The sequence below is a fragment of the Gymnodraco acuticeps genome, unplaced genomic scaffold (genome assembly GCF_902827175.1).
Source record: "Gymnodraco acuticeps unplaced genomic scaffold, fGymAcu1.1, whole genome shotgun sequence".
NCBI lineage: Eukaryota > Metazoa > Chordata > Actinopteri > Perciformes > Bathydraconidae > Gymnodraco > Gymnodraco acuticeps.
Window position 1 is genome coordinate 1,861,482 of NW_022990889.1, and position 50,699 is coordinate 1,912,180.

Consider the following 50,699-nt stretch of genomic DNA (forward strand, 5'->3'; position numbering starts at 1 on the left):
AGATTTAAAAATGGTATGGCAATGTTATACAAACGTTTCGAATTGCAACTTTAACTTAAATATTTGCAAAGAGTGTGTGTTTATTGTGATAGGAAAACCTGGTAAAAGCACATTATTGAATTTTATTATTTTTCACAAAAATTAAACCATCAATAGCAAAAACAGAATTAACTGTCATTAGTAAACCACTCAAATAAAAAGATCATAAGTGGTTTTGTTTTAAATATATTTTAAGGACAATAATAGCAATGTAACACTGTCTATAACACTTATAACACTGATTTGAAAAACATACAGAATAAATTAATTCACTGCCCTTAATAAAGTATTTAAATATACATTTCAGGTGTGCTGTTTTGTTTAGATAACATCTGGAGCTCTTTTAATGTCCTTTTTGATTATTGTTACACCAGGTCTTGTCAAAACCTTTATTCCATATTCAATATCCATTACTAAACAAAACAGCAATTCTACTCCACTACAATTCAGAGGTTAACCTGGTATTTTTACTCCACTACATTTATTTTAGTTACTTTGCAGATTCTGATTAATGATGTGAAATATAAACAACCCTTAAATCAGGCTTTAGTTACACCTGAGTAAAATTCAGGGAAGGTGATTGTCAAATGCCAACAATCAGGCGAGATATTTGATAGTTGGTGCTTGAGAAGTGTTACGGTTTGGGAAAGGTAGGACCCAAAAGCAGATTACAAAGAAAAGGCCAAGGTCTACAAACAAAAGCGAGCATTATTTCAAAGCCGATCAGCAAAATAGCATGGCATGGATAGCACAGAGGTAACACGAGGAAAATATAATGCCCAAAACACGGTCGTGACCAACATGGAGGGAGACAGGAAAAAACAAACCATGAACCGACACCGAACACAGGGAGAGACAAGACTAAATACAGGGAGGGGTAATCACGAGACGAGAAACAGCCGGGCAGGGAAGGAGAAACACAAGGGCAACAGGTGAACACAATCAGACAATTAGACACACCAGGGAAACTAACGACAGGGAGGACAGAACAGCAAAATAACCCCAAAACTAGACACAACACAACTCAAACCCTGACAAGAAGACTAAACATTTATCTGCAGATCCCTATAAAGTATATTCATTACTTGTTATTCTCTACTAATAGTTAATTAAAGACTGTATATAATGGCTATTTTGCATATCCCTTTCAAAGTTTCAAGATTTTCTAAGGTTTATTGACATATTATATACACAACTAATTCAATAACGTGCTTTAACAGTAAGCTATTGAGATTCTGAATCCATGTGTCTCCCATCACCCAAAACCCCTGACTATTCTCTCAACTCAGTATTTACAATCTTATATTCAAAGAAAATCAGTAATATCTTTAAAAGCTACAAGTCCTTTTATATCAGCTGTGCATCGTGATGGCGTAAATATAACCTATCTACCAATTGGATCAAATATGAAAGTCAGCCGAATTAGTATTGATACTGCAAGGAGACGTATTGTGTGAAGAGAAATGTAAGATGTTGTTTAATTGCTGATATATTTATGATCCACGTCACGTTTTCAGTTTTGGCGGCAGTTCTTCCTGTTTGTCTAGAAGTCTTCTCATCAGGGCTCTATAAATAGAGAACTACGGCAGATATGTAATATTTAATGTAGCCGAACCGTGTATTACAATGCCGTTATGTGATGACTTTCAAAGAGAAAAGCAAGCACACACACACATGATAAAGTATTTTTTTTTTTTTTTTTTAAATGTTTTCGGATTTCACATCGCATTAACACCATTTCCCAACGTGCATTAAACTAAAACCACTAAACCATCGAATCACCGAGCTGAGCTCTACGTCTGTTTCCGGTATTGTTAATGACAGATGTATTTTGTTATACACACATTAGCTGGGATGGCTTGCTGTCTCCTAGGCCTTGAACGTCAAGTATCTGGCGGGCCCTCTCCTTAGCAGATAAGCTAATGGCGCATTTCCACTGCAGCAGGTAGCCCCGTTTAAGCGTCCTTAACCGTCCTCAAGCGGCCAGGCCAGTTTTTGGTGGCCTTTCCATATAGCCTAGTACCGGCTAGCGGGTACTTTTTCCCTCTTTTTCCGGCCCCATAAAATCGTGGTTCTATCAGACCAGGGCCAGGGCTGAACTAGTGACGTCAACACTCTCGACTGCTGATTGGTCAGAGAGAATCGTCACAAGATCGCGCGCGAGTTCATCCCTAGCGTCGCATATATATTTAGAAGCAAGCTTGCAGCATTTTTATAAACAGCATTTTGTAAACGGATGAGCTACAAAAATGGCTACGTCTAATAAGAAAAGCACACCGTGGTCGACCGAGGAGGTGACGACGTTCCTACATCTCATTGGGGATGATCAAATCCAGCGGGAGCTTGACGGAACAACTCGAAATTTGAACAAAAACAAAGCCGATCGCCCCGCCTACACTGCGTTGCTACCCCAGGTCCTAAACTGTAATGGAAATGCGCCACGGCCTCGGACGGCCAGCGAGGCAGCCCGAGGCCTGAGCGAGGACGCTTAACGGGGCTACCCCGTTGCAGTGGAAATGCGCCATAAATGTCTTAAGGAGAAGGGCCTTAATCGCCTCATATTTGCCATGGTGTGGGGGGGCTGCGATAAATCCCACCAACCTGGACGACGTGGAGCTCCCCAGCGCTGCTACCACATGGTAGTATTTCAGGTCCCCGTCACGGACCTCTCGGCAGGCGAAGTGTGCCTCCACGTGTGCAAACCATGCCTCCGCGGCGTGCTCCCAGAATTCCGGCAGCTTTATGAAAACATCGCGCTCAGCCATGTTCGTTAATTTTCCGGAAACTTTCTCGGAAAAGTCAGGGTCACCAGTGTAGTGCCGTGAAAAGAGAGTCGGAGGCGGTGTATTAAGAATGGAGTTCCAATCTTTATTATCCATTAATATCAGAGAGGCTAACACATGAACTGCTCTGCCTGATGAGCTAGCAGGAATGCAGCTAAAGCTACAGGTGTTCCCCACTAAAGGGTCCGTGTGGCAACACAATAAGCAAGGTGAATTATGGTCCCACATGGTGTCACCACAATATATATATATTATTTTTTTTTGCATTTTGTTGTAATCATTATTTGTAATACTTTCTGCTGACACTAGGTGGGGCTGTGCCCCACCTGCCCCTAATGACCAGTCGCCACTGGGCATCCGTAACAGGGCTCCGATAACTGTGTCTTTGTGGAAAAGATTAAATGTATGTTGGACACAAGCCCATATGTAGGTGCTGTCTTCCACTCAGCTCTATCTCAGCACCTCACCATCCGCCCAGCTCCCTCCACAGTCTTTGGTCAACTGTCTCCATGCCATAAAAACCTGGATGACAGCAAATCTACTCAAACTCAACAGTAAGAAGACTGAGCTCATGGTTGTGGCCCCCAAAGCACTGCTCCGGAAGGTTGGGGATCTCCTCCTCCACATTGACGGCTGTTCCATCTCCCCGTCTCCCGAAGTCCGTAACCTGGGTGTCATCCTTGACTCCACTCTCTCATTTCAGTCACACATCAAATCCGTCACTAAGTCTGCCTTCTATCACCTCAGGAACATCTCCCGTCTACGACCATCACTCTCTGATTCCGTGGCCGAGACCCTCATTCATGCATTCGTCTCCTCCCAGTTGGATTACTGCAACGGAGTCCTGTTCGGGGTTCCCAGTAAAGCCCTGGACAGGCTCCAGTATGTGCAGAACTCGGCTGCCAGGGTGCTCACTCACACCAAGCCCTGGCAGCACATCACCCCCACCCTGATCCACCTCCACTGGCTCCTAAGCACCGTATCACCTATAAACTCCTTCTTCTGACTTACAAATCCCTCCATGCCCTCGCCCCCCAATACCTGTCTGACCTTCTCTGCTACCACACTCCATCCCGGAAGCTAAGATCATCTGGACAGGATCTCCTCTCCACCTCCCGCACCAGGTTGCGGACTTTTGGTGACAGAGCCTTCAGTGTATCCCCCACCCTCTGGAACTCTCTCCCCCCCCCGAAATCCGCAGCGCCCCAACCCTGGACATTTTCAAAAAAGCCCTCAAAACGCACCTTTTTACCAAAGCTTTCGCCACTGTATAGTTAGTTTAATAGGTTTATTTTTCCGCTACTTCCCCCCCACACCCCCTTAACCTGTCTGCCTTTTTTCCCCTACTCCCCCCCCCCCTACCCGACTTGTAAAGCGACCTTGGGTTTCCTGAAAGGCGCTATAAAAATATTATTATTATTCCTTGAAGGCTTTTGACACGGTTGACCACCAAGTGCTCCTTACAAAGCTGACTCATTTCAATTTTTCTGCAGTTTCTATACATTGGTTTAAGTCCTACTTATCTAACAGAAAACAGTGTGTTTTGGTCAACGGTGCCAAATCGCCCTACCTTGTCAACCCTGTTGGTGTTCCACAAGGTTCCATTCTTGGACCATTACTGTTTTCACTCTACATAAATGATTTGCCTAATGTAGGTCCTGAGTTGAATGTGCAAATGTATGCCGATGATGCGGTCATCTTTGTACACGGGAAGAACACTGAAATGATCTCATCTTGTCTCTCAAAAGCTTTGGACAAGGTTCAACACTGGCTGAACAACATTTGCTTACAGTTAAACGTAAAAAAATAAAACAGTATGCATGATGTTCAGTAAACGACCAGTCAAAATCAAAGGATCCAACGTGTTTTTAAACGGAGCAGAAATAGAACTAGTCTCCCACTTCAAGTATCTTGGAGTCATATTGGATTCGAGATTTTAAAAAACATATTAAGAAAGTATCCAATACCATTAAATTCAACTTGCAACATTTTAAACAAATTAGACCTTTCTTAACTGTCAATGCTCTAAACTAAGTCATACCTCCACTGTATGATTCTATACATTGAATACCGTTTTACAAACTGATCGTTTGCTTGTGCCACAAACCTGAAACCAATAGAACAGCTGTACAAGAGAGCTCTCAAGGTTTTTGACAGAAAGCCAAATTCATACCACCACTGTATCGTCCTTGAAAAACACAATATCTTAAGTTTTGACAATTTTAAGTCTTTTAAAAGTATGTGTTTTTTTTATAAATGTTTACATGGACTGGCCCCCCGTCCCTTAGGGGAATGTATCCACAAAAAACACACTGGACGCTGCACTAGGTCAGAAACCAGAGGAGACTGTGAGGTCCACGGTAGACGGACCACTTTTGGACAAAATGTCCTCTCCATTAAAGGCAGCTCATTGTGGAATAGCCTCCCAACTGAGATACCGGATTGTCCCACTCTCAATAGTTTTAACCAGTTAAGCCCTGAGCCTGTTTTTCAGGTTTCAGGCTCGAAAATGCCACTAACACAACAAATGATATATCTTCACTTCTAAAAGGGGTAAATTAATAATTATTTTTCTCAAAGCAAGGTTACATCTGTGAGTTGGATGTAGAAGTGTCAGAATCAATATAGATGTTTTTTATTTTAAAGTAAATTCAGATGGAACATAGTAAAAACATGTAAATTCTAATGTCCACCTAAAAAAAAACCTTTACTTATCGTGAAAACCACCCTTGCATGATGGGTTAGTAGACTAAAAGCTTTAGGAATCCAAACTATAACATATAATAAGTACCCTGTATCAAGATTGATGCAAAACAAGTGAAATGTGACCTTTTTAGAGAGATTTAGACAAATAAAGTCTAAGCGGACTCACCTCTGGGTAATTTGGGAACCATCGGTTCCATTTGAACTTTTTCACTGTAAAAATCATTTTATTACTTTGAATTATCACTATAGGTATTCATTCCATCCAAATACAACTGTTGTGAAAAAAAAAAAATAATAAAATAAAACATAGGCCTACTCTTACAGTGAGCCTCTGAATTAGCCCCGAGCGAAAAATGCTAACCTATTACAGCACCGAAAATCACTCCTCGCTCCCTTATTACTTATCCTAGCTGCACATCCAACACATTGTTTATGATCGCAAGGACACATAGAATCTAACGGTGCCCACCTGAACAGCCCAACACTGAAAGATACAAACTCGCGACGTTATCAACAAAAACGTACATCAAAACAAATGGCGCTAGCGCTAATGCGCTAGGCTAACAATGACTTACCTTCCTCGTTGTCTGGTCTAAACCAGTGCTGGAATTGGGCCGGTACTCACCGGTACGCAGTACCGGCACTTCTGGTTCTGACCCATGGAGTACCGGCACTTCTTGCTCAGTACCGGCATGCTGGCGGTACTCCGGTACTCATGCACCGTGCCAGTACTCAACACTCTCCCGCCGTTATTATTATACATCCATATATATATATATACAGCCGCCCGGTACTCAGTAGATGCGTCATGAGGTGCCGAACGGACATTCTCATCGCTCTAACCGCTGGAGTTTCACAGCGGCTGTCAGCTGTTTACTCCTGTCATTGAAACAGAACGTCCTGGAGGGGGGGGCGGGGCTTATCTTCTCCATGTAAATACTGTGGTGGAAACGACTGTCAAAATTAACCTATTTGACCGTGATTTAATAGTAATACACGTTTCAAAATAATAATAATAATAATAATGCCGAAGTAACAACATACTGAAAACTGTTAGTAAAACCATGTTTTAATGCTTTACAATTTACATACCTAGATGCACGTGTGTTGTGTTTATGCAGTGCAACTCCCACCCAGTGGGTGGCTATGTAGAGTGATAGAACAGAGCAGGCACGCCCCCGAGAGAAGGAAAGCAAGTCACGTCACAAATTAGCATTTCTAAAATGTTAGTGTGGATTAATAAAAGTGCAAAAAGACAGCTGTTGTCGCCGGAAGAAACTTCAAATACAGAGAATGCTGTGCCTGTGTTGGAAATTGTGTCTGATGGGGAGCTTTCTTTGGTTGATCCTCCTGCTCCAAGTTCTAGTGCATTAGCATTAGCACTAGCTCCGCCGCCTCCTCCAGAGCCTCTAACGTTAGCTGCTGCTGGCTCAACTGCCACCACCAACACCGGGCAAAGCGATGCACCTGACTGCTGGACAACGGACCAGGTGCAATATTTTTGCAAGACCAATGCATGGCTCCTTCTTAAAGATAAGAAGCTAGGATGTCGGATATGCAGAGATGTCAAATCTTTGGGAATACACACTGGACAAGGACTGAAACTGTCAACTGAATGGGGTGAGTGTGCAGTGTCTCATTTCGGTGTTGACAAGGGCAAACAACAAGCTAGCCTGAGAAAATAAATCAAAGAACATAAAGAATCACAAGCCCATGTAAAAGCTGCTGACATCCTTACATCTGCTTCACGTGAAACTATTCAACATCAAGTGCAGTCTATGCATAAATCTGAATTAGACACCACTATCAGAGTTTTTCGAACGGCATATAAAATTGGCAAACATAGCCGGCCATTCAGACATGCCAATTGATTTGAATGTACAGAAACTGAATGGGCTGAACGTGGGCAGGGTTTTGCACTCCAATAAAACCTGTGGCGAAATCATCGACCACATAGCTCATGAGCTGAAGAAAAAAATGGCAAAAGACATTACAGAAAACCAAAGAAAACTCTGTGTTTTGGTCGATGAATCTACCACTATTAGTGGTAAAACGGTGCTTGTTGTGTGTCTACGCTCAGCATTAGCTGATGCTGAGCCCGAAACGTTTTTTTGGGAGCTGATCGAGTTGGATGGAACAACGGCTGATGACATCACAAAGGCGTTAATGGAGTGTCTTGGAAGAGATTTTAACGAGGACTTTTTAGGTCAGTGTTTCGTTTCTTTTGCATGTGATGGGGCTTCAGTCATGCTAGGGAAGAGAACAGGCGTTGCTACCCAGTTGTGTAGTAAATTCCCAAGCCTGTTTGTGTGGCACTGCTCCAATCATCGTCTAGAGCTGGCAGTTGGGGATGTGGTCAAGGAGGTCTCAGGGCTCAATCATTTCCAGATCTTTTTTGACAAACTCTATTCCTTGTTCCATGCCTCCCCCAAAAATCAGAGGCAGTTAGCGCAGTGTGCGCAAGCAGTCGGACAGCGTCTCCTGGTGATAGGGCGTGTTTTGTCCATCCGCTGGGTGGCTTCAAGTGAAAGGAGCGTCAGAGCAGTCTGGGAAAACTACCGAGTGCTTCTTGATCACTTCACAAATGCTGCAAACAACACGAGCAGGGATTCCAGAGACAGAGCAAAGTACAAGGGCCTGGATGATGTGCTCACATCTGCAACGTTTGTCAGCAATCTGGGACTGATGTACGATGCGCTCACAGAGCTCAGCGACCTCTCTCGGCAACTCCAAAAAAGAGAGATGACACTGCCTACAGCAGATAGGCTCTTAACTCGAGAAATACGAGTTTTTGAATCCATGGTCACCATTACCTGGCCCACACATGACTACAGTTCATACAGCTCTAGCTGAGAAGTACTTCAAGGGTGTTGCCCTGCGTGAGAATGGCAGGCTTGTACAGATTCATGCAGGTCAGTTTTTCCGCAGTATGGTAGAGAATCTGAGACACAGAATGACTTCCACAACCTCCTCTCATGTCAGCACAAGAGAAATCCCATTACATGGCCGGGAGGCCCGGGACAATCAGCTAATCCAGGACATGAAAGTTATCCATCCTGGAAGTTGGCCTGAAGAGGAGTTAGACGTACAGTATGGGGACGTAGAGGTGCTACGTTTGTGCGAAGTGCTGAAAGTGGACAGAAGAGAGACTGTTCAGGGCTTTCGCGAATACAAGGAAACCAGGGCATCCCGTACACCTGCTGCCATGGAGCCTCTACTGAAAGCAGTCCGAACCATCGCTGTCTCCACTAGTGAGTGTGAGCGGGCATTCAGCTGCATGAACGATATCCTTACTGCAAAAAGGAATGCTCTCTCTGTCAGCCGACTGTCCAGCCTGGTTTTCATTAAATGTAATGGACCATCACTAGGACAGTTCAATCCGGAACAGTATGTGAGGTCCTGGCTGGCAAAGGGAAGGAGAAGTGCTGATGAAAGAGCCTGTCCAGCTCCAGCCCCTGATACTGATGTCCCCAAGGCCTTCTGGAGCCTTTTCTAACAATGTGAAGTATATTGCAAAGCAGCTCACCCAGTGAGAAGACTTTTGGCATAATTTGCCGATTTGTACAGATCCTGGAGATAGAAGGACTTCAGACCAACCAGGGAGTTATCTGATCAGCTTGGTGTTCAATGTAACTCTTTACCATGGCTCAGACTTTGTTACTTGCAGTTACAGTTTCTCATTTTAGATTGTGCAAATTTTGCATTTGTTTTTACATGTTCTTTGTTCATGCTCTTTATCATTTTTCTGAGTTGGAAAGTTAGATTGCATCATAGTTTACTTTATACATATTTGTATTCTTCAGTGGTGAAGTATATTGCAAAGCAGCTCAGCCATGTGAGAAGACTTTTGGCACTTTTTCGTTTTTCGTTTTCTGAGTTGGAAAGTTAGATTGCATTCAAAATGTACAGAAATACTTAATTTTGTTAAAGCTTTTTATAAAAAATGCTTCTGACCAGAGCTTTGTTTCCTTGTCATTAATGTTGAACACCACCAGAGGGGCTCTCACCTGAAAGGTCTCTGCTTCATGTGTCTTCAGCAGAAGATCTAGACTTTGATTGCTATATTTTCAGTTAATATTGACCTTACTGAGCTTTAGCCATATCCGCTGCCTATCATAAAAAATGTTAAGTACAGTGAACCTTTCTAAAATATACAGTAGTAAAGAGACAAACCCACCAGCATTATAGTAGCCAAATTCTTGTTTGTGGGCTGTATATATAAAATTGACTTGAAAAAGTTGCTGATTTTAGAGTACTGGCACCTTTTTCATTCCAATTCAAGCACTGGTCTAAACTGGTCTTCAATGGCATTAAAACGATAAAAAACGATGATGTAGTTAATCCATATATTAATATCCAATGGGGCTGTGTCCCCTTTGAAATGTTCTGATAATCTATAAGCAATAAAACTGCAATTCCGTTATCTGCTGTTCGCTCTGTGCTCCGTGCGCTCTGGGTCCTGCAATTCCTGCTTCGTTACGCTGTAAACAATAAATGAAGTCGGCTCCGTAATGTACTTAAGTTGGCTGCCATTCTTTATAATTTGCGCAGGACAGGGGCGGACTGGGACTAAAATTCAGCCCTGGAAACTGACCCAGTCCGGCCACATGAAATGTCAAATGTTAGAAATCCGCTGTTTATTATTTAAAGTTTTATGTCCGATTCGCTCCTTTTTTCCTCTCTGTACACAGCTCCAGTTTGATCATTGGCCTGTCATCAGATTTCATTTTTAGTTGCTGCTGTAGCGGAAGTTTAGTACAATTATTTTTGATGAAATACTCAATCTCTACCCTCCATAATTGCACTTGCTTCAGTTGCTTGCTACTTTTTAAGGGCGGTGATGACAGTTACAGTATGAACTGAAGTTGATGCGATTTGATTGGATTGTGAGGCATGACGTAAGCCTCATCTGATTGGTCAATCCCTCAATTTTTTTTCACCAAGGGAAGCCAATTTCGGCTAGCCTCCTCTCACAACAGAGAGTGCAATCTACTGTTTCACCATAACATCTAGAGGGGCGCTGTTTCACTCTTTGTAAAATACTCAAAGAGAATGGGGGAGAGACGGGCCGGCAGAATAATTACCGAAACTAAACAAAGTGTTTTTATTTATTTATTAAAATTATAACTACAATCCTAAATTCAGGGGAAGCCTGGCTTCTCTTGACCTCCAGGAGAAAACGCCACTGAGTTCAAGGGATAATTCTCACCCACCTCTTGCTCTTACCCTGTACTTGTATGAGTTGAGCTGGTTCTTCCACCAGCTCAACTCTGTCCCTCATCATGAACACAGGAGGCTGGCTGTATATCTGAACTCGTGCCCTCATCATTCTCTTCATCATCTTGCACTAAGCTGCTGCTGATAGTGCTTGTCGCAGCGCTGCTGCCAAAAAGGTCTGTCAATTTGCGACATTTATATGCTTCACCTGCGAGTGACTTCACCTTTTTTTCTCTGGCCTTCTCGGCCCCACCTTTTTCTTTTAGTTTCCTTTGATTTGTATCCATGTGTTTTCATTCTCCCTGTCTGCCGCGGCGTCTAATTCCTTCTCTTCGTGTGGCCGGTCTTTTTTCTTCTTCGTGTGTTATTATTTGACAGATAAGAACCACACAACTGCATTAGCGGCCGCTGTCGCCCTCTGTCGGCCGTCAGCGCAACTTAAATGATGACGTTAAACTATTTTTCTTTAAAGGGCCGGCCGGCCGTCAAGGGCCCTTGACGACCGGCCGTTCTGTGGTTCTCCAGATTCTACAGATGGCCAGTCCGCCCCTGGCGCAGGACCATATCTCTGGTACCCATTGGTCGATTCGTGTGATTTACACCTTTTTCTTAACCATCAGAACCAATAGAATCGATGGGCAGTTCCCAAATCTACGTAAACATTACCATAGCGGACGTAATAGAGAAGCAAACGAAGCATATCTGAAAGTGCAAGCCTGGACGGCAATACTTTATACCGAGTATATTGCCATAAATATGATGATTGATTATCAGTAAAAAATTATACGTGACACAAAGACATTGGATTAACCTTGAGATGCGTTTTTATTCCGTTGAACACAACTTTTGATCACAAATCAAAAAAGGTAAGACGTAATTATTGTAATATTTTTGGAACCGGATGTTGTTTACTTTCTCTTTTCTGGCTGATAGATCCAGGAATTCGAGGTCGGACAATGATGACATTACATGTGTGGAATCTGTGGAGTCTCAGCTTTAAATCGTATATCTTGTTTGTGCAGTTAAGATAGTAATAAGGGCATTTCTACCGTGTGTTGTGTGTAAAAAAGCGTTAGCATTAGTTAGCATTTTTTCGCTCAATGCTAATTCAAAGGCTTGGTATTACTTTTGTGTTTTTCTTAGCTAACAATTGTTCTTATTGTCAGTTAGCGGAGTTTCTTACCTTTAAAAGGGTATGAAACATTAATAGTTTCATAAATGTTAAGAAGCCCTGAGACATGTGAGGAAAAAAAAACTGTGGGAGGGGTCGACTGGGGGGACCTTCGGGCGTAACTGGTTTTAAAGGTCAACTCAAAGAATGGTTGAGAAACCAACAGATGTGCAATCACCGCTAAATGCACTTTAACACAGGGCTATCTCCTCTTGCACTTTATGTAGCTCTTGTATCTTCTCTTGCACTTTATATGTTGTTGCTGCTATATTGTATTACCATGTCATAAATACTTATGTATGCTGCTCTTGCTCTTTTGCACCTTTTGCATATCATGTATTTTGTTTTTGCTATGTTTGTAAAATGTAATTTTCTTAAATGTTTTATGTTAGGGACTGCGGATGGAAATTAGCGTTACGTTTTAATGTTTTAAGTGTTCATCACTGTGCATTGTCCCTGCCAAATAAACGATTAAATAAAATGAAATAAAGCATCTATACATATTGTGCCTGACGAATTAGTTTATATGGTTCAAAGACAGGAAACAAAACAAAGATTCACAGTGAATCTGCTTTCTGTATAGTTCTTGATCCAAAATGTGAAGTCATGAAGAAAGCAACATCATTTGTGCTTTAAAGATGTAAAAACATATTGTTTTAAATATTGTTTATTAAGTAATTCCTTAAATAATTATTTTAACTTCTGCTCAATCTTCAAAACTCTTATTATTAATAATAGCAATATTAAATAATAAACACAACAATAATAGTATTGTTATAACTGTTCCAATTAATAGTTGTAATAATAATAATAAAAACATTACTTTTTATTTGTTATTTTTATTATACAAAATGCACACAGTGCTAGTAAATTGTTAAATGTAGTATCGCCATTTTTTAAACTGTATAAAATATCTTCTTTAAAGATAACAGATGAAGAACCAATAGGATTCCACAGGATGACGGTGGGCGGGACTTCCTGCAGGAAGACATTCAAATGTCCCCTCTGCTTCTCAGGTCGACTATTTTCATTTCCTCGCTCCTCGGTCCTCGGTCTCACCGGAAGTTGACTTGCCTGCGCCATCTTGAGTACCGTCCCATGGCTCTTATTTCTGCCGGAGGACCGAGGAGCGAGGAGCGATCATGGAGGAGCGATAACCGAGGAACCACCAGACCATCCTCCGATGAAATCCTCAGATACTCACCCCGCCCCCTTACTGTGTATCGCTCACTGATTGGACGAGGCAGTGCATGCACTGATCTGTTGCTTCTTGACATGAGAGCAATACCCCAGCGGAGTGAAGAAAATACATGAACCTCACGGGACTCACTCCTCAGTTTATACTGTGTTTTCTTTCAATTCATACATTTAGTTACAAATATGTGATATATCTGAACAACAAAGTGGTCAAACATTTTTTTATTCATTTATTGGAAACATTTTCATGATCGCTTTTTTCGTTTATACATTTTAAGAATGGTGTTTATCTTTTTTGAGAATGACTTCTTATTTTATTTCATGTATTTGGATCTACAACAGATGATACTAATGTTTATGTCAGTAAATGTGCACTAACAGAGGCGGGGGTGTTTGTGGAAATAACGGGTACAGAGCTGGCTGCTGCCAGACGAACAGCTGTGCAGCGTCATCACAACCTTTAAATCTCAACCTGTCGTTCAATGGACAGCTTCCCCCCCATCTATGTATATACTCGCATTTTAGACTCTGTTACTAACTGTATATCTGTAGACTTGGTATGTCTTAAATGTCCGGTTAGGATGTATTAGAACGAAATCTAAAATGAAAATTGTAAATAAGCAATCTGTATGTAAAAAAACCACCTGTATGTAAATTGTAAATAAGCCATCTGTATGTCAAATATGTATTATATGTCTTAAATGATATGATGAATTGGAAATGGGGGACCCTGATGTAAACAAGACGAAAGTCTTTCTCTGGTCTGCATCCCCTTAACAATTGTATGTTTTGAGCTGTACTGTACTGTACCCAATATACAAGCTGTTGATAAACTTTTCAATCAATCAATCAAAACAAACGGACGTCGCTTCACGTGATGCTCCGGAGGAAAGGACGTCCCATTGCTCTTAAAACTCATTTCCCTGCTTCTCGTGGTTTCCTTGCGTCCCTCCATGCTTCCCTGGTGGGAGGGACTAAACGCAGGGAAACGACGCAAATGAGGGAAGCAAGGATTTCATTTAATCGACCTGAGAAGCAGCCGAGGACTCCCCTCCTCGGTTCCCCTCCTCGAGACTTAGACCCGCCCACAGGAGATGCGAGCGGAGGACCGAGGAGGGGAAGCAGCAGACGTTTAAAGAAATGAGAACTCCTCTCCTCTGAGCGGTCATTTTAAAGAGACGTCCGTTCATTATTACGTGGCAACAGCTGCATCAGCTGTCGAGTGTTTTGTCATAGTGCTGTATCTCTGTTAGATCAGCTGAACATTGTTCCCCCACATATTTACTTTGAATTAATTGAGAGTGCGGTATAATGAGACAATAACAGGCTACAGATGCGGACACACACACAAATATATTTATATAAATATATACAATTTAAAGTATGAGTGCACTCTCATAATAACGTAACACAATCAGAGACTGGATATATCCCCCCCCCTCTCTGGTCGCTGAAATGGGGAATTGAAATTACGGGCCAAAAGTTGTATTTACAAGTAGGCCTATTAAAAGTAAGCAGAGGACACCAAACCAACTGAGACCCGTCTGTCCGCCGCATTTACGCACTGTACAACACACACCTACACACTGTACCACACACACCTACAGCTCCTAAAGCATAAGCCGTTGTGTATTTTATTATGTGAAGCAATGGTCTTAGAAAAATATCGACTCTTTGTTTGTAGATATCTACTAAACTAAAGCAAATAAAGAGAGTAGGCCTGTTATACTGAGTGATATATATTATACACACTGCTCTGCTTTCTGCATGGACCTTACAGCTGTTCTCTCAGGAAACATTTCCCCTTGGGGACTAATAAACAAATACTACTAATACTACTACTACTACTACATCGCGACGCGATGAAAGCAGTTTCTAAAATAATATCCAGGGGATGCATGCAGAGCTGTCATTGGCTGAGATAAGTCCGGCCGTGCGTCACGCCTCCACCGTTCCCGGAAATGCATCCGTGGAGGAGCCGTGGAGGAACCATCAGTGTATCCTCAGTTATAGCTCCTCCAGAGAGCCTCCTCGACGCTCGATGCTCGGTCCTCGGTGTGCATTTAGAGAAATGAGACGTCCTTCAAAATGGCGCGCTGAAATTCATTTCCGGGTCACTGCCGGAGGACCGAGGAGTCGAGCAGTCGAGGAGGGGAAATTTGAGTATTGAGAAGCCTCTATTGTTATGTAGCTGTTTATCTGCACAAATGTTTCCATCTGTCACTACCTGCAGCTCTGCCCGATCTGCAGTGCGCATGTGCGAGATGGTCCGCCATATTGGACAACTCCGGACGGCAACCCAAGTAGGACAACATTGACACAGTGGCTTTTGGCAAAACTCAAAAGGAAAACTCGAGAGAGATGAGTTATTGTTATTACAACGTGACTTCACTATTATTTAACAACTCTTTTGATTGGGTTCTTTTATTTGGGGTTAAGTACATTGTCAGAATAAGTGAGAAATGGATTTAACTTCTGTTTGACAGCTATATGCCATACATTTTTGCACACATTCACAGTAAATATGTGTTCAGTATGATAGCTGTCTAACAGAAGTTAAATTCATTTCTCACTTATTCTGACAATGTACTTAACCCCAAATAAAAGAACCCAATAAAAAGAGTTGTTAAATAATAGTGAAGTCACGTTGTAATAACAATAACTCATCTCTCTCGAGTTTTCCTTTTGAGTTTTGCCAAATGCCACTGTGTCAATGTTGTCCTACTTGGGTTGCCGTCCGGAGTTGTCCAATATGGCGGACCATCTCGCACATGCGCACTGCAGATCGGGCAGAGCTGCAGATCGGGTAGTGACACCCTTGTTTCCGACTTTTGTAGCTCATTCAAAAGGGACCGTGTTTTAACTGAAATACATTGGAGACGGTTTAATTTACGTGTATAACAGGGTCAGGATTAACACGACAATGCAGAACTTTACAGCGATACAATTGTTTGTTTTCCAGTATCCTAAAACTATTGCTGTGATCACAGTAACAGGTAATACTTTTTCGGAAGAAACAACAACTAACATCTTTAGTGAGTCTAGTGTGTACACTTTACGGTGCTTATGCCTGATAATATACAGTGCAGTCTTTAATGATTCAGTTGAGAGACGGTGGTCCTGCAAAAACTGAAAGTGTTTACTGGTTGAATTCATGAAAATACATGTGATTGCATGCTTAGAGAACTGACGTGTTTTGCAACAAGTTTATAATGCTAAAAGTGTCGCTATTTAAAATAGCTTTTGAAAATGGTTTGACAAGTCCCAATGTTTGCTCTGTTGTTCTGTAATTGCTGCATAGGACCACAGCTACAAAATCATTACATATTTACTAACCCATGGTTTGAGTAAATGGTGTGAGCCTTCATTTTAGTTATACAAATGAATGATGGATTATTGCCTCTATTGTTGTCTAAATGGTCCCCTGATGGGAGCTATGATAATAATAAAGGGATGTATGAATAGACATATATATTGAGCCTATTTTACAGCAATTAAGGTACATACAAGACATTCCTGATGAAACCCTATTTACTGTGATAAAAAAACAGTATATTATTGTGTCTTCAATCATTTTCTCGAGCCAATTTTTAGCATATTTGCTTGAAAACCATTAACTGATTGACAAAATATGTGCCAGTATTTTTTTATTTAAAACTTTTTTTATATGCGAATATATAAATATAACTGCAGATCAGTGAAGTGTCAGTTGTCAATGATGGAGACGTATTTTAACTAACTTTTCCAACAGGAGTAGGACTCTTTGGTGTGAAGAAATGGATGGCAGGTAGAGTTTGTCGCAGTAAAGCCTCACTGGAAGGAAAGACCGTCCTTATCACCGGAGGCAACACTGGGATTGGCAAAGAAACCGCTGTAGACCTGGCTAGAAGGGGTTTGTGGCTTATCCAGTTTTTATGTTGTCGCATTTAAGCATTTCATTTCATTTGAAAACTAACAAGATTTGCTGCTGCATTGCAGGCGCAAGAGTCATTCTGGCCTGCAGAGACATGGACAGAGCCAATAAAGCTGCAGCAGAGGTGATGAAGAGGAGTGGAAACGACCAAGTTGTTGTTAGAAAGTTGGACTTGGCGTCTCTGGAGTCGGTGCGACAACTAGCCAAAGACGTTCTAGATAATGAAGAAAGGCTGGATGTACTCATCAATAATGCAGGTAGATATAAATCACTTCTCACCTCTGATGGTGTGATATAACACATTTGCACATCTGTCTTCCATTTTTTTTTTTTTTTAGGTATTATGAGCTGCCCAGAATGGAAGACTGAAGATGGCTTTGAAATGCAGTTTGGTGTGAACCACCTGGGCCACTTCCTTTTAACAAACTGCCTGTTGGATCTCCTGGAGAAGTCGTCCCCAAGTCGCATTGTCAATGTCTCCAGTTTAGCTCATGAAAAAGGTGCCACTTTTCTCTTCTTTTAGTTCACTTCAAGAGATGTAGAGAGACTTTTATTCTCTCACAAATGTTGTCCCTTCATTAATATTTTATATTAAATTATTCCTCTGTGAATACTGCTTTCGCTCAACAGGTCAAATCTATTTTGATGACATAAATCTGGAGAAGAAATACCACCCTTGGAAAAGCTATACTCAAAGTAAACTAGCTAATGTCCTCTTTACAAGGGAGCTGGCTAACAATTTGAAAGGTATTAACATTACATTAAATGTACACCAAACATTATGCAGTTTTTAATAGACTCCTAGATTGTGTGAATGACACGTCTTATCATTTTGCAGGGACCGGAGTAACGAGTTACAGCCTGCACCCTGGGGTCATCCATACAGATCTCGGCCGACACATGTGGCCCGAAATGCCCCTGTGGAAGAAAGTTCTATTCACACCATTCATGTTCCTCATCAAGTCTCCAACAGAAGGCGCTCAGACCACCATCTACTGCGCTGTGGAGGAAAGCCTGCAGAATGAAAGTGGACTCTTCTACAGGTCAGTCATTGTGAATCAGTAGCTTCATTATTAGAAGTGAGACAGCCACGTTCAATACAAGATTCAAGGGGAACTTCATTGTTCTACAGAGTATTTTTAACACTTAACATACAAAGGAGACATCGACAGCAGTAGCTAATACTCCAAGTTTATAACATAGGTTGGGTCATTAACTATTCTTTTGGCTTATGTCTGCATAATACACTCTGAATCAACATAGGAAATGCAGTCGTGGTTGTCTTCTGCTACAGCTATCTTCTATTTTATAAGATACACTGGCAAATAAGTGATGGGCCCAATGTGCTAGCAAACAATTATCTATTTATCAAACAGACAAAATTGTATTCATTTGGGTTTCATGTTCCTTGCCGCCCGATAATTGACGCTCTTTTTTGCTCTCCAACTGAGTCATGAGGGAAATATCTGGCTTTTGTTGATGGCCAGGTATAATACAGTGTGCTTATCAGAGCTTTTTTACCGAAAATATCTGCCTGCTGCAGAAAAGAGATTGATTTAAAATAGATTAAAATGATCCATAGAGCTGAGTGGGGGCTGCAGTGGCGGGTCATAATTAGTGACCACTTTCAACTACATCACAGTTGTCATTTTAAATTATAATTGTTGTATACAAAAGGACCCAAAATCGGTCAAAAAACAGGACTCAACTAAAGGCCATTATCAAGTCAGTGAATAATACCAAACTAAATAACCATAAATCAAATTACCACAAACCAATTATTATTCATCATGAGCATTCTTACTTGTGAGTAAATCAGCATTGTGGAAATGGACTAAGTCACATGTCTAACAGTGAATTGTTCACTGATTACAGCGACTGCGCCCCTAAAACCGCCGCCCCCCAGGGCCTGGATGATGAAGCTGCCAAGAAGCTGTGGGATCTGAGTGCGGCTATGGTTAGCCGGACATAATCACGGTGACATCGATGATGCTCATCATCATCATCATCTTCATAGTACCAAAGGACTAACGAGTGGCCTGAGGACGGACTGATGCTCTCTCTAATGAGCGTCTGTGTGGCCACTATCAGCTGAGCTCCTACTTAACGTGACAAATAAGTAAACAGACAGCATTCACAAGAGATAGACATTTATTCAGAATATTCAACAAACTACTTGCAAAAATACTATGGATTTCAGTTAAACAGAAGCAATGCTTCACAGTTAAGTAACATGGAAGCTGTATGATCTTTAGTTTTGATTGCCATTAGCGTGAAATGACATTTAAAGTGACAAAATTCAACAATGTCTGTGTTGACTGAGGGGTTGAATGTCATTTAATGTTACTTGATTTAATCATATAAGGATTACGTATACTTGAAGGTTTGTAACACTGTTAATAGCAACCTTTTTTCTCCTGGGCAATAAAGTGCTGTTATACATAGCCCATGGTTGTACCTGTTTCTTAAGGCATGTTTTTCATTCATACACATCACGTATATTCTTTGTAGTGTTCCATATGAGACCAACAATATTGAAATAAAACACATTTTGGTTACATCATCATGAATTAAAAATGCTCCTAATACATTAAATGTATATGTCCATTTCTTTTTTTTAGGTTTATTTATCTGAAAGGCACTTTTTACAAATTTGCTACAAACAGTCACATTTCATCTTACTCAAAGCTACATCTCAGACAAGTGCATCACAATTTTCTTTTAAAAAGAAAGCCCATTAATGGTGCTAATTACATATGCACAATTTGCACCCAAGTGGCCTGCTGGCTACAAGTGGACCCTGTATGTTCCCTACGCAGTACATTATTCTGTAAGAGAGCTAGTTCAGAGGAATAGTACCGTTACTTGGCATTTACATTCAAAACTGTAATACATATACAGCAGATGCTGTGTCAAAAGATAATATTCCTTCAGGTTGGGTTTAACACAGGGAGGAAGTCTATCTATATTGCTCAGTTTCAATATATATGTATGTATATATACTAAATAAATTATACATTATTCAACATCTAGATGGCTGTGAGTCTACACAGCTGAACATATGGATGTACATCCTGACAATTTATGGTGTTCACATTTCTACAACAACAATATGCGCTGCATTAACACCACTACTAACTAATGAGCCTGCTCATCAAAATCAGAAAGTTGCTTCATCTGCTCCACTTGCATAGAGTGCCTCCTCACAAGTTTCTTCTTGGACTTGAGGCCGCCTCTCTTTGGTGTGTTTGGTGCTACTGGAGCTATAGATCTAATCCCTGTGGCCAGAGGTGAGGAGGGCTTGCTACTCGCCCCAATGTCAGGAATGGGAGGGTTGGGGTTGATGTTGAGAGGGGGCAGTTGTCCGGGCCTGGTGTGGGAGATGTGGTCCAGCAGCAGAGTGCCTGAGCCTCTCCTCTCCAGGAAGCCAGGTACCCGCCTGCGTGCTGCGCTTGGGGAGGACGGGCTGGTGTTGCTCTCTAGAGATTCCCTGGAGCTGGTCAGAATCGCTAGTGGAGAAGTGTTTAGTTTCCTTCGATCCCCTGGGATCTTCGGAGAGTCTAACATGGCAGAGCCTGAGTAGAGCTGTGAGTCTGAGTCATAGTGGTCGTTCCCCAGATGTCTTATATGCATTGTGTCTCTCAGACTGCTGCAGCTGCTGCTCTCCTCTGTGGGCACAGTACTGCGCCGGGCCAGCAGCTGGTGCTGGCCTACAGATCTCTCATATGATACTTTGGACGTTGGAGGAACTGATATCGAGGTTGTCATTTTGCAGGGTTGTTCGCCCACCAGCGGGAACAAGCTGTCCTTCCCATCCACACTGCTCTGTCGAGATAAAACTGACCTCTTACTAAGAGAGAGTCCGTTCACCCCTGCGACAACATCCTCATCAGTGCTGGCTTTCTTGCTCTCCTCTTGGGCGGCGGCTGCTGCGGCCAGGACTGAGGGAGCGATCAGCCCCCAAGGCTCTGACTGCAGCCTCTTCAGCTGAGGCAAACGTGCACGCTTGGGATTTGCAGTCCGGCGTGTTGGAGACGTGGGCCCGTTGGCTAGCTTTGAAGCAGAACTAGAGGTTTTTAACTTGGTTTGGAAACTGAAGACTGTGTTTTGTTGCTCCTGCTCAGGTGTGGGAGATGCAGTGACATTAATGTCAGACGGAGAGGTGCAGTACTCTAGGGAGGACCTCTCATCCAGCTCTGGTGATGGGGGGACATTTAGGTACTGCTTGGTAGTTTGAGTGCCAGACGGGGATTTGTCTGTGGTGATTATGATGACCTCCTTGCCTTTAGCTTTGCATGCATCCAAGAGCAGCTTTAGTGTTGCCTTGTCACCTGCGTTGATAGCATAGACCAGCGCTGAGGCCTTGCTCCTGTCCTCCAGACTGGGATCAGCTCCATTGCTCAGCAGGTGGTCCACCACCTCATGCCCGGCTTTGTTGATGCAGGCATGCATTAGAGCCGTCCTGCCAGCTTTGTCCTGTATGTTGGGGTCTGCCTGGTTGTCCAGCAGATATTTCAGAAGCTTTGACTTGCTCACACTCTGCTGGTCACTGTGTGTGGACATGCAGGCCACCATGAGGGGCGTCTCTCCACGTTCATTGCTCTCGTTGATGTATGCACCTCCTTCCAACAGGAGCCTAGTTAGTCGCAAGCGCCTGAGCCATACCGCCTTCAGGAGAGAGTTTCCATCTGTCCGCAGCTCGAGTATATCTGCCATCTCCCAGTCAATCAAAGGTCTTCTCAATGTTGTACTTACAGCTCACAAACCTTTGAAGAAATCAACAAAGAAGTTCAGCATACAAAGATCTTTTAAAATTGAGGCTTATATTTTTTGTTTCTCTAATGTTGTTGCTAAATAATCACTACCAGCAGGTGGCAGTCAGTTATAACACAAGGGTTGTAATATAACTTACTGTCACATGTTTTCGATATAGGAAATATATTTTTTACATAATAATTTAGACGATGGTAATGTGCAAAAGATATATTTTTACAAAGGTGAAATTAATCATGGCCAAAAATCATGCCAATGCTGGAGACACCATGGTAGCAGCACCTGTTAGATTCACAAAAACAAATACCGATTGATGATCATGATATGTTGATGTTAAATATCAAAGTTTATATTGTTATCTTCGTCGAGACAGGAGATTGTTTGTGTTTTCATATTTATAAAAGCGACGATTAATTAATCAACCTCAAGTGCGCAAAAGCACCAGCCTTGTTTGCAAAAATGCCTATTAGACTGCATAACCAACTATTAGGTGGTTTTCAATGTATACAATTAATATAGGGAGAAAAATCTGCATGTAGAGGCGAAATCAAATATCGGCACCATGTGAGCCGTAAGAGTCGCTGTCCATGGTTATCATTTTGGAGAACTTGGCGACAGAAACGCGCTCCATTACACAATTTGTTGGTCGTCTGTTCGTCCGTTAAATTCTGCATTTGAAATTGTTTCCTTATGTAAATATGAAATCACATAATATAACATTGTACACACATCGTATTGTATTTTAAGTAATGAAAAGGTTCATCTTTTTTGTTTACCGTCCTCCTCTAAGAAGCACCGAAGAAAGCACCGACGCAAGATAACGACATTTGAAGTTGAATTAATGAAGCCTCGTTTTCATTATGTTGTAGTTCGATAATTAACCAAACATAAAGTTGCTTTGCTAATTGTCTTACCTGTTCAGAGGAGAGGTTTTCCATGCTCAAAGTACCCATTGCTTTCTCATGTAAGAGGGAAAAAATCGTGGGAAATCAATTATTCAAAAGAGAAAGTTTGTTGCAGTATTTCGCAAAATCCCTATTGTTATAGATGCGAATGTTTCTATCTACAGTACGCGTCCTGGTTTAGGTGTCAGGGCGCCGTCCCTCTGTGGCACCATAGCACATGAGCGCTGTGGCTTTTGTGATCCAGGCTCACTACATCAGTCCAATGGGGAGTATTCCTTTCACTGCGCACTCAAGGATCACAACCTGGAGATGCTGCGGGTTATAAATAACTTACTTCTTGCTTGTTGAATGAAACGTGTATTCTCTTGACGTCAGAGTCGACCGAAATAAATTGCGTCTGATGAAAACCTATGTCCTGATCTTCATACGTGAAGCTCACAAACACATGTTAATGTTCTGCATGTGTGTATTATATTTAAATATTTTCAAAAGGATAATTTTCAAATGAAAGCAGCGGACACTGCTGGACCCACATGAAAACAAGCAATTTCGCTGGGTCTTCTTTTATACTTTTTGTACCTTTGTGAATCCATCCCTTAGATTATAAACCTGTTCTATAAATACAATGTAATATGTCTGCAGTGTGGAACATCAGTGCCAGTTGTTAGAATAAAGACAATCTTCCTATCTGCCATGTAATAAAGGGCACAGCGAAGATCATTGATCTCAAATATGACAAAGCAGGAATCTGTTCTTGATCCACATCACACTGCTTCCTGAAGGAAATGCCAATATGTAACACGTATGGGCTTCTTAAACCAGATATATTGTTAGATTTCTTATAAGCAGTGATAAATATGATATAACATCAATAATAATTAGGGTTTATTTATGCATATCTCCAACCAATGTCTCTCGGATTGGCTTGTTTCACTGCTCAATAAACGAAGAGATGGAGCACAAATATTTCACACCTATATATTTATTGCACAATTAAAGAGGCCAAAACTTGCAGCAGCCATCACAGCTATACAGCCTAATAGGGACATTTCTATTTTTAGGTTGCTATGAGACAGCACAGAAGCAGTTTCTAATGAGAACAGTGACGTTCTCAGCCCTGCAAAGAACAGGTAAATCAGACACATAACATTCCACCGTGGACCGCCAGGCTTTTGTGGCATTTACTCAAATACTTTTTAGATTGTGCCTGTTTTTTTTTTCACTTGCACATGTAAGCAGCCACCACCAGGTTCAATCATTAGTCCTCTGACCCCTGCTCTTTTCCTCTGAGACTGGAACTAATCACTTCATGACCCATCCAAACACTTGACGTATCAGGACTGCAGTCGTCAATGCTGCCAGTGATTTCTCACCTGTGATTGCCTTCTCAGCCCCCGGGGATATGTTGTTTACCAGGCACATGGAGAAAGTGGTTTTATAAAGCAGCACATACAGTTGTCATCCAAGGCAAAATAATGGGTTCCTACTATCCAAGATACATTGCAATATAAATTAGCAACAGTCTTGATTTGTAATGGAATATTTGTGATACTTTACATGTCAAATATTGTTGCTACATCTTTCAAAGTGCAGAACTGAAGTTACCTGTAATTGTTTGGTTGTACCTATGCTTTTGGGTAAAGATAACCTAATGTGCTACAGTTATTATAATTTTGTAGAATGTAGTTTTTTTTTCCTTCGGGCACCTAATTAGGATGCCACCTGGGCGCCTCCCTAGGGAGGTGTTTCAGGCACGTCCAGCTGGGAAGAGACCAAGGGGTAGACCTAGGACCAGGTGGAGGGATTATATCTCTTTGCTGGCCTGGGAGAGCCTTGGGATCCCCCAGTCAGAGTTGGTTGATGTCGCGACTCGCCAGGGAAAAGAAAGTTTGGGGCTCTCTGCTGGAACTGCTACCCCCGCGACCCGACCACGGATAAGCGAGAGAAGATGGATGGATATTACCTGTATCATGGACAGAGCTGCTGTCCACAGAGAGATGATGGACGCGGCGGCACAGACAAAGCCAAGGCTCAATGGTTTGGACACATTCATTAGCACTGGGAGCAACAGGACGTCAGCAGTCCTCATGCAGCGTGATCTTTGCCCTGAAAATGCTGTCGTCGGCGGTCTATTAAAGGGAAAATAAATAATTAAGGTGGATAGAATAAGCGCTGTCACCCCTGGGAGCAGTTTCCATTTTCAGATATCTTACATCACAGCTGCTGCTCTTCCTCCCCTTCTTTCTAAATATAACCTTTTCTTCAGTCTGCATTGGGAGGTTTATATTCAACAGTCTTACTGTAGATCGGAGATTATATTTATAGATCCTTTTGAAGTTCATGTAAAAAGTTTTTAACAATTATTAATAGTGATTTAGAGTCTGATAGCAATGAATCATCGTGTAGTCAGAACCAGTAATCATTATGTTGGGCCCCAACCAATGTCAGTGTTTCAACAGTCAAGAAATACAAAATACAAAAGTGTTGTCAGGTTTTAAACAAGTCAAACAATGTGTTAAGCTCTCAGACTTCAGAGGGGTTCAAGGGGCAAAACCTAGAATGAAAATAAGTTATGAAAGCATGATAACAAAAAGATGAACACAGGCCATTGAAGAATGGGACACAGCCAGACTGTGCTGAGCACTAGTTGCATTGACTGCCATAACAGCCTAGCTTAGTATAAAAAGTGAAAAGAGGTTGCTTCTGGCATGCTTTATAGTAATCATACGGATCATCGGGCCGCATTTTTGGTATTTGACTGAAGAGGGTAGAGCTAAGTACCCTCGAACGCTGCTTCAACTAACTTGCATGAATTGAACACATGTGATGGTTCAAAGTTAAAAGACCAAACACCTGCCTGTTAAAATCAATGTAGCCCCGCCATAATGCATACTTTACTGTCTATTTCACTCTAGATGGGACCATTATTGTCACGGCTGGAGGGCAAGGTACACAGGACCCAAATGCAGAAGATTGGTTGAAATCCAAAATACTTTTATTGCGGAACTAGGCCAGGCAACAAAGTCAAATAAGGCAAGGCAAAATGTAAAAATCCCTCAGAACAAAATCCTTCCAGCAACATCAAGAATCTCACAAAGACTAACAGAAAAAGCAGAACCTAAATGCAGTTGCACACAGGACTAATCAAACAAACAACACGCAGGTGAGGAGGGAGGAGAAAACACAGGGGCACAAGGTGAACACAATTGGGTAATCAGGCAGGAGGGAACACAGAGACAGGAAGCAACAGACAAGACTGGGGGTGAACACTTTTCAAACTAAAACAGGAAAACAAAGATAGATCTAGACAGGACAAAATAAAACATAGACAGATCGTGACAATTATTTTCCAATGAATATCATGCTGTATTTAAAAATCCTTGAGACCATAGCGATTGAGACCATTATCCTCTGAGGATTTAAAGCAATTCATCAAACAAGAATTGGAGTCATTTTCCAATAGACTTCTATATAACAGGATATTTGTTGGCATTGAGGAGTCGATCCTGCTGTATATTATAATGGCTTCACTCTAAAGCTGGTAGAGTGATTGGTTACCAAGCCTTTACATTCAACTTGTCGGTGTATCCTTGGGAAAGATACTTAACCCCAAATTGCTCCTGATGACATGGCCAATGATGTGTAAATGTAAGCTTCCCTGAGCTGAGGTGGCACCTTAAATGGCAGCTTCTATTCTGTACAATTGTTTGTGAATTTGTTTATGAAGAAGTGCTTTACTGAGTTTGTAAAGACTGGAAAATCACATTATAAATTCAGTCCATTTACAATTTTTGAAACCTGGAGTTTTCAGCTAGATACAGACATAATATTAATCTTCCCATCTAACTTTTGGCAAGAAAGCAAATAAATGTACTGCCCAAAATGTCAAACTTGAAGGGCTGATCTGAATCTTCTTCTAAAAAAGAAATCTGCTGCTGTTATTCATAAAGATCAAAATAGTTTTTATACAAATATCTCATGAGGGACATCTTTGTTTATTCTGCCCATCTTGACAACCCTATTTGCATTTCGACACAGATGTAGATTTTTCCACAGCATATATCCTTTGTTGTTGCGGTGCTTGTTTGTGATTCTTCCTCTGTGCTGGTTGTCTCTTTAAACACTGAGTTTGACATTCTCATGGCATTTGGTGTCACTGCGATTGTATCAAGCGAATGTGTGGGCTGCGACAGCGATGAACTGGCAGGAACCCCGCTGCAGCTTTGCACCGGACTGCTCCATGCCTCCCTCCTACCTCGGCAAATTTAGGAAAAAATGCCTTCAGTGCAGCTTAAAAACCTGCTACCCCTCACATATGCTGCAAGTTATTTTTTCTACTATCCACGCATGATTATGTCCCATGAAGTATAACACATTTTCAGACACTTTGATGTTTTCATATTGAGAAGCGCTACTTTTTTTCTACTTGAAGTCTTGGTTCCACTCCTCCTCTGCCTCCTTCATCGCTCCTTCTGTTCTTTCTCATCTCGCGGTGCAAACCAACACCTGCCTTTCTGGTGAGCAGTAATTGAGTAGAGCATTATTCAATAGCATTATTCAAGAGCATTATACAGACAACAATTTTGCTGTGTGATCATTGTGTATGTCTGCTGTATCCTAGGAGATTGGTGCATATCTAATAGGGAGTTTGCAACTCATTTTGCAGAGTGGGCACTTTGATGTCCTGTGTGTTGAATGTTCTGTTTAAGCTCAACATCCTGCTAATGAAGCAGAGGGCCTGACGCTTCAGAATTGGTTGCTTATCAACTCCATGCCCCACTTATTAGGAGTTGTTGTGGAGCCTTTAATTGGATATCGGAATTGGAGGCGCCTGAATGGCCTCCAGTAATCAAGTGCTCAAGATATATCCGTGATAGTAGTGTTAACATCATTAAGAATTTTACCTTCAATATCAAAAAACCAAACACTTCCGCTTTCTTCTCTATATTTCATGATCGCCTTTTCTTCTTTTCCTCTAAATGGACAAGTGTCCCTACGATTTAGCTTGCGTACTTTGGGCAGAGTTTATGATTTTGTAAAGCCGCCTCACTAACGGCAGAAGTAATTGGTGGCAAAATTGCTGTTTTGGAAGGATCTCTAACACCTCTGTTCACACCACCAAATCAAAAGCTTACCAATGTGTCTGCCCCTCATGGAGCTAACAGCAAAAACTCTCCCTGAAACACTACAGAGACAATCTGAAGCCATCTCTAAACGTATCTGTGTGTCAAGATTACTGGGCCTTTTACACCTTGTTGTTTAAAGATGTAATTCACCTAAAACGTTTCATAATTGCATGTTCAGTGTTTTATATCTTTATTAGATAGATTTGTGGAACGGGGTAGAAGATTTTGTTGTGGCTTTAAATACATTTCAGAGCGAAGAGTGTTTTTTGCGCTGTGAATTCATCACACACTGTCTCAGAGCTGCATCTGTCAGACGTTTGGGTCTGTCAGAGTATGTGGGTACATCAGTGTGGATGAGTGGATGTTCTGACAACGAGTTGGAGAACTTTAGTTCTGCAGTTCACACCCGTGAGACTGTGACGTCTTTGACACCATGGGGCACTCTGACCGAAAATACACCTCCTCTGCAGCACAAGGTGAGGAAAGCTTTTTCAGTGTCTGTTGTTGGGTGACGTCAAATCATCCCTGTCCGTCCTCGAGGATGTCAGGGCTCATCTGCACAATCAGACATGACAGGACCGAACAGGATCAGCCAGGCTTCTGCAATATGAGTCCTCTCTAGGTGACAGAACTAACAATAGATCTGAGGCTTCATCAACAACATGGCTGCAATGTAAGGCAGGATATCCGCCACCTATTCATTTGCGACTGAATCATGCTCTACTGGGTAAATACGTTATTAGTCATCGAGGAACGGATTAACCGTATCAACCTATAGAAGGCTCAACTTGAAATCTCTTTTTATATCCTCTCTAATACATGTTACCAGTCATATTCCTCCTCCAATAAGAAAATGAATGGATCTTTTAATTCAAGATGTGATTATTCTTCAGGTTTCCGATAAGAGAATGTGACAAGAAGATGGGACACGTGTGTTGCAGCTGGGTCTGATCAGCTGTGTCGGGAGGTGGGAATAGCTGGCAGGCCCTGGAGGACAAACACAAGTCAGTCATTATTGCAGGGTGTTAAAAGAAAGAAGCTGTGAAACACTGAAAGCTGTCAAACTGAATGTGGTCCAACCCCTCCTTTGCATCCAATTTAAGACTGAAAAATGCCATACAGTATATGGTTATAGTATGCACTTGAGTTAAATGCTGACATATAGGCAAATGTGATTATACGCTGATCATTAGCATACATAATGTTTACCCATTGTCATTTCTAAAGAGGACTTGCATCAGTGTTGGGGTGGAAACACATTCATACTAATGAAAGTAAACACACAAAGTGTCACGATCTGTCTGTGTTGTGTTTTGTCTTGTCTTTTTCTGTCTTTGGTTTCATGTTTTATTTTGAAAAGTCTTCACCTCCTGTCTTGCCTGTTGCTGTCTGTCTGTTTCCCCTCCTACCTAATTACCCGATTGTGTTCACCTGGTGCCCCTGTGTTTTCTCCTCCCTCCTCACCTGTGTCTTGTTTGTGTGATTAGTCTTGTGTGTATTTAAGTTCTGATTTTTCTGTCTGTCATTGTTGGTTCATTGTTTATCTTTGACTATGTTCTCGTGTTAGTGTTCTGTTTGTGCCTCTAGACCTTGAAATAAAGGTATTTTTTCAGTTTATTCTGCATTTGGGTCCTGCCTGCTAGTGATGGCGAGATGAAGCCTTATGAAGCTTTGAAGCTTTCCAGCCAATTGGTTCGCAAAAGGGTTCATCTCATGAGGCTTCATCATGGGCTTCATTTGAACACAAACCCCCTGCTGGTCAACGTGTGTAAAACAGGCAGATTGGACATCTCAACAGTGTGCTCTATCTCATACCGAGTTCCCAATGAGTAAAGCCTTAGAATAACTCTAAACAACGAACATTAAATCATATTTTCATATTAACAATATTGTTTTTATTCCAGTTGAATGATTGTGATTGAAAAGCCTAAGGAGGCTGGTAAACATTACAAATAGGGATTTGTATTCCTTAATAATATTCATAAACGTAACCATGTTGTAGCCTGAGAAAGGCTAAACCATATCAAAGAATACATTTATTAACTACATTATCTCATTTAGCTGTAGCTTTTATAAACAACAACAAATACGTATTGACGAGTCGTTGAACCAGGAACCCTGCGATCGTGAGTCAACTGCTTTCCAGCTGAGCCACAGCACACACGCTGAATCTCCCTGAAAATACTGTAACATATTTATTCCTGTATTTATTCATTCATGTTTTTTTCCCTACATTTATTTATGCTTGTATCTATTTATACTTATGACATGTTCCGACCTCTATATAGGTGAGGTTTTGAGCTCTTTTAATTCCATCGTGTCACCAGCGGGCCCGGGTACAGGAGGGGCAATATCGTTCTTATTATACATCCATGGGTATTACGAGCGTTGTGGTTCAACGGTTCAACCGATCTGAATCGCTTCGTGAAGCAGTCACGTGGTATCGACAGGCAGCGAGGCTTCGTTTGTCATCGATGACGTCACTGGCCCAAAACGATACAAGCCTCGACACATGCTTCACAAAAAGCTTCGGGGATTACTCGACACACGCTCCGAAGCCTCGGTGCAATACGTAACATCACTACTGCCTGCTTCACTCAACCGTAACAGAATGAACCAACCACAAATGGACCCAGCAGATGATCCATTTGAGGTAGAATTACAGTATTTTACCTTTTATCTGGCTTGCTGCTTTGATTGGTGGAAGGGAGCGTCCAGTGTTCTGCAGAAGGGGGCCGCTCTGGTAGAGGCGCACCGGTTGGCTATGGAGAAACCAGGCTTGGTGACATTTTTACCTGGCTGGATTTTGAACTTCCTCTGGGTGTGTGATTTCCAGCCTGCTGACTACAAACGTCTCGGTGTGTTCCGTCCGGAGTCAACCCCTGCTTCTTCCCCATGTCCTGCTCTTGTCCAGGAGCCGTTCTCTGGAACTCGTCTGGCTTTTGGAGGTCCACGAAGCCTCCAAACGGCTCCTAAAAGAAGGAGTCGCAAGGCCAGGCTAGCAGACAAGAGCCATGGTTCCGGCCCAAGTTCTGGCCCCAGCAGCCATGGTCCCAGACCCAGTCCCGGCCCCAGCAACCATGGTTCGGGCCCCAGTACCGGGCCCAGCAGCCATGGTTCCGGCCCCAGTTCCGGCCCCAGCAGCCATGGTTCTGGCTTCAGTGCCGGCCCCAGTAGCCATGGTCCCTACTCCAGTTTCGGCTCCAGTACTGGCTTACCGGCCGACGCCAGCTCCCAGAGTCCTGTCGGCGTACCGGCCAACGCCAGCTCCCCGAGGCCTGTCGGCGTACCGGCCGACTCCAGCACCTCGTCTCCTGTTGGCTCTCCAGCCGACACCAGCTCCCTGTGTCCTGTCGGCGTACCGACCGACACAAGTCCCCTCTCAGGTCCCCTCTCGGGTCCCCTCTCGAGTCCCCTCTCGAGTCCCCTCTCGAGTTCCCTCTCGAGTCTCCTCTCGAGTTCCCTCTCGAGTCACCTCTCGAGTTCCCTCTCGAGCCCTCTCTCGAGTTCCCTCGAGTTCTCTCTCTCTCTCTCTCTCTCTCTCTCTCTCTCTCTCTCTCTCTCTCTCTCTCTCTCTCTCTCTCTCTCTCTCTCTCTCGAGTTCCCTCTCGAGTTACCTCTCGAGTCCCCTCTCGAGTCACCTCTCGAGTTCCCTCTCGAGTCCCCTCTCGAGTCCCCTCTCGAGTTCCCTCTCCAGTCCCTACTCAAGTTCCTACTCAAGTCCCAACTCAAGTCCCTACTGAAGTGCCGTTGGAGGTTCCGCTGGGGGTCCTGCCAACTCCATGTCCTGTCCCGTTGGGGGTCCCGCCGACTACTCTCCTGCCGGGGGTCCTGCCAACCCTATGTCCTGTCCCGTTGGGGGTCCCGCCGACTACTCTTCTGCCCGGGGTCCTGCCAACCCTATGTCCTGTGCCGTTGGAGGTCCCGCTGACTACTCTCCTGCCGGGGGTCCTGCCAACTCTATGTCCTGTCCCGTTGGGGGTCCCGCCGACTACTCTTCTGCCGGGGATCCTGCCAACCCTATGTCCTGTGCCGTTGGAGGTCCCGCCGACTACTCTCATGCCGGGGGTCCTGCCAACCCTATGTCCTGTGCCGTTGGAGGTTCCGCTGGGGTTCCTGCCAGCTCCATGTCCTGTCCCGTTGGGGGTCCCGCCGACTACTCTTCTGCCGGGGGTCCTGCCAACTTTATGTCCTGTTTCGTTGGAGGTCCCGCCGTCACCTGTCTCGCCGGGGGTCCTGCCAACTCCTGGTCCTCTTCCATGGGGGATCCTGCCGAAGCCTGTCCCACCGGCTCCGGTTCCTGTCCGGCCGACACCGGGTCCTGCCCGGCCTCCGGAGCTGTCCCGTCAGCGCCTTCCTGCCCGGCCTCTGGAGCTGTCTGGTCTTCGCCCTCGAGCCTGGCCCCCTGAGAGCCGCGGTCTTCGCCCTCGAGCCCGGCTCCCTGAGAGCCGCGGTCTTCGCCCTCATGCTCGGCCCCCTGAGAGCCGCGGTCTTCGCCCTCGAGCCTGGCCCCCTGAGAGCCGCGGTCTTCGCCCTCGAGCCCGGCTCCCTGAGAGCCGCGGTCTTCGCCCTCATGCTCGGCCCCCTGAGAGCCGCGGTCTTCGCCCCCGAGCCCGGCCCCCTGACTTTCCCGGCCTCGGTCCTCGCCCTCGGGCCCGGCCCCCTGACTCTTCCTGCCGCTTCCTTCACCCTCATGCTCGGCCCCCTGAGTTCGCCCGCTGTGGCCTTCGCCCCGCATGGTCTCTGCCTTGCCCCCGGGCCGTCCGCCCGAGACCCCCACCATGGACTCTGCCTTGCCCCCGGGCCGTCCGCCCGAGTCCCCCACCTTGGACTCTGCCTTGCCCTCGGGCCGTCCGCCCGAGTCCCCCTTCTCGGCTTCTGCCTTGCACCTGGGCCGTCCGCCCGAGATCCCTTCCGGTCCTCCGCTGTGCTCCTGGGCTGTCAGCCCAAAACCCGTACTCCAGACCCCCTCCACCCACCCTGGTGGCCCTAGTTTTGTGGTTTTTCTGTCTGTCATTGTTGGTTCATTGTGTTAGTTGTGTTAGTGTTCTGTTTGTGCCTCTAGACCTTGAAATAAAGGTATTTTTTCAGTTCATTCTGCATTTGGGTCCTGCCTGCTTCACTCAACCGTAACACAAAGCCAAAATGGTTTGAATACTATGTGATGAAATTAAGACATGTATTTACAACGAGTTTCAGTAGCTATTCATTTTAAGGACGTCTTTTTAAGTTTTCATACCTGGGAAGTTGATTTAATCAAAACACATATTTCCCCCTGATTAAAGGCCCTGTCACACTGTCCCAAAATTGACACCCGATGGACACACGATAAAGGAAATGTTCAAATTCGGCTGTGATCGTAGCAACATCGGGCCATTCGTGAGGGCATCTAAGCCATCGTATGACCGCTGGTGGAGTTTCTCAGGCTCCGGCAGCAACTTCGTGAGCGGCAACTTCGTAAGGCACTCGTGAGGGCATCTTGTCAAATCGTGTCATCTTCGTGTTATCATCGGTGCATTCACCCTCACTCTGATCGGGGCGAATGCCCGATGGCACCGATGATAACAAGATGCCCTCACGATGGCCTTACGAAGGGCAAAATTGACACACAAATTCAACACGAAAATGAACCTTCGCAAGGTCCTTCGGCAATTTTTTGGCATGCCAAAGATTTTGCCACCGCTCGCGAAGTTGCTGCCGAAGCCTGAGAAACTCCACCGGCGGTCATACGATGGCTTAAGATGCCCTCACGAATGGCCCGATGTTGCTAGGATCACAGCCGAATTTGAACATTTCCTTTATCGTGTGTCCATCGGGTTGGTTTATTGCACAACAAAATCATGTAAATATATTATGTAAACAACCCAATTTGTGTTCTGTGAAACTAAAAAGGATATAATATATTATTTTGAAGGACAGTTGACAGGAAGTTGTTGTTGTTATGGAAACAACATTACGGAGAAAACGTAATATTTTCTACATATAACGACGGATAAAGTAAAGAACAAAGTCTGAAGATATCAGTACAGTATCATAGTACTGTAACATAATTGTTTTTGGTACTTTCATTGCAGTTGTATGTCTTAAATGTAATGTAAATGTTGCCTTCGTGTGTGGTTCGGGGCCATCATCGTGCGAAATTCACAATTCCATATTCGTGTGTCCATCGGGTGTCAATTTCGGGACAGTGTGACAGGGCCTTTACAGATGTCTCTATCCTAATGTAAGTCTATTGGAATATTTTGGGCCCAATGGAATAACCTAAAGTGCTTGAAAGGCTGGCGTTGACCATGTTCACCATTGCCACCATAGTGTAGCATGTTAGCTTGTGTGCATATATTTAATTATTTTAGAAATAAATAAACATGGATTTATTTAGTTGTAAATAATGGGGATGTCATACGTTAAGCAGATTTTTGGTTATAGACTAAGTATGGAAAAAAGTTATGCTCACGTGATAATGGCGCTAGATGGAGAGTTAAGGGATCACATAAATCATTCAAAATCATTAGCATGAAGATAGATTAGCCTGAAGATAATTCGTACATGTATGTGTTGAGGCATTTCACTCAAAGCATGCACTGACCTCATGGTGGCGCCAGAGGAAACATCAATGGATCATCAAAGTCAGAAAGATTAAATGACTGGGAACCATGAATCTTTGTACCGAAATGATGTCTATCAAAAGTAAAACTGAAAAATTTGACCTGCTGGTGGCCATAGGTAAAGTCAATAGGACTGATCATATGAATTATTGATGTCTGCATAAAATGTCATGTTGATCTATTCAAAAGATGGATATTTGAGTTGTTTTTTGTATGTGAAAGGAGGATTGCATATACTGGCAAACAGAAAGATCATTCAGCGCCCTGGTGTTTAAAGCAGAGTATCACCTGTGTATCTCTCACATACTCTCTCATTCTCTAAATCTGAGCAGTTTAGCTGACTCCATCGCCTGTGTTTGTATCCTGCTGTTGCACTCACAGACCAGACAGGACTCATATCAGAGTTTCCAACAGGAGGTAGAGCGAGCGGCAGCTTTCTCAGCTTGAATCACAACTCTCCTGGCTTTTAAACCCTCTTCCTGTCTGATTTCAATTCAAAACAGGCCCGACATTAATACACTACCACCGTGATATGGCTGCTTGCCTGTTGACAAAACCACTTGGTGCGAGGTAGATAATAGACATAATTAAAATACACAGGGCTGCGTTAAAAGAAAAGAAGATTTATCCCCATCCGAGTTTGCAGTGTGCTTGTGAGGCCCAAAGCACTGAGATCCCTGCTTGTGTTCCCGTGGGCCCGGGGCTCACATACCTGACTGAGCAGATCGAGATAAGAACCAGTTATCTTTGCCTCACAGCTCTGCACATCCCAGAGGGAGAGCACCTCCTCTCTAAGCAGACACAGCAGCTAAGGGATTCAATCAAACCTGAATAGTAGCATTTACTCGATGTCATTCTAACTTCCATTTACTCTCACTTTAAAAGCACTGAAATGTCATTAAGAAGATTTAGATGCCTGCATTGAAAGCTATTATATAAGCTGTTATATAAGTCTTTCCAAATGGCCAGTAGGTATTAAAAAGATGCAGCTTACTGTTTATACCTTTTAAGGTTTTGGGCAGTTGCTTATTTACACTTCTCAGCAACATTTTAATTCATAAGGTGTTATGTTTCTAACCATCTGATGATCTGATTCACATCACACATACATAATAATATTATCCACTGTTATAAATAAAATTATATTATGATTATTAAGTGTTTTTTTAGTGACTCTGTGTTTGAGCAGACGGAGGAAGAACTGCTGTGGGCCCTTTTTTCATTGCTCAGGGCTCTCCCTGTGTTTGTATAAAAGGAGTCAGTTCAGTTTGGCTTGGAACTCAGAGCTCCAGTTGGCACATTTGGAGGGATACAATTTGTGAGATCGGATAACATCATTTTGGTTTGAAAGGTATCCCACATTTTATTTGCAATGCCCTGGTTGAGCTCTATACTGAGCACATATATGAAGTGTATCTGGACAGAGGTGTGTACTATAATAATACACAATAGTGAGTATGTGCTCAGAGCTCAACCATGGCATTACAAATAAAATGTGGGATCAACATCATTTTTGCTTTGACCTCAAAATTGGCTTCAGGAGGAACTCAAAATTCCTGCTTTGAGAAAATTGTATGTTTTCCTTTTCTGGGCTTACTGATATTATTTACATTTCCGCTTTGTTATTCATTTAAATTTGAATCATTGTCAGGATCTTATTCTCAAGAATGTGGGCTACTCTTTTATTTTCAATCCTTTTAAACTGCATTTGTGATGATGTCCCGTGGTATTGGAGACATCCAGAGTTCTGCTGGGGTGTTTTCCATGACACAACAGTTCAGTATCACAATGTAGTGACTCATGTTTATCATTTTCTCTCCCGTTGCGCCTCCTCCTTAATATGTGGAACAAATAGTTTAGCAATATGTGGGTTTATTGATACTGTAATCCATACGTTCTATGAATAGACAAAATGAAACTGCGTAGTAAGTAATTTAAGAAAAGGGATATTTCTATTGACTATAATGTCTCCTCTGGCAACACATTAGCTGTGTCGCCCTCATACTCAACCTGCGGCACTGCTCTCTATTCAGTGGGACACACTGAACAGAATGGAGCGGGAACCTGATTTGGTTAGTGCTGATCAAAGGGTTCACCAAGCTTTTCATTGTACAAGTGTTGCTTGACAAAATGGTTTCAAAGCATAATCAGTAGCAGCTGTGCGACAAATTGGATCCACACAAAAAGCACAATAAGTTGTGTTTAATAGGAAATAATGCAGCAGTTAAGGCATTATTGAGCTTCATGAAGACATCTTTGACCAACGTACGTACAGAGTTATACAGAGTTCTAGGTACAGAGCAAGATTCGCCAACTGTGGTTGTCTTTGCACTTAAAATGGTAAGTATTAGAAAAGGAGATTTTGGGTCATCACTGTGAAATCAATTATATACTCTGCTGTTGCTCTGCAACAACACAGCTCCAGACCTGCAATTTATCAAAAGCTACTTGCTATAAATGGGGCCACTGCAGAACTTTAATCTAGTCACTGCTGCTGGAAGCTTGACTGTTAAAGCTTATCTCAATATTGGCAACATTGGCAAATGCATTCAAGTTTCAGAGGTTGTGAGCCTTTCTATGTGCCAACATGTTGCATTACAATTGTTATGCAGTCCTTAGTATAAGGATTAATATGAGGCTGTTTTACTGTCACTGTTAATACAGGCACAGATGGAGGGGGATGTGCCCTAAATAAATATGTAAGTAGCCATGCTGAGTTCCTGGTCCTCCTGCTGCTCCCACTGATGCTATTGATCTAATTGCTCTTTTAAAGCCCAAATGCCTCCACTGAAATGCTCCTGGGTCGTTCAGGGCTCCTGGCTGTGAGCTCTTTATTCTGTGATCATCCCTTTCAGATTCAGAACCTTTTTCTCAGAAAATTATGCTATAGATATTGTTAATTTTTTGTTATGCATTGATGAAGCTATAAATGTTAGCAACAACACAATTGCCATGCACTTTGACGTCTAAGTCACAACCATTATAACTTATTACACTGCATGTTTTTATGTAAGTTTGAAGAATTTAAAGATGACAGAAGTGAACACAATTAGAAGTAAATGTTTCCAACACATAATTATCCTATTTATCAATCCTGCAAAATTAAACAATTTTCTGTGTGTATTACGGTTTGTCCGTTTAGAAAACCTTGTTCCTCAAAACACTGCATCAAACTTGTTTCTACTGCAAAGTTATAAGAGTTGTATGAAATCCACAATATTACCAATACAGGATTTTCTACCTTTGCCCACTGACCCTTAAAATGTTGGATTGTTTCAAAAGTAAACATGAAATAAAATTCCCTGTAACAGCTACAGAGGAGCAAACTGCATTCACTTTTTAGGAGTAACACCCAGAAGAGGATTGTTTTGTGTATTTTTAGGGATAATACATGTGATTCCCAATCCAGGACAGCTGAATACACAGCACTATTCATGAGGGACTGTGGTTGGAACTGAATGGGGTCACCAGAAAGAAAGAAAAACCTAAAATGTAAATGTGCAGATAGAGTAAAATGCTTCTCTGCCTCTTGTACTTTGTTTTTAAGAAAATCATAGATTCTTCTTTTGTTTCAAAGACAAGTTGTGAAGTCAACATTAACATATTGTCATCTTTAAAGTAGATATGTTGAACTTGTTAGCTTTGGTGCTTTTTTATACACCCAGCCATACTACTGTAGGCTACTGAGAATATTTGATTCTTTCTTGTGATGACTTCAGTTTGTTTAGGTTTTTGCGCACTTTCTGAAACAACATTGTCGCTTGGGAGTCCATACAAAAAAGAAAGACAGTCCCTGGTGTTGTTCATATTTTCTTTGGACCCTTGACTTCATATCAAACATAAGAAACTGTGAAATGCAGCCACATATCTCTACCTCTGCCAGCTTGGATTTGATTACTAACAACTATCAAGATCTATGTCTGTGCTCACGTTCAATACTGACATATTGGTCCATAAACTACTCTTGACTTTGGCGAGAAAATGAACTCCCTGTTACAGGGACATGATCAATTGCACACACAGAAACAGTGTCCTTTTTGCTGTATGTGATTTTTCGTTATCATACATTAAATGAGTAATTCACAATGAATCTTGCAAGGTATCAAAACAAAAATGTAATTCACATTGTGTTTAAATAATACATTTAGCAGTGTCCTTGTTTCTTGTTTAAAAAAGAGTCTTCAAGATTTGTTAATGCACAATAATTTCAGATTTTGTGTGTGTTTAAACATATCCTGCTATATACCCTTTCTACCTTAACATTAGCCTTTTGTGCCATTGACATTTGACAACAGAGGTATGATCAGCACATTTAAAAAAGAAGATAATACATTTGTTCTGAGGTGTTCAAGGCCCGCTGCCTCTACACATTGTTAGAAGAGATTTGGCTCGATCAATGTGATCAGCCATGCACAGCCAGGTGTGGGGAGAAGCTCAGTGAGGCACAGGGACAGGGTTTATAAATAAACCAAATAAAGGACGATGCTTTCAGTGACCCTTGAGATGTGGCTTTGGAAGGGGTGGAAAGGCAGACGTTTATCCTGAAGAAACTAATAAAGCAGTGTCTGTCAGCTGGGAGGTGAGTCAGCCCAGAATAGCATCATTAGAGAGAAGCAGCGCTCTGATCATTTCTCCGAGGGGAGATGACCACCACACTGCACCACACATCCAGCCGAGACCACCAACAAACACGCAGCTCACAATACAATCTGTTCCTGCAAACAGCAGCTCTGCAGCGCGCACGTTTCTAAGATAACGAAACACTTATGGTGTTACAGTCAACTGTCATTGTGATACTCTCCAAATATAAAAAAAAATCATTCATCTTATCAAGCTTCTTTTGTTGGATAATGATGTGTTTGCTCGCCAAAGCTGTCATTACACCTCTCACACAAATAGTCATCTAAAGACCCTTTTACACGAGAATGTTCTTCTACCTTTCAAATGAGACAGCCGGCAAATAACGAGAAGATTGCTGTTCGACAAACCATTATTATTATTGTTTCCTAGAAAAGAAAAAAAACATATCATTATTGATCTACTCAATGTATCCTTCCATATACCACCACATGAATTTCAGGTTGTCGTGTTCATTTCGATCATAGTATGAAATCAGATTATACTTTAAAAAATTAGAAGTTTTTGATCAAATGTAATTGAAACTTATTAATTATGTTTGACAGGTTTATTTTTTTTATTGTACATTTTGACAATTTTTTTTACTAGAATACAAGTTTGATACCACTCTCATGTTTGTAAGTAAAATGATGCTGTAGCTAGCAGCTGGTTAGCTTAGCTTAGCATAGACACATGAATAGAAGCAGGGGGTGGTGGCCTGTCTCTGTCCAAAAGTAGAAACATTAAATTCCCATATTCTGCTTTTAAAAACTAAATAATTAAGATATTCATTTAAATGTTTTTATCAATACAAAAAAACAATTTTTGGAGAGCTTTGTAGTTCCTCCTAGCTGCTAGTCTTCGTGCTAAGCTAAGCTTTTCACCTACTGGCTTTTGCTTTCATATTTAGCGTATTACACGGCTCATTTAACACTTGACAAGAAAATTATAATTTGTTCTGGTAACATTGAATAGTGTTTTTTTTTAATTTCATAACAAATACCACATCTCTAATGATGTTGAAATGTCTCATACACTTAGACATCAACTATGAACATGGCTTTATTCACACTGGCAAGACTGCATATGCTTACAGGTTTTATGTGCAGGGCTGCAGTTTCTTCAAAATACCAGGCGATTTTCCAGCAGTCTTCAAGTGCTGATACATTTCTTGGTGCTGATGAGAGTCAGAAAAAATGCATGCTGCAGATATTCAGAACAAAGAAGAAACAGGAGTATTGAGGGTGTGCAGATTTACTTTAGATTCCTCCACAAAGCTGTCCTTGAATGTGACATTGACATTATGTAGAGGGATGAGTTTGGGTCAAGCTGGATTAAACGTAGAAGATTATATAAAACTGTTACGTTATTGATGAGCTGAATGTATTTTAATCATGATTGAAGATGTTGGGATTTGCACTGATTTTATTTATAGGCTAGTTATCGTTTGAAAGGAAAGGAGGAGGTGAGCAAGTTCTGTGCCAACACTCTTCCCAGCGAGTTACTTCACAACCAAATATGACAACAAATGATGAAACCCGTTATTCGATTTACATCTGGCACGGTTCAGATTACCTTGTTGTTGATGATATTTTAGCATGCAGATCTGCTTGAATCACATTTGTTTTCTTTGTGCAACTTATATTTATTTAGGATATTTTTATATATATATATTTGAGATGATATCCTATGTTTTTAATATTATTTTGAGATGTTTAATACCTGGTGCACTGTCATCATCATCCTATTAGTGTATACCCTTAGTTTATCAGCTACAAATAGCTGTAAATAATCCATCCATCCATCCATCTTCTCCCGCTTATCCGTGGTCGGGTCGCGGGGGTAGCAGTTCCAGCAGAGAGCCCCAAACTTTCTTTTCCCTGGCGACATCAACCAGCTCTGACTGGGGGATCCCAAGGCGCTCCCAGGCCTGCGAAGAGATATAATCCCTCCACCTGGTCCTAGGTCTACCCCTTGGTCTCTTCCCAGCTGTACGTGCCTGGAACACCTCCCTAGGGAGGCGCCCAGGTGGCATCCTAACTAGGTGCCCGAACCACCTCAACTGGCTCCTTTCGACTCGAAGGAGGAGCGGCTCAACTCTGAGTCCCTCCCTGATGACCGAACTTCTCACCTTATCCCTAAGGGAGACACCAGCCACCCTGCGGAGAAAACCCATCTCGGCCGCTTGTATCCGCGATTTCGTTCTTTCGGTCATGACCCATCCTTCATGACCATAGGTGAGGGTAGGAAAGAAAATGGCCCGGAAGACAGAGAGCTTTGCCTTCTGGCTCAGCTCCCTTTTCTTCACAACGGTGCGGTAAAGCGACTGCAGTACCGCTCCCGCTGCTCCGATTCTCCGGCCCATCTCACGCTCCATTGTTCCCTCACTCGAGAACAAGACCCCGAGATACTTGAACTCCTTCACTTGGGGTATAGACTCATTCCCTACTTGGAGTGGACAGTCCATCGGTTTCCTGCTGAGAACCATGGCCTCAGATTTGGAGGTGCTGATCTTCATCCCAACGGCTTCACACTCGGTTGCGAACCGATTCAGCGAGTGCTGAAGGTCGCAGACTGATGAAGCCATTAGAACCACATCATCTGCAAAAAGCAGTGGTGCAATCCTTAGTGCACCGAACTGCAGACCCCCTCCCCCTCGACTACGCCTCAAAATCCGATCCATATATATTACAAACAGGATTGGTGACAAAGCGCAGCCCTGGCGGAGGCCAACCCTCACCGGAAATGGGTCCGACTTACTGCCGGACCCGGACACAGCTCTCGCTTTGGGAGTACAGAGATTGGATGGCCCTGAGTAGAGACCCCCTCACCCCATACTCCCGCAGCACCTCCCACAGTAACTCCCTGGGAACTCTGTCATACGCCTAGCTTCTCGAAGTCTACAAAACACATGTAGACCAGATAAGCGTACTCCCAGGCCCCCTCCAGGATCCTTGCGAGAGTAAAAAGCTGATCCGTCGTTCCACGACCAGGACGGAATCCGCATTGTTCCTCCTCAATCTGAGGTTCGACAATCGGCCTGACCCTCCTTTCGAGTACATTAGAGTAAACTTTCCCGGGGAGGCTGAGTAGTGTGATGCCTCTGTAATTGGCACACACCCTCTGATCCCCCTTTTTGAAAAGGGGAACCACCACCCCGGTCTGCCACTCCTTCGGTACCGTTTCCGACTTCCACGCAACGTTGATGAGATGTGTCAACCATGACAGTCCATCAACACCCAGAGCCTTCAGCATTTCTGGGCGGATCTCATCCACCCCCGGGGCTTTGCCACTGTGGAGTTGTTTGACAACCTCAGTGACCTCCCCCCGGGAGATTGGTGTTGATCCCCCGTCATACTCCAGCTCTGCCTCTAAAATAGAGAGCGGAGTTGTCGGGTTCAGGAGTTCCTCAAAGTGTTCCTTCCAACGCCCTAACACTCCATCAGTTGAGGTCAACAACGTCCCATCCTTACTGTACACAGCTTGGATGGTCCCCTGCTTCCCCCTCCTGAGGTGTCGGACAGTTTTCCAGAACAACTTTGGTTGCGGTAATAATGCGGTACAATACTAATACAACAGTCCAGCAAAACATCCTTTCTTTGTGAAGGGTACGAGTCTCAGTTTTTGAGGAAGGTGTTTTAGAAATGTGTTGATTCAACTGTATGTTTCTTTTTGAGGATTTCATGCTCTCGAATTGTGATGCATTATACAGAGATGTTTTTTAAACAATTCCCCCCCCCCCCATTTATATCAATAAGGGAAGGGTAAATACCCTCAAAATGTATAGTTCAAGTTAAATAAATGGGGATTATGCAACATTTGAAATAATATATATTAGAATGAACTCTCAAGTAATGTTTTTTTTATTTTTGCTACTGTGACATTATGTTTTAAGTTATCCAAGGTTTGTTACTTGTTGGCAGCTGTTCAGCAGGAATATCTACTCCTTATGTTACCCACTGCAGAAACATGTGTGATGTAAAAAATAAGCATTTAAGCTTTTATTTTTCTCTGTATTAGGATTTTCTTACCCAATTTGTTCACCTGTCCTGTGTCTGTCATATTGAACTGTAAAGGTCAATATATTCCTGCTTTTGGTTTGTGAAAGTCAATAAGGTGAATAGCAAAAGCCATGCATGCTGGATGGGAGGCTCTTTGGTCTATGACCTTACTTAGACTGTTCAAAAAACACAATTTGGAGAAGTGTTTTTATTTAAAAAGATCACCAGAAATCCAATTGAAGGAAAAGCTGAAACTGTTTTAGTTATTCCTCTGCATGCTTGTGTGGTGGTGGCTGATCTTCTGGTGTAAATTCCACAATGCCTTGTTATGGTTTACTGGTTGGTGGCATATGAAATAATATTTAGCAAAAATATGCTCATGCATGGCAGCACATCTCTTATTAGCACTTTGCCAGCGACCTGTCAAGGCTGATGCCTATACAGTAGAGGCATGAAGATGTCACCTGCAGACGGCTCTCAAGCCACCTTTCACAGGTCTTGTAAGCATCCTTGGGCATATGAAGGAGGGGAAATATGCAAACCCAGTGTCACAGAGCAGCTGGGGACCACTCCAAATCTCAGTTAGGGGAACAACTTTAACGAGGTAGAGAATTTAACAAGGAGTTACATGGGTTTCAAATTATTCACCTGATTCAATGAGTTATGGGTTGATTCCTATTCGTGTTTGTCCATCTCATTATATACATGAGATATACGTAAAGGAAAGGCATTCTAGATCAACCCTAAATTGAAATTGTTAAGTCCCAGTCCTGCAAGCCTATCTTCGGGGTCATTGATTCCTTCTGTTAATACGACTCTGACGTAAGAGATTGCGCATGTCAAGCTAGTAACTGCTGAGCACCAAGCAGATGGTAACAAACCAGTCTCAACATGCACAGTGCTGCTCTCCAAAAACTAATTGCTGGGCTTCTTCTCCGGTGTCCTGAACCCACCCTGGGATTGTTTCAATGGGATCCGTCATTCAGCCTGCCCCCTGTCGTTGGCTGGGGTTCGGATGATGCAGGTCGGAAAGGGCTGGTTCTGTGGCATTTGAGACAGTGGATGGGTAAACACTTAGCACATGGCAGCAGATGGTGGTTGGGAGCTCTGAGCTGCAGTGGGAGGTCCGCATGGTGTTATAGCTCGAGATGATAGGGATGTGCTACCCACTCAATTTAAGGTGTGCTTAATCTCACCCCTCTTTAAATAATTATGAGCAAGACATTTTTCATGTCTTCAATATCCTGGACGTACTCATATCTCATTAACTGTTCTATATTTTGATTTCCTTTCAAAAGGACATCATGTGTCACGATGTGGTCGGATTTGAAGACTGTGTCGAAATGAATTAGCAACACATAGGAAGCCGAGATCATATCACAGAATTACAGCCAAATGTATGGTGATATGCAGTGCCCTTTCTGCTTCCAGAGATGCACACCAACCCTTCCTCCTTCGCCTCTATCTTTTTATTGTGTCGTCATGGTGATGGGTTTTCGTCTTTGTGTCTAATTAGAGAGCTTTAGATATATTGACTATCTCAGATCACAGCACACCTCTCTCCCAATACTTCTCCTCGTGATGTCATCAAACGGCCAATATTTCATTAGAAAACACGCACATTCAGCCACGAAGAACACACAGAGCACATGTGGATAGAAACCAGTGGTGTCAGAAACAGAGATGGCCGTTGCACTGTTATTTAGAGAAACTGTTAATATCGCTGATTTACTCACGCTTTGAGACAGGGTCCTTCTTGCTGTGAGGAACGGTTTCACAAATAAACTCTGTGTGACCTTTTCTGACAGACACTGGTATCAGTAAACAGCATGTGTGAAAATCAACCAAAAGATGTCCAGAGAGTCAGCAATCAAAATCTTATTCTTAATTAAAATACATAGTTTCCATAGTTACCCAGAGAATAGGAAAAGCATGAGCCAAAGAGTTCCAGTTTCAACATGGTTTTTCACGTCATCTTACCCATGGCTCTTTTTAAAGGGAACGTTATGTATGACTGTGACTGTTAATAACAGCTCTGACGTCTATAGATAGAATCACCTTTTTAAATTATAACACATTCTTTCATTTGTTTTAATGCTTCAGACATTCTCCATACTCAAATCGTTGGAAATATTAGGCGGTATCTCAACAACTGAAGGTACTATAAGAGGGAAAACTCTTGGTCAAAGATAAAAGAAATGCATCAGTGGTTGTTATACAAATGTAATCACAGTTATAATTTTCTCTAAACTTCAATAAATAATGGCAGCATGATGATAGCGGAATAAAAAATAAGACTTCAAAGCAGTTCACTGTTTTGTGCACATCTTTATTAAAGTGAGGCTTTGGTTTTCCTAGAAGGTGTATTACACTTTCATCTTTAACTCCATTTAGTTGATTTTTGCAGGATACATAATCACAAAAAGTACTTAAAACTCCCCCATTCAAGTTTTATTTTTCAAAGATGCACACATCTGTTATACAAAGTTAATATAAAAAAAGCAATTTTTAGGACATTCAAAAGCTATGTCCTGCCCATCATGGCTAGCAGAGTGTTCCTTCAAAGATTTGCAAACAAATCAGGCAGGAGGGTCCTTCACTTGGCACGGAGGATGCTTAAAGCACAGGTTAATAATCCCTGTTCCACGGAGCAACTTCAGGTGACATTGGCTGACCTTGCATTTTGACATGATAAAGGGTCATTGGATTAGATCTTTCCAATCTAAATTGATTGCATTTGCCCTTCTCAGGTTTATCATTATAGAAGCTTGCAGGTCTATCATTGGTGTTTCCTGAACATCCTCTCCTGCTGTATCCTACTAACCGTCGATGTGCTCTGCAAATGTAGAGGAACTCTACCCTCTTGTGTCGACAGAGGCAGCTGCAGCTCTGTCGTCCACGTCAAATAAAGAAAACACAAAGAGTTACCATCATTCACACACACTCGACATTTCTGATTTCATACAAACTGATGGAAAATAACTTTGTATGCTCAGAGCGACCACTGTCTAAGTAACACATTAACCATTGAAACAAAGTAAGAGTGTACAACATCTATAGAAGGGTCTAAAATCTCAGTCTCCCAAATGCCAAATTCAAGAGAAAAGTTTTGAGTTATTGGAATCTAACTGTCCCCCCCCCCCCAAAAAAAAACAGAGTATTAAACATTTTTTGAATAAAAAGAAAAAAACAATCATTTCAGTACATAAGAAATATTAGATTTATGAAGTATGAAGTGTTTCACAGGAATGATACATGGTCAAATGAAGTTGATCAGTTAATATTCTTTAAGAAAAAAGTTAAACTGGTTGTTCTAAGGCCCCAGTCAGTGGTTCATATAATGAACATTGTTTTTCAGCATATTGTGTCCAGTTATCAGTGATGGAAAGTGTCGGACACATACCCTTATCAGTTCTCCGTCCAACAAATATTGAATAGATAGCTGGGCTGGAAAAGTGATAAGGAGATGTGCTCGACAACATTATAATCTGAACAGCATTTTGAGGTAAACCATAATGAAAAACATAAACTGACCTCAGTGAAAGTTATAGAAAAACCTACAAAAACAGATTTGAAAAAGTCTCCCTCAGTCTCATGTTACCAACACAAAAGGGTCATCCAAAACGTATTTTTTTGTCCGTATTTAGCATTGATGAACACAAATGTCCTCCGAGGAAGCAGGTCGCTGCATCACTTCATCATCAGAAACAAAATGCAGTCCAGCTCTCCACTCCGGTTGTCAGAGCTCAGAGTCCTTGAAGCATTCCTCTGCATCCAACAGGCCGACTGACTTTGAGGACACGTCCCTGAGCGGTTTTATGTCACTGGTCCCACCTCAACTCCGCCGCTGTCCTGTCTCTCACTGGTGGAAAATCAGTCCTGAGATTAACTTTTCACTCCCTCCTTTGAGCTTTGTCAAGCTGACTCTGTCCTGTCCCAGAAAATGATGATAATAGCATAAAACAGTGAAAAAATGATTAAGCTATACATGTTAAACAATAAGTTAGAAAGAATAATGTGAACATTAAATAACACCCAAATGATAAAAGATAAAAATGTCATGATTACATTATTCACAACTAATTATAATCTGTCTCGAAAAAGACATCAGTTTAAGAAGATGTTTTCTTCATTTCTAAGAGGCAACAAAGTCTTTGACAACATTAACATCACTTCTACATTTGACTATAGACACATAGTGCTGAACAAAACAGAAATCAGTTGACTTCAGCGATGGAGGGTTTAGTGAACTACATGAAACTAAATTAGTTGTTTAACTATATGTTGAAGGTTGTATATAAAAAACGATGTTGGGCCTTAGAAAGAAAGGATTTTTTGAACTTTTTCTAAATGTGACTATTGCTTTAATTGAACCCCTTTGATCAGCCTGCCCCCTCTTTTTCATCCTGTCCCATGTGAAAGCATGCTCTGCCAACACATTAATAATAAAGCAGACAACACCAGACACTTATACTATGCAAACACAAAGCTGACCATCTTTGCACTTTCCCATGAATAGTGGGGTATTTTATCTTGGTTCATGTGTGAACAAGTCGGCACACTTAATTTAATGGTACGGGATTTTGGGGGATTTTGTTATGTCATAATTTTGTATCACTTTAACCTACATTTTCACAAAACTGTTTGAACCACTATTTCTATAGGTGGCTTTGCTTGAACAAACTAGATTCCCCCCCAGCATAGCTTTGCTGCTGTTAAACCTTTTCCTGTTGCTGCACAGCAATGCTTTTCAAACTATAGCTCCCCCCTGCACTTACTCCTAACGTGTCATCATCCTGATATCATCATGTTCACAAATGGCTAATTATGATTCTATCAATCTGGTGGATATCAATAAAGACCGTTTAAATCCACATTCCTGTACATCGACAGCTGCTCTTTGTGTGTAAATATATCAATTTTTTGTAATAGTCTCTTTAACATTTGGTGGTCACCTTTATTCATTACAACATAGACCCTTTTAAATGGTATCTAAACAGAATGGCTTCACATCCAGTATACGAACAACCTCTGACCCTCTGCCTGTTATCTATAGTCTCTCCTGAGCATGCTGTTGGCAGAGAGGAAGGACAGCAGACATCTCTGTATGCTTTGGTGTCCGTTATCTCTCCCCTCTGTGTGAAAAGTCCCATGCAAATTAAACACGGCTGGCTCGCTTTCTGATCCAGTTCCGGATTTCTTCTCCACACCAGCCGCCAGCAGCAGTCACACGGATGAGGGGAGATCTGCCAAGCATCTCCTCTGCAGTGCTCTGCTCTCCTCTGGGATTAGCTGCACTGCATTCCCACCATCAGCAGCGCCGGGGTGCACACACACACACACACACACACACACACACACACACACACACACACACACACACACACACACACACACACACACACACACACACACACACACACACACACACACACACACACACACAGATAACTCGGTGTAGGCAGGGCAGGGCCGTCTATAAAAACAAACACACACACACATGCAATCCTTTTCTTTCTCTTGTCTGTCTTTCTGTCTCACACAGACTCCCACCCCCCACCCACCCTTACAGGACAGAGACCCTCTCCCTCCCACTTCCCTGCCCTGGGGACGATGGATCAGATTGTATGAACAAGAGGTCAGCGCACACATCATCACAAATCGCTGGGAGGTTGTAGCACTGCAACGCAAAGCAAAATCTTCCATGTCTGGACTCAAACCACACACAGCCACTTTAAATCAACGATAACTTATTTTGAAATAAAGAGTTGCATTTATTTGTAGCCATAATGCTGCAACATTTTTTATTAACAATGCAGAAATCTTATAGAACCTGTATGTTTTTAGTCCTTAACTGATCATGACACTCGTCAAAAGCAAAGGTCAAAAGCTTCCAGATTCCCACCACATTAAGTGAAATGAATTAGTTCCACATCCAACCATTATCACTATTTATCTTCCCTGTCTCTTCCTCAGTCGGTGTAAAGAGGTCGCTTCCCAAAGGAGGGCGCATGGAGTGACCTTGCACCCCCACTGCGTCCTCCTGGGTCATAATTGCCAGTTGTTAAATAACAATAGATGATTAGCCTAAGACAGAGGGGGATTTCCTCTGTGCTACTTTTGTCTGCAAACAAAAGAGGCACTCAGTTTAGTGGAAGCTTGATTAGGCTTTTCCTGGGGAGATCAGGTAATTCCCACTAATGACGCCCTGAGAGAGAGAGCAGGGGGAGCTTGGAGATTGGCTGACTGAACGATGATGCAGGCATGCATGAGGGAAAATGTCTTCATGGTGAAACAAGCTTGCCTTCAACGTTCACACAGTGATCAATGCAGCAATGTGAAATTAAAAGTGCAAGCGCTGTGAAAGAAGCAAACAGCATAGTCTTGTGTATGTGAACGTATCACTGATCTGTGAACATTCCTGCTGCATTGCTTGATGCTCAAAAATGCAGTACAGTGCACGTCAGTGGCTCAAATTAATCTCCAGTAGAGGGCATCATGGATTCTTTCTATTTATAGTAGTTGACTAAGATTTCTAAAGGGGATTAGAGGCTTCCCGAGGATGCCTTGCTCTGTTTTCAGGGGAAAAGGCCTATTTTCTCTCACTGAGCACTAACAGGAGACTGGCAGCCATTAATAACAGTGATAATGCTCATGTTTTTAAACAGTATCACTGTGGAGGCATTTAGCATCATGGTGTTTATCTGACATTACAGCTGCAGTATTTTATTTAGATTTTTTTACGAGTTGTCAAGCGAGATTCTGTTAAGTGCATTTCATTCTGATGATACTTTAGTGTTGAATGTGTAAGACTTGTGTCCTGCTAGATAAATGTGCCATGCAAGAAGCTGGCATCTTATCCACATATCTCACATCTCAGAGAAGACTTTTGCCTAAACCATTTTCGGCAGCACTAAACTTGACTCAGTTGCTATGGACACAGATGATGTTTTATTTTTTCTACCTTTTTTTTATCTGTGTCCATGACAACACAATGGCTGTTACAGGAAATGGTATGCATTTTAACACGAAAGAAAGAGAGAGCGGGAGAAAAAGTCTTTATTAGTTATTAGGGCCTGAGCGCGAAGTGCAAAGACCTATTGAAATCGTCAGCAGTATTATTCTTATTTTACCGGTTCTGCACTTTCGACCTGTTTTTGAGGGGCTTGCGACACTATTCATGTAGCGACATTTGGCAACGCCGCCAGGACGGGTGAAAATGTTGACATTCTGGATTCAATGGGTGAAAAATGTCAAACTTGCTCTCTAGCGCCACCTGTGAACATTCAGTTTTTCGAACAAATTTACAAAGTCCCAGCGTAACTCTGACGGACCTGAAATTTTGCACACTTATCCGGGTGCAGCAGCTCTACATATTATCTCAAAATCCCCATCAAATCCCGAAGCTCCGCCTACTTTGATTTTTTTTTAATTAGCATAATGTGAAAAACAGTGAAATATTAACTGAAATTCCAATTTCTTGATTTTCCACACCAAACTTAGTGCACAGCATCAGTGGAGAGTCAGACACATTACCGTACAAAATGAGCACGAGGTGTGGACAAATGTGTCCGACATCAATCAAAACGTATTAGCAAAAGGGTGTGGCCTACACATAAATGCTCACAATTCATCCAAAATGTATC

General features: G+C 42.4%; 2 protein-coding genes across 4 annotated transcripts; one reads left to right on the forward strand and one right to left on the reverse strand.

The window, feature by feature from the left end:
• Positions 1-15,270: 15,270 nt before the first annotated feature.
• On the forward strand, positions 15,271-19,621 carry LOC117557715 (retinol dehydrogenase 13-like). 2 transcript variants are annotated; one of them, XM_034233673.1, is made up of 7 exons: positions 15,271-15,296; positions 16,865-17,005; positions 17,092-17,283; positions 17,365-17,526; positions 17,657-17,773; positions 17,865-18,069; positions 18,902-19,184. In XM_034233673.1, the coding sequence occupies exons 2-7, from the start codon at positions 16,894-16,896 to the stop codon at positions 18,996-18,998; spliced, it is 885 nt and encodes a 294-aa protein (XP_034089564.1). In that variant the 5' UTR covers positions 15,271-15,296; positions 16,865-16,893; the 3' UTR covers positions 18,999-19,184. The 2 variants fall into 2 exon arrangements, with proteins under 2 accessions (XP_034089564.1, XP_034089563.1); XM_034233672.1 differs by lacking the exon at positions 15,271-15,296 and adding an exon at positions 15,903-16,109 and having other exon boundaries at positions 18,902-19,621.
• Positions 19,160-45,033, reverse strand: ankrd34c (ankyrin repeat domain 34C). Of its 2 annotated transcripts, none has more exons than XM_034233671.1 (2): positions 44,968-45,033; positions 19,160-21,792 (listed from the first exon to the last, which is right to left on the reverse strand). In XM_034233671.1, the coding sequence occupies exon 2, from the start codon at positions 21,740-21,742 to the stop codon at positions 20,165-20,167; it is 1,578 nt and encodes a 525-aa protein (XP_034089562.1). In that variant the 5' UTR covers positions 21,743-21,792; positions 44,968-45,033; the 3' UTR covers positions 19,160-20,164. The 2 variants fall into 2 exon arrangements, with proteins under 2 accessions (XP_034089562.1, XP_034089561.1); XM_034233670.1 differs by lacking the exon at positions 44,968-45,033 and adding an exon at positions 22,714-23,104.
• Between the last annotated feature and the right edge of the window lie 5,666 nt (positions 45,034-50,699).

What these genes read in the sequence shown, in the direction of transcription:
- ankrd34c (XM_034233671.1), bottom strand. Translation starts at nt 21,742, where the DNA reads ATGGCAGATATACTCGAGCTGCGGACAGATGGAAACTCTCTCCTGAAG.
- LOC117557715 (XM_034233672.1), top strand. Translation starts at nt 16,037, where the DNA reads ATGCAGAACTTTACAGCGATACAATTGTTTGTTTTCCAGTATCCTAAA. An exon ending in CAGTTTAGCTCATGAAAAAG is followed by an intron (nt 17,527 to 17,656) that starts GTGCCACTTTTC and finishes TTCGCTCAACAG; the next exon opens with GTCAAATCTATTTTGATGAC. An exon ending in GAAAGTGGACTCTTCTACAG is followed by an intron (nt 18,070 to 18,901) that starts GTCAGTCATTGT and finishes CACTGATTACAG; the next exon opens with CGACTGCGCCCCTAAAACCG.